Below are 72,089 nucleotides of genomic sequence, written 5' to 3'. Positions count from 1 at the left end.
GAATTTTCTTTCTCACATTTTCATTCTTTAGACTTCATAGCAACATAACCTCTATGTCCTTCATAGTTCTTTTTATTAAGTGTTAATTATGACACCAAAGAAGTGAAAACAAAATGCCTTAAGGAAAAGCAGGATGTGGTGTATTGCCATCAGTGGCCCTGTGAACTGTAATTTTCAATGCAATCACATGACTCGTCTAACACTGACAATATCCAATAGTCAATTTAAAAAAAAAAAAAAAGGCTTATAAAGCCCCAAATGGAAAGCTTTATTATTTGGTTATATTTTTTCCTAAAGATTTTTATTGATCCTTAAATCAAAGGAATGTTCTTGTTGATGTATCAGTGTAGCTCTCAAGTTTTTTGTGTGCATTCGAAGTTGTGAAATAAAATGAAAAAGGGACCTCAATTCATGAAGTCAATCACATTATTATGATGGTGTTTTATTTATTCCCTGGGATACTGCTCCAAGAGCAAAAGCTTTTTCTAAGATTTATTTTCTGATCTCTAACCTTGATATGTGTATTTATTAGATTACCACTGGCATCCATGCTTTGTTAAAGAAATTTGAGTGTTTAAAAAAGAGTGAGGTTTGCAGAAATATCAACTTTTGTACACAGCAGAGAGTCCAAAGAACAATCTGTGGCTCATCACAGAGTAGAAAATATAATCCTAAACTGGATAGAAGCATGGTTTCATAGATTGCCTTCACCCCACTCCTGAATCAAGTGAATATCTCAAGAACATGTATGCTGTGTTCTTTATGAGAATAAAGTTTGAAGCAAGTTTATCCTATGTTTAAGTTCTTTTTTTATCATGTACTTATGTGGCTTTTTTACAAGTTATTTAATGTCCCTGAGGGGCAATAACTTCTTTTGTAAAATAAGGATATTGATATCATTTCATATGATCATTGAGATAATTGAAGAGGCAGAACTTATAGTGTAGTTGTTAAGAATCCTGGTTATGCCAGAGTCAGAGGGTCTGACTTTGAACTCTACTGATTCTGAACCTATCAGTAATGAAGTATATTTTGGGGGCAAGTTACTTAACCTCTTTGAGCTCTTATATATGATATGGATACTAATATTTCCTCCTACATTTCATTTTCACAACCATTCATAAGGATTAAATAACATGGTTATACTAGTTTTCTACTGTTTCTTATTATCTCTGCATATTTGGTGGCTTAAAGCAATACCCATTCATTATCTCATGTATTCTGTAGGTCAGGGGTCTGAACATGCCTAACTGGGTCCTCTGTTTACGGCCTTACGGACTTGAACTCGAAACTTGAACTTGAAATGTAAGTATTGGCCAGGTTATATATCTTCCTGGAGCTCCAGTGCTTTTCCAAAGCCATCTAGTTATTGGCAAAATTCACTTCCTCGTGGTTGTCGGACTGCCATCCCTGTTTTCTTTCTGGCTATCAGCAGGGGGATGCTCTCACCCAACCTTTCACAGTATAACAGTTTAATTCTTCAAGGCCAACAATTTCCTCTCTTTGAAAATGATCTAGTCCTTTTATGAGATTTTACCTTACCCGGTTAAGTTAGGCTAACCTAGAAAAGTCTCCCTTTTGATCAACTCCTAAGCAATGAATTTGGATTCTTTATTACATCTGCTAAATTCCCTTACCTTTGTCTTATAGTGCTACCTAATTATTGCGGTGGCATAGCATCATATTTATGTATTCCATCCACAGGCAAATGGAGAGAATTATCTAAGGCATGGGTACCAGTGATGGACACCAGGTAGGATTTTGTCTACCATTGTGACAAAGAAAAGTGTTCAGTACCAAATCTGGCAAGTAGTATAAATATTCAATGTACGTTAGCTATTATCATGTACAGGACTTTGCCTAGTTGATGATAACTCTCTAAAGAGTAACTACTAAAATTATGATTATTTTGACTACTCAGTGAATTAATACAACATATTTTCCTTGCCAACATGTTTGACCTCAACAACATTTGCATTGTTATCTTATCACTCATCAAGCTTCAATAATTTCCTTGATCAATTGGGAATTTGCATTTTTTTGTGTTAGTAAGACTTACAGTAGCAAGTGTTGTGATATTCCTGTAGCTACAAAAAAACCCCACAAACTTTAGTTTCAAAAGAAAAATCATATAGTGGCTACTTTCACTAAGTTTTCTGGAGAATATTAATATTTTGGATTTCATCTGGCCAAGAAAAAATGTTTTGTAGAATGAGGTTCATGAACATCAGGACAAGTAAGTATTGTTTTATCTGATATTTGACATTTTATGTACCAGTTCAGTTGACTGTTGTATTCAGTGTCTCTTTTCCCTTTGTACTTGGTTAAATTAAAAATTAACCATGCTTGGTGTGGTGGCTCCCAGCACTTTGGGAGGCCAAGGTGGGAGGAACACTTGAGTCCAGGAGTTCAAGTCTGCAGTGAGCCATGATCATGCCACTGTACTCCATCCTGAGCTACAGAGGAAGATTCTATCTCAAAATATATATATATATACAAAATGAAATCTTATGTTGACGTTTTTATTCTTCAAAAATGGGTTCAAGAGATTCTCTGGCCTCATCCTCCCCAGTAGCTGAGATTACAGGTGTGCACCACCTTGTCTGGCTAATGTTTTTTATATTTTTAGTAGAGACAGGGTTTCACCATGTTGGTCAGGCTGGTCTTGAACTCCTGAACTCAAGTGATCCAGCCACCTAGGCTTCCGAAAGTGCTGGGATTAAGGCTTGAGCCACTGAGCCCATCTAAGATTTTGTTTTTAAAATAAAAATTCTTATACATGGTTAAAAGATAATTTATAAGACTACTTTGCCTTAATTGTATTCAAAATCATTTAAAACCCCGCACTACTTAGTGTATATCAGGCTGGGATAAACACCATCATTTTTCAATTTCTCACAAATGATGGCATATTTTTTTTCTAAAATTCTGTGAGCATAGTAATTTCTAATTATGTACAAAGGATGGAATATTCAGTACTTATTTTATTAGCATTATTGTGGGATATTTTTCTGATTATAATTTTCTCTTTGGACCAAATTAGAGATCTTTTGATTCCCAGAGAAATTTACAACTTCATTGAGTCTAAATAGCTGCCCCACTGACAGTCATTTTCCAAAAACTGTGGTTGTAATATGAGCTGAAATTCATTACTATCTGGATCTGTTAAAAGGAAAAGCAGTTAAGATTCCACAATGGGGAGAATTGCATCAGCTGAATGCTGTCTTTTTCATAAAAACATAAGACTACAGCAGAAATCTATTCCCACTTAATATTGTACCCCAGATACTATGCTTTGTAAATCATTTTATTTCCCCTAGAAAACATTTCCATTAATTCTCGAGTGATAACTAGAGGTGATTTTCCATGTGTTTTTGAACTAGTAAGTGTAGGTGGTTATTTCTTAAAAGTTGACAAAATGAAGTCAAATCAGATGGTAGAAGGATCTTTAGGTAACAACGCATTTAATGTGTACCATTAATTACAGCAGAGTAGTTTAATCAATCTTCGTCACAGAAGCTACCAATGATCAATCTGTAAATTAGAATATTGAAAACATTTAAGTTTTTTAAAGGTTCATATATGCACAATTTGGTGCCAAAATGCAAATTCATGCATACATAAAACTTTGTGCTGACCACTTTTTTCTAATTTGGCTTATTTAAAGAAATAAATGTCATAGCAGTGTACAGTTCTGCTCATTTAGTAATAACATATTTTCATTGCAAATTTTATTTCTTTTTTAATTATTTTATTTTATTATTATTATATTTTAAGTTTTAGGGTGCATGTGCACAATGTGCAGGTAAGTTACATATGTATATATGTGCCATGCTGGTGTGCTGCACCCATTAACTCGTCATTTATCATTAGGCATATCTCCTAAAGCTATCCCTCCCCCTTCCCCCCACCCCACAACAGTCCCCAGAGTGTGATGTTCCCCTTCCTGTGTCCATGTGTTCTCGTTGTTCAATTCCCACCTATGAGTGAGAATACACAGTGTTTGGTTTTTTCTTCTTGCAATAGTTTACTGAGAATGATGATTTCCAATTTCATCCATGTCCCTACAAAGGACATGAACTCATCATTTTTTATGGCTGCATAGTGTTCCATGGTGTATATCTGCCACCTTTTCTTAATCCAGTCTATCATTGTTGGACATTTGGGTTGGTTCCAAGTCTTTGCTATTGTGAATAGTGCCGCAATAAACATACGTGTGCATGTGCCTTTATAGCAGCATGATTTATAGTCCTTTGGGTATATACCCAGTAATGGGATGGCTGGGTCAAATGGAATTTCTAGTTCTAGATCCCTGAGGAATCGCCACACTGACTTCCACAAGGGTTGAACTAGTTTTCAGTCCCACCAACAGTGTAAAAGTGTTCCTATTTCTCCACATCCTCTCCAGCACCTGTTGTTTCCTGACTTTTTAATGATCGCCATTCTAATTGGTGTGAGATGGTATCTCATTGTGGTTTTGATTTGCATTTCTCTGATGGCCAGCGATGGTGAGCATTTTTTCATGTGTTTTTTGGCTGCATAAATGTCTTCTTTTGAGAAGTGTCTGTTCATATCCTTCGCCCACTTTTTGATGGGGTTGTTTGTTTTTTTCTTGTAAATTTGTTGGAGTTCATTGTAGATTCTGGATATTAGCCCTTTGTCAGATGAGTAGGTTGCGAAAATTTTCTCCCATTTTGTAGGTTGCCTGTTCACTCTGATGGTAGTTTCTTTTGCTGTGCAGAAACTCTTTAGTTTAATGAGATCCCATTTGTCAATTTTGGCTTTTGTTGCCATTGCTTTTGGTGTTTCAGACATGAAGTCCTTGCCCATGCCTATGTCCTGAATGGTAATGTCTAGGTTTTCTTCTAGGGTTTTTATGGTTTTAGGTCTAACATTTAAGTCTTTAATCCATCTTGAATTAATTTTTGTATAACGTGTAAGGAAGGGATCCAGTTTCAGCTTTCTACATATGGCTAGCCAGTTTTCCAAGCATCATTTACTAAATAGGGAATCCTTTCCCCATTGCTTGTTTTTCTCAGGTTTGTCAAAGATCAGATAGTTGTAGATATGCGGCATTATTTCTGAGGGCTCTGTTCTGTTCCATTGATCTATATCTCTGTTTTGGTACCAGTACCATGCTGTTTTGGTTACTGTACCTTTGTAGTGTAGTTTGAAGTCAGGTAGCGTGATGACTCCAGCTTTGTTCTTTTGGCTTAGGATTGACTTGGCGATGCGGGCTCTTTTTTGGTTCCATATGAACTTTAAAGTAGTTTTTTCCAATTCTGTGAAGAAAGTCATTGGTAGCTTGATGGGGATGGCATTGAATCTATAAATTACCTTGGGCAGTATGGCCATTTTCATGATATTGATTCTTCCTACCCACGAGCATGGAATGTTCTTAACATTGATGCAAAAATCCTCAATAAAATACTGGCAAACAGAATCCAGCAGCACATCAAAAAGCTTATCCACCATGATCAAGTGGGCTTCATCCCTGGGATGCAAGGCTGGTTCAATATACGCAAATCAATAAATGTAATCCAGCATATAAACAGAACCAATGACAAAAACCACATGATTATCTCAATAGATGCAGAAAAGGCCTTTGACAAAATTCAACAACGCTTCATGCCAAAAACTCTCAATAAATTAGGTATTGATGGGACGTATCTCAAAATAATAAGAGCTATCTATGACAAATCCACAGCCAATATCATACTGAATGGGCAAAAACTGGAAGCATTCCCTTTTGAAAACTGGCACAAGACAGGGATGCCCTCTCTCACCACTCCTATTCAACATAGTGTTGGAAGTTCTGGCCAGGGCAATTAGGCAGGAGAAGGAAATAAAGGGTATTCAATTAGGAAAAGAGGAAGTCAAATTGTCCCTGTTTGCAGATGACATGATTGTATATCTGGAAAACCCCACTGTCTCAGCCCAAAATCTCCTTAAGCTGATAATAAGCAACTTCAGCAAAGTCTCAGGATACAAAATCAATGTACAAAAATCACAAGAATTCTTATACATCAATAACAGACAAACAGAGAGCCAAATCATGAGTGAACTCCCATTCACAATTGCTTCAAAGAGAATAAAATACCTAGGAATCCAACTTAAAAGGGACGTGAAGGACCTCTTCAAGGAGAACTACAAACCACTGCTCAATAAAATAAAAGAGGATACAAACAAATGGATGAAAATTTTATTTCTATAAGATAATTCAGTGGATGAGAACAATTGGTTCTTATTGTCTCAAGCAGTGTATAGAATTAGCGGGAATGAGCAACCAAAGTTTTACAAAAGCCGTAATTATGTTCAAATCTTAACTATTTACATTGCATATTGGAAATCCTCCATTGGTTAATGACAGAGATTTTCATTCCAGTTTAAAGATCTAATATTTGTAAGATGTAGCCTTCATTTTAATTTAGCTACATAGAGATAAACAGGGTGATAAGAATTTCACACCCTCTCAAATAAATTTATACATAAGTTGAATATAAACTAATACATGTTGCCATTTAGGCATTCAAAATTTACTTCTAAAGTCTTCTGAAACTCAACTTTACTGACCTGTGCCAGATTACCTTATGGTTTATTTAGAAAGAAATTCTTCCCTTAGCCATTGGGAACATAACACAGAGAAAGTACAGAATTTTTGTCAATCCAATGCTTTTTATCTCAGATTAACTGTCAATACAGTGTTATTTCATGCTGGAATATTTCATGGTTTTCTGTATTTGAAAAAACTTCCCAGAGCATGGCAGGATTTCAGGTTCTTTTCATCCTCACATAGATACTTTTGAAGAAATAGCTCTGACATATGTTTAAAATGGCATAAAACAGGTGTTAGCAATCTCTTATGGGCCAAATCTGGCTGACTGCCTGTTTTGAAGATAAAGTTTTATTGGAACAGAGCCATTCCATTTGTTTAAGTATTGTCTATGTTTGTTTCCATGCTACAATGGGAGAGCTGAATTGTTGTGACAGAGACTACATGTTCTGGAAAGTATGAACTGTTTACTGTCTGGCCTTTTATGGAAAAAGTTGACTATTTTTTGGCCTAGAGGAAAATGGGAAGATTCTCAAGTTGAAGTAATATTAATATTTTAATAAAACAATTTCAGTTATTAAAAGGGAAGTTTATATATTACGGCTATTCATTAAACATTGTTTTAATTAATTTATTTATTTATTAATTTATTTTTTTGAGACAGAGTCTCACTCTGTCACCCAGGTTGGAGTGCAGTGGCGAGATCTTGGCTCACTGCAAGCTCCACCTCCTGGGTTCATGCCATTCTCCTGCCTCAGCCTCCCGAGTAGCTGGGACTACAGGTGCTTGCCATCACGCCCGGCTAATTTTTTTGTATTTTTAGTAGAGACGGCGTTTCACCATGTTAGGCGGATGGTCTCGATCTCCTGACCTCATGATCTGACCATCTCAGCCTCCCAAAGTGCTGGGATTACAGGCGTGAGCCACCGTGCCCAGCCTTTTTTAAATTTTTTACTTTATGTAACATATTTAAAGATGTATTGTTATAAGGTAGAATAAAAATGCATACATGAAAAAGCAGAGATAACATAAGCTGAATTGGCTTGCCTCTACTTTTGAAACCATTGAATCTTTTTGAATGATTACATGTCCTTCAAATCCTAAAGCAAAATAAATAAATAAATAAATAAGTAAGTAAATAAATGAATAACACCCACAAGACAATTACCTTTCTGACTTTTACAGAATCACTTTTTCCTGTACATTAGGAACAAGTAAAGTCCTGTTTTGCAATTATTTCTCATCTTTAAAAACATTTTTATGTTCAATTATAGTGAAAATGACAACATAAAATTGACCACCAGTAACCAATGCTCAGTTTAATTGTGTTATATTCTTTTTTTTGTGTACCAGATCTCTAGAACTGTTTCCTCTTGCAAAAGTGAAACTCAATCCCCAATCAATGGTACCTCCCTATTTCCCCCTCTTCTCAGCTTCTGGAAACTACTATATAATTTTTTGAATTATATATCATAATTATACATATTTTAGGGTATACATAATATTATGCTACATGTATACAATGTATAATAATCAAATGAGGGTAATTCAGGTTTCCATAACCTCAGACATTTGTCTTTTCTTTGTGTTGGGAACATTAAAATTCTTCTCTTCTTGTTATTTCGAAATATGTAATAAAGTATTATTAACTATAATTTTCCTACTTTACTATCAAATACTAGATTGTATTCCTTCTAGCTAACTATATTTTGTACACAGTAACCAACTTTTCTTCATCTCCTCTTCCTTGTTCCATTCCTAGCCTCTGGTAACCACCATTCTATTCTTTACCTTCATGAGATCCACTTTTTTAGTTCCCACGTATGTATCTTTCCATGCTTGGCTTATTTCACTTATCATAATGACTTCCAGTTCCATCTGTGTTGCTGCAAAAGACAGCATTTTATTTTATTTTTAATGGCTAAATAATATCCCACTGTGTATATTAACCACATTTTAAAAATCTACTCATTCATTGATGAGCATTTAGGTTGATTCCATATCTTAGAGATTGTGAGTTGTGCTACAGTGAACATGGGAGTGCAGATATCTCTTTGATATACTGATTTCCTTTTTCAAAAATGTATATACTCAGCAGTAGGATTGCTGAATTGTATGTAGTTGTATTTTTCAGTTTTTTGAGGGATCACCACACTGTTTTCCATAATGGCTGTACTATTTTACTTTCCCACCAATGGTCTGTAAGTGTTCTTTCTCTGCATCTGTGCCAGCATTTGCTATATGTTTTTTAGAATAATATTCATTCTGATAGTGACAGGAGACAGACACATTCCTAAGCGGATGGAGACAGGTTCCTGATGAAACCCAACCTTCAAGCCAAGGACATTCTAAAGCCTGAAAACAGAGCTGCCAGTTCCAGATAGAGTCCACGGCCGGAGTAACAACTTCCATCCCCATCTTACCCACTCCCTCTCTATTATTTTCTTCCAAATGATGCCTTCTAACCAGTTGAACTGTGTTCTTTCCAAGACCCCCTATGGACCAATCAGCATATACTCCCACATTCTAAGCCCATAAAAACCCCAGACTAAGCCTCACAGACAGCTACCCACTTCAGGTCCCGTCTCATTATTGAGAGCTTTTATTTCACCCAATGAAATTCTATTCTACCTTACTTACTCTCTAGTGTCTGTGTTCCTCATTCCTCTTGGTCGTGAGACAAGAACCTAGAACTCAGCGAATGGCAGGAGGGAAAGAGCTCTAAAACCCCTGCCTGCCAAGCTGTGAGTGGTCGGAATAAAAGAGCTGTAACCCTCTCTCCCACTAACTGAACAACAGGAGAGAAGAAGCCACTGGGTGCCATTCCCTCCCGTTCACAGAACTATAGAAGTGGAAAAGCCACTGGGTGCCACATAATCCTGCTCTCTGAGCTATAGAAGAGAAGAAACTGCTGGGCATCACTCCCTCCCACTCACTGAACTACAGGAGCAAAAAATGGCACAACAATTCTAACTCAAGTGAGATGGTATCTTATTGTGGTTTTAATTTTCCTGGAAAGGACTTTTTGAAACTAATTTAAGCAACATGCAAAGTGAGACAAACAATTCTTCAGGGTTGAAAAAAGGTCTTCTTTATTTATCTACCAGGAGTAATAAAGAAAAGAAAACACACACATGTATGTGAATACTATATCTATTTTACTAGTTTATATTTATATATATTATAGTTTTAAATTATGTATGTATACAATATATACAGATATAATACTTAAACATAGAGGGTTATAAGAATAAGAGGAGAAAACATACATACATGTGGTCGAATAAGATTCTACTCACCGTCTTCATTTACGTAACAATAGAATAGCATTTGGTTTTCACAATCGTTCATTCACAGATAATAGCACCAAATAAATCCTACTTCTCCCTCAGCTATAATTGTAGACCAAGCTTCACCATTTGGATAGAAATATGGGAGGACCTGTGTTATTCCTATATTTGTCTCTTTCTCCCCTAATCCCTGGTGAACAACATTTTTTTCACTGTCTCCATGATTTTGCCTTTCTCCAGAATGTCATATAGTTGAAATCATACAGTACATAGCTTTTACAGATTGGCTTTTTTCACTTTGTTATATGCATTTAAATTGCCTCCAAGTCTTTTTATAACTTGATTGCTCATTTATTTTTATCACTAAATAATGTTTTATTGTCTATGTGTACCATAGTTTACCCACTTGCCTATTGACAGACATCTTGGTTTCTTCCAAGTTTTGGCAATTATGAATTAAGCTTTTATGAACATCTGTGTGCACGTTTCTAATTTTCAACTCCTTTAAATGAGTACCAAACTGGATCATAAGGTAAGAGTATTTTCAGCCTTTAAGAAATTGACAAAATGTTTTCCAAAATGGCTGTACCATTTTGCAGTCCCATCAGCAAGAGTAAGATTTCCTATTGTTCCACATCCTCACCAGCATCTGATGTTGCCAATGTTTTCTATCTTGGCTATTATAATAGCTGTGCAGTGTTATATCATTTTTGTTTTAATCTGTAGTAGCTTGATAACATATAATGTTGAACATCTTTTAATATGCATACTTGTCTCCTGTATATCTTCTTTGTTGAACAAAGTGTCTTTTGCCCATTTTTTAACTAGGTTATTCATTTTCATGTTGTTGACTCTTAAGAGTTCTTTTTATATATTGAATAATAGTTCTTATCAGATGTCTCTTTTGCAAATATTTTCTCCAAATCTGTAGCCTGTCCTCTTAATCTCTTTGCAGTGGTTTTTGCACAGCAGTAGTGTTAAATTTTAATGAAATCCAGCTTGTTAATTATTTATTTCATGGATCATGTCTTTGGTGTTGTTTCTAAAAAGTCATGTGACAACCAAGTTCATCAAGGCTTTCTGCTATTATCTTCTAGGAATTTTATAGGTTTACATTTTACATTTACGTATATAATTCATTTTGAGTTAATTTTTGAGAATGGTGTAAGGTCTTTGTCACTATGCACTTTTTTTCATTTAGATTGCCAGTTTTTTCAGCACCATTGGTTGAAAAGATAATTTTTGCCCTTTTGTATTACTGTTGTGACTTTGTCAAAGATCAATCGATTATATTCATGTGGATCTATTCTGGGGCTCTCTTTTCTGTTCTGTTCTTTTGTTTTCTGTTCTTTTCTTTTTCTTTTTTTTTTTTTTTTTTAGTCAGTCATTTTGCCAGTATTATACTGTCTTGATTACTATAGCTTAATAGTAAGTTTTAAATTTATGTGTCTCTGACTTTCATCTTCTCTTTCAGTATTGAGTTGGCTACTCTAGGTCTTTTGCTCTCCCATATAAACTTTGGAACCAGTTTGCCAATATTCATATGATAACTTGTTGGGATTTTATTGGACTTTTTCGACTCTATAGATCAAGTTAAGAACTAACATCTTCATAATATTGAGTATTATAATCCATGAACATGGAATATCCCTCCACTTACTGAGTTTTCTTTGGTATCTTTCATCTAAATGTTGTAGATTCTCTCATATGAATCTTGAATATATTTTGTTAGATTTTAAGCAGTTCATTTTGTGAGGTGATCATGTAAATAATGATGTGTTTTGTTTCAAATTCCTTGTTCATTGATGATGTATAGGAAGGCAACAGACTTTTGTATATTAAACTTGTATCCTGCAACCTTTCTATGATTGCTTATTAATTCCATGAGGAGCAATTAGGTTGGATTTTCTATCTAGACAATCACGTTGTCTATAAACAGACTTCTTGTATTACCTAGGACTTCCAGTACATTGAAAAGCAGTGGTGAGAGAGGAAATCCTTATCTTGTTCCTGATGTGAGTGGCAAAGCTTCTAATTTTTTACTATTAAGTAAAGCCATGGATTGCATAACCACATTTTGGTAAATGACAGACTGCATTAATAATAATGGTTCCATAAGATTAGAATGCCACATTCTTACTGTACCTTTTCTGTATTTAGGCATGTTTAGATACACTAACACTTACCATTATGTCACAATTGCCTACAATATGCAGTACAGTAATATTCAAAACAAGTTTGTAGCCTAGAAGCAATAGGCTATAACTTATAGTCTTGGTGTGTAGTAGGCTAGACCACCTAGGTTTGCATAAGTACACTCTGTGATATTTATACAACAACAAAATTGCTTAATGACATATTTCTCAGAATGTGTCTCTGTCATAATGTGACACATGACTGTATGATATTAGCTGTAGATTTTCTTCTTTTAAAATCAAATTGGGTAGATTCTCCTCTATTTGTTCTGAAAACAAAACAAAACAATCTATCATGAAAAGGTGCTGGATTTTGTCAAATGCTTTTTCTTCATCTATTAATGTGATCATAGAATTTTTATTTTTTGATGTATGTGTGTGTTTTTTATTATACTTTAAGTTCAGGGATACATGTGCAGAATTTGCAGCACTCTTGACTTTGCCTCACATGTGTTGGTGCTCTGTAAGGACATACACGTTAAGTAAGGATTGTTATGTTTTAATGAAGTATTAGTCCCTTTATTATTATATATACCCCTTATTATCCCTGATAACTATCCTTGCTCTGAAGCCTTCTCTCCCTAGAATTAGTATAGTTACTCTCATTTATTTTGGATAAGGGTTAGTGTGCTATATCTTTCTCCATCCTTTCACTTTTTAACCTATACGTGTTTTCGTGTTTAAGAAGGGTTTCTTACAGACAACATACAGTTGAGTCTTGTTTTTTTGATCCACTATGACAGTCTCTATCTCCTAATTGTATTTAGAACATTGATGTTTAATGTGATTATTGAATAATCTCTACAATATTTTTATAGTGTTCTATTTATTGCCCTTGTTGGTTTTCATTTTTGTCTTTTACAATTTTTTGTCTCTTCTGATTTAATTTAGCATTTATGGTTCCATTTTCTCTCAGTTTTTAGGATAACATTATGCTTCTTTTTTAATGTATGTTTTCCTTTTTAGTAGTTGCCCTTGAATTTACTATATAGTTTACAACAAATTGAAGTCCACTCTCAAAAAACACTATACCATTTCATCTGGAGTAAAAATACCTTATAATAACAAAATATTTCTAATTCTTCACATCCACCCCCTTTATCATTACTGTCATTCGTTTCACTTATCCATAAGCATATATATAATATATATACATATATACACACATGCAGAAGTACACATACATGATTACATTGTTGCTATTGTTTATAATAAACTATGCTAGATAAATTAGAAATAAGAAAATAAAAGTTTATATTTGACCTTCACTTATGCTCTGATCTTCTTCTTCTCTTTGTATAGATACAGGTTATTTGCCTATACCATTTTTCTTTCTCTTCTATTTGTTAAAAATATTTTTAAAAATAATTTTTGTTTTTGTTAAAAATAGTATTTCTAAAAAGACTAAGATAAGGAATTTATATACAAAGACTTATTTTGTAGCTTTATATTTAAAGCCTGATTTATATTGTTGAATGGAGAAAGCCTTTATAAAACTGTTTTCCTTGTGATGTTCAAGGTTTTGTCCTCTCCCACCTTTTATAGTGGCTCCACAGTTCTTGAATATTCTGTTTTTAAGTTTTTCAGTCTTTTTCTGTACGCTTTTTGATTTAGAAGTTTCTATGGTCATATTGTCCAGTTCAGAGATTCTTTCTTCAGCCATGTTCATTCTGCTAATGAGCACATCAAAGCATTCTTTATTTCTGTTACAGTGTTTTCATCTCTAGAATTTCTTTTTTATCCTTTCTCAGAATTTCCATCTCTCTGCTTACATTATCCATCTGTTCTTGTATGTTGACTACTTTTTTTCATTAATACACTTAACATATTAATCCTAATTTTAACAAATTCCTGCTCTGATAATTCCAACATTCCTGCCATATCTGAGTCTGGTTATGATACCTGTTCAGTCTCTTCAACTGTATATCTTTTTCTTTTTTATGTGCCTTGAATATTTTGTTTAAAGACAGACATTAAATACTAGCTAAAAGGAACTGTGGTAAGTAGGTCTTTCATAATGTAGTGGTAAGCTGTGGTAGAAGAAACATTGCATAGCCCTATGATTAGGTCTCAGTCTTTCTGTGAACCTGTGTCCCTGGACTGTGAACTTTATTGTTGCTTCTCAATTTCTCCTGCCTTAGGTGAGACAAAATGGCTGAAGTGAACTGGAATTATGTATTTCTCTTCCCCCACAGTGAAGGCTACAGAAGCTGGAGCTGGGTATTTCCCTTCCCTCAGGTAATTATAGGTTCTGGAAACCTCAGCTGATTAGGCTTTGGCAAAATAGATTTTCCTAACAGCAGGCCTTGTTAAGAAGAACAGAATGCTCTGGCATGTTTCAAAAATGGTTCCTTTTCTTCCTCTCTCTGCTAGAAACACAAGGAGATTTTTCTCCAATATTCAATGTGAGGATCTGGTAGATCCTCTAATAGTAAAACCCAAAGAAGTGTAGGGATGGCCTTCCAGAAGTCTGTCAAAGTTTAAGTTTTTCTCCCCTAGTATTGGTTCCCCAGTAGGTCTCTGCTCATGGGTTTCTGCTCCAGTAAGTTGTGGTTTCTCTGTGTCTGCTGTTCTATCTCTCCAATTTTGAGGGCAGTGGTTTGCTCTGTGGCCTTACTTCTCTTACAGATCTAAGAAATGATTTTTCAGTTTATCTTTACACTTGTTATAGCTTTTTAAATTGTTTTTGTGGCAACTTCCCAACTCCTTATATGCAGAATCAAAAACCGTAAGTCACAACACCTTTTTAAACCATTCAATTCACAGCATTTTAATTAAGTTCTAATTGCCCATAATTTCTTTAATATACCTACAATGTCACTTGGTCAAAACAAGGAATAGACTATGCTTACATATAGCAGTCTAAAAATAATTTTGATTAAAAACAAAAACATAAAAGATGTTATTTCTACTTCCTAAAGTAAAATTACCTCTGTATTTATTTTAGAAGCCTTTTAAATAGCTTTGTCTATTCCATTCTAGATTAAATATCTTTAAAATTTAAGTGTAGCATATAAATTAATTTGAAATGATGATAATGGTAACAGAAAAGATTCTTTGTATTTTTATTAGAAACATTTTTATAAATTTTAAAGCAAAAGAGGCATAAAGAATCTTAAGAAATACGGTGCCCAATTATCTTGTCTTAGAGATATGCTGCCCCAAGTCATACAAGTAATCTGTGTTACAGCAACTTAGGAAAGTTGATTCCCTGACTCTGGGTCTATTACTTTTACACTGCAAGAGGCTCATGTGGATTTTGTTTACTTTACCTTTTCTTGTTTTTCAGGGGCATAGAAAGGTGGAGCTGCATGGGGGGACTCATTTGTGCATTGTTTTCTGGTTATCAGTGATTTTATTTGCTTACTTCTAAGGAATTTTATAAAATATTTACACACAACTAAATAAGTAACTTAAATTACCAAAATCTTTTGGAGGAGGCACAAAAATAAATATTACAGGAACCCTCATGATTAGTAAATATATTTTGCATTTACTTTTATGTTTTCCAAAGCTAAAATAAAGCACGGAGTTGTGTAATACCATTTGCCAATGGCAAAAACATACCATTTTCACATGACAGAACTTTTCTGCATACTAAATTATCAAATTTAGTTACTTGCAGTTTTTTCAACTAATTGCTTGGAGTTTGAATAAAATCATACATATGATAGCAATTATTTTCAACATTGCTTCTTCTGATGATAGACTTTCTTCAAATGGCTCCTAGTGTTTATAGTTTTATCTGTGTGTATATACCTATAGTAGAAGCAGAGCATTATTGATAATTAAAGAAAATGTGGGAGGTGGAGTAAGTCTTGGGAAGGAGTGCTGCTATTGATGTTCATGTACATGGCTTCAATGATCTGTATAATTACAAACAATAGGGTCATATGGAATGGATAAATACCATCTTAATACTATTTTATCAGTTACAGTCATTCTAGCTGACCTTTGTACAGGAATGAAGACAGAGTTGAATAGTAGCATCTATAGTGCCATTCAGTTTTTCCTTTTTGTTTTTAAAGACAGAGTCTGGCTCTGTCACCCAGGCAGACCTCAGCCTCCACTTCCAGGGTTCAAGCAATTCTGGTGTCTCAGCCTCCTAAGTAGGTGGCATTACAGGCACCCACCAAAACTCCCAGTAATTTTTTGTAATTTTAGTAGAGACAGGGCTCGCTATGTTGTCCGGGCTGCTCTCAAACTCCCAACCTCAGGCGATCCACCCACCTTGGCCTCCTAAACTGTTGGGATTAGAGGCATGAACCATCATGCCTGGCTCATATTGAGTTTTTTCAATTAAAAGAAAATTCTTTTGCAAGAATATAATCGGTAACACAATTGATGAGTCTGGCTTTTATTCTTGCCCAGAGTGAGCATTATCTAACATCTTCATGGAGAGTGAAGAAAATTAAATTATCATCAACATTTTTTTGACGCGATTTTTGTGATTTTGGATGAGCAAAGTTGTTTCAGCAAGCATTCTGTGGACCCCAGTTTTTGCCCTAAAGCCTGGAAGAGATCAGATATGTTTTTTTTAAATAATACATAGTTTTAATTAATATTATATATTATTATTTTGTTTATTATTTTATAATAATAAATATTTTAATTTATTATCAATTGGGTTAGCTAAAATGAAAGCCACACTGTTTTAGGCGTGCCTCGGTGTAAAAGTTGTAATGGAAAATTCTAATTTATTAAAATATAATTGAGAAAGTGGGACTATATTCGTTGTAATATAATTAACTATGGATATTTCTTTAAGTTCTCCTACAACAAGTTGAGGATGAAGTAAAGTACAATTTTTTGTACACCAATTTTTAAACTAGACATTAAAATAGCTGTCTACTTACGTCACTATACTTAACTAACAAACACGTCTATAAATCAGATGCCGATATTCCCATTTAACAGACCAGAAAATGAGGTAAAGAGATCTCCAGTAAGTGGTTCAAAACCAGCCAGATAATAAATTGTAACATAGGTATTACAATACTGGCTTATCTGACTTCAAAGCTCATCTTCCCTTCAGTTCTTTTTATATCTTTAAAATAACTGTGTTCATAAAAACACACTATTTATAATGTGAACTTGCAGTAGTTTCACGGACAAGGAAAACATATGGTTTAGGAGCAAACATTTCTTCATTGGTTACTACTTCTCCATTCTAAGATCTTATCTGAAAGAATCTTTCGAAGTATTCTAGATTTGTTTTTATAGTTCTTAATTATTCCATCATTCTCTCCCTCAAGGTGAAGTCTTACTGCTACCTCTTAATTTTAGCAACATATTTTTACTACCTTGTCATTTCCCACAGCAGCTAGCATTGTTTCTTATTGTGAGTAGCCTCTCAGTTAATCATAGTCGGTTTTCTACCATTGCATAACAAACCGACTCAAAACATTGGATTAAAATCATTTATTATTTCTTAAGATTCTGTGGTTACACCAGGCAGTTTTTGCTTTGTTTTGTTTTGTTTTTACCAACACCTTCTTGTCTCATTCATGGAGTTGCTGTCTACTGTGACTCAGCAGAAAATGGATGGTTTATGATCACCTGACTCCCATATATCTGGAGTTGTGCTGCTGGCTATTGGCAGGTCCTCCCTCTTTCAAGTTGATCCCTCATCAGTTAGCAGTGTGGCTTGGCTTCCTTAAAGGAGAGAAGAAGCATGAACAACAAGGACTCTTGGGGCTATTCTCTAGAATTCACATAATGTTTAATTTGCCTATTCCTATTGGTCAAACAAGTCACAGGACCAGCCTGGATTCAAGATTTGGGGAAATAGTCTCCACCTTTCGATAGAAGGACTGTAAAATATTGTATCCATGTTTTCAATCTCCCCTAATCATGCATATTTATGTTAGTATTACTAGAAAAAGTACTAGTATTAGTATTAAGAGACACAGAACCGTGTAGAACTAATATCTCCAACTCGAGAGCATGATGGCCCTGGGTTCAAACCCCAGCACTACTACTTATATCTGTGTAAACTTGGGAAAATTAATAAATCTTTCTGTATCTCAGTTTTCTTATATCTAAAATAAGGATGACTTAATAGTATCTACCAATAAGGATATTAAGAGGATAAAATTATTTTATATCATAAAGTGCTTAGAACTGTACCTGGCTTGTAGTAAGCACTATATAAAGGTTTAAATTTTCCATACTCTGTAATCTTAGAATTAGTTAATTAACATACTAATGAAGTACTTTGAAGCAATTAACTACTTACTGCATATTTGATGCTTAAATCTAGATAGTGTCCAGGTTTATCATTGTTTCAGATTAAAGTCCATATTGGGAACAGGTATGATACCACCTCACTTTTCTTCACCTGCCTTCCTTGCAAGTTAACCTTCTCAAATAATATCTCTCTCTCTCTCCATTCCATAGTCAATAGATTTCTAAATATAATCAGTTACATGTCTTAAAACTATCTTCTTTCATTTAGCCCTTTGCCACTGCCTTGGTTGAGACTTTCAGACCCTCATAATAAAATATTACAGTGACCTCCCTATAAATATGACAGCTTGCTTTTTGTCTTGGTTAAAATGATCTCAGATACAAAACTTGAGACAAGGAGATGGGTACTGACAGACAGTCTATTTGGGAAATGATCACAGGCAGCAGTATTTAGGGAATGAGTTGCTGGTGTGGGAACCAGGCTCGAATCCACTGGGAGTGTTGACAAATATGAAACTCATCACATGCAAAATGGGAAGGGTGCATTTATCAATCAACCTTCATCCTTCACAGATGAGGATCTAAACCTGGGAGGCTTAAAACGCCCTTACTCTACCTTCCTGCTAGTACTTCTGGGCTGTGCTTATGGAGAAACTACAGCAATAAAAAGTTCCGTGAGCAAATTATAAATCATACAGCTTGCAACTGAGGTAAGACAGTGGGAAAATTTGGTGAATGTGAGCTCACAAGATGTGACTGAAATCACAAGTGGATTGAAGGAATATAATGCAGTCAACAGAGGCATCTGCTATGTCCACATATAACTTCCACCCAGTTACCAGAATAAACCTTCTCTCTTAGTCCATTTAGGCTGCTATAACAAAATACCATAGAGTGGGTAATTTATAAACAATAGAAATTTCTTTCTCCCACTTCTGGAGGCTGGGATGTTCTAGATAAAGTCTCCAGCAGATTCGCTGTCTGGTGAGGACCCACTTCCTGGTTTTTAGAGGGTTGCCTTTTTGCTGTGTTTTCACGTGACAGAAGTAACAATGGAGCTCACTGAGGAGGGTGGAGGGTGCTTGTTATAAAGGACTAATAACCTCTCAATGACCCCACTTATAAATATGTTTCAATGCATGAATTTTCATGGAGATGTAAGTCGTCTATAAGCATCTGCTATGACCTAAATCTGACCTCATCAAATTCCTTCCCCCAAAGACGTCCACAAACTAATCTCCAGGAACCAGTGAATATGTTATGTTACATGTCAAAAGAGACTGTGCAGATGTAATTAATGTTATGGACTGTAAAAGGTGGGATTATCCTGGATTTTCTGGATGGGCTCAGTGTAATTCGACGGGTGTTAAAAACAAACAAAAAAAGTTTGTCTAGATGTGAGCAGAAGAGATGTGGTAGAAGATAAGCAGCAAAAAGTGAAGTTAGAGAGATTCCAAGTGTGAGAAGGATCTGATGAGCCATTGCTTGTTCTGAAGTGAGAAGGCCACATATAAGGAACAGAAAGAAACCTCTAGGAGCTGGAGGCCACCCCTAGCTGACAGCCATCAAAGAATAGGGACCTCAGTTCTACATTATAAAAAGCTGGATTCTTTTAACACGCTGAATGAACTGGAAAGCGGATTCACCCCAAAGCCTCCAGAGAAGAGCCCAGCCAATAAATACTTTGACTTTAGCCTTGTAACTCTTGGGTCATATAAACCAATTAAGCCGAATGGGACTTTTTGACCTGTAAAACTGTGAAATAATAAATTTGTATTGTTTTAAATCACTAAATTTGTGGCACTTAGTTGTGGCAGCAATAGACAACTAATATAACATGCAGAACATGTCAATCATTTTCCATCACTTTTGCTGGATAATGACCAATGAATTCATTTGCAGAACATTTGATGTCAACCCAGCCTAGACTTCCAATGTCAGCTCCTGCAAAACCCCGAGAGATCTAGCTGAAACAATACCAGAAATACTTTCATGATTTCTACCCATCCATGCACACCATCTCATCATGCTTTTTAAAATACGCATCAACATTTTGAACACTATTCTCTTTGTCCTAAATTACCATGTCACTTTTCTATTCAAATTGTGAAAGAATTCTCACCTAAACAAAGAAGAAAAGAGAACTCTTTTAGGCTCAAAAAGCAAATAATGTAGAGCAAAACAAAGTAGAGCTAAAATACAATATGAAGAAATGTAAATGTACTTAGGAAGTCCTGAATCCTAATGAGATAAAGCAGGCAAAGGAGGAAAAGAAGAGATCTTGAATGATCCTGGATGCTCCTGTAAGGGGCTTATTCTTTTAATCTATCATTTGAGAGAATCCATTGATGGATATTTTGTAGAGGAGTTGCATAGTTAGATTGGAGGCTTTTTATAATAGTGCTCTGAAACACTATGAAAGAGACAATCGAAAAAGTCATAATGAAAGTATACCATGCCATTAATAGGAAAGATACAAATTAGAAAGAGATGGGTAACATAAGCATTGGTGGAGACAATAATACCTAAGAAATATTGGCTTAGTGTATTCAGCAATAAAAAATTAATGAATTAATGTTACACACAACCTGAATGAATCTGAAAAATATTATGCTGAACAAAATAAGTCACATACAAAAGAATATGCACAATATGGTTTTGTGTATTAAAGTTCTAGAAAAAGTAAATCTAAATTGTGGTGATAAAACTCAGCTCAACGGTTGCCTTGGGAGGATGACTCTAAGAAGTTATGTGTAAACTTTTTGGGATTTTGAAAATATTTTATAGCTTGATTAAGGTGGTGTTTCTATAGGTAGATACATTTGTCAAAACTCAACAAACATACATTAAAATATATGCATTTTATTTTATGAAAATTATAACTGAATAAAGTCTATTAAAACATTTAGAGGCAAAATTAGCAAAAATATAGATTTGAGGGGTAAGGGGAGGAGACATTCAAGTAATAAAGACAATAACTTCAGACTTTCAACATGGGTATAAGGACACGGGAATGTCATGAGTTGAGTGAGAGAATCCATAGGGTGAAGTAGGATGGGACATGATAACGATGAGTTCAATTTGCAATGTAAGTCTGAAGTGTGCATGAAATCTCCACATAGAGGTGTTTGTATTTGTGAGATTGAAGTCCAGAATAAAACATGAAAACTTGTATTTCTGTCATCATTTTTGGTATTGTCCATGTGCTTTATTTAATTATTTATGATTTAACTAGTCATGGCTGTTATCTAGGAAAACCATTCATGTTTATGTATTGATTAATTCTGTGACTTGCTTCATTAGCAAACTCTCTAAGTTCTCATCGTTTCTAAATCATTCTCATTGCTTCTAAATCATTCCCATGGGTTTTCTAAGTAGGCAATCATAATATCTGCAAATAACGAAATTACTTTCTCTTCCTCAGCTTTTAGATTCTTATTGGTATCCCCATTCTTTCTCATATTGAAGACACTTTCAGCACAACGATAGAGAATAGAAGCCAAATGCCTTGATATGGCTGTGAAATAAGATTTTCCTTGCAATTCATTGAAGTCTAGAACAGGGAAAGAACCAATTAGCGTGGTGTAATCTTCAGTGGCATGTGTTTTAGAGTTGCACACAAATTGATTAATGTCTTAATAATGTCATTTTAATAGTGATATGATCTTGGACACATGGTTTAACATCCATGAGGCAAAATTCCTGTAACAGTAAATTAAAAAAAAAGAATAATAATACTTTTCATGTGCATTTCTGTGATGATTAAGTGTAATGCAATACCAGATGTGGTAAGTTGTTTGAAATAACATCATAATATCCACAAATATTCTTTTCTAATATCCATGGCTTTTTACAATGGCTTTGCAGCAACTTCGATGAAGGGCTAGTTTATTTTTTATCTGAATTTGGATGGCCTTATGACTTGATTTGATGAATAGAATGAAGTACAAGTCAACACCTAAAATCTCAGACTCAAAAGGTTGTAGAAACCAAGAAACTCTTATTTTAGATCCTATGAATTTCTGTTGTCAATATCTCTGGTGTTCAGCATGTAGTTGGGTAGTTTTTTTGTCAGCCAAAATGAAAATCTTCTCTTCTAACAATTAAGTCTATTCATATTTATTTCTATGACTGTTATTATTTGGTCTCAGCTGTCAGATTTATAATTGATATTTGTATTATATTTGATGTATTTTATTGACTATGAATGATTTTTTCTTTTTTTTTAATTTACTTGATATTTAGAAATATCAGTAGTTTTGATCCTATGGTTATCTTTATACCTTTACTTTTTTTTAAAGCCTTTAATCTCTCTCTTTTTTTAAAAAATTTTACTCTGCTACTTCTTATGGCATCTTTTGATTCCCACCTATTGATTTTTCATTATTAAGTGAATATATATTTCTTATTCCCATCTCCCTTTTTCTACCATTCTTTATTCATTATTTTGACTCTGTCAGAATACATTTTGATTTATATATGTATACATATTGAAGTACACATATGTATGTTGGTATATGTATATGTGTATATCTACAATAATTTTTTGGCCCTTGCCTTTACAATTAAATGTTCATCAATAGTGCTTTTGCCAGTGTTTATTTAGTCATCTCTTGGTTAGATGAAGCATATTTTTTAACACAGGAATTAATATGCTCCCAGGGGCCAAATCTGGCATACATCCTGTTAAATTATGGTCCATGAAAGTTGTTTTTCACAATTTTAAACAGTTGTAGACAAACAAAAGAAGAAGAAAATATGACAGAAACACATAGAAACAACAAAGCTTAAAATATTCATTATGTGATTCCTTAACAAAAACTTTTCTGACCACTCTAGTCAATTGCTTGAGAACAGCTAGTGAGTATAGTATTCCCTGGGCTATTCACTATTTAAAACAATATTTACATAGCTTTGATACTTGATGGACAATTTAATAGTAAACATCCTTTTTCACTCATTTTTCAATTAAATTTCTTTAAAAACTGATGCTCCATTAAAAGCTTGCTTTTTATATTGTTTTGATAAATCTGATGCCAGTCTAATTGCATTGTCTTGTTATTTAATTGGTAATTTTGTTTGGAAGTTGTGGTGGTTAATTTTATATGCCAACTTGGCTTGTCCATGGTACCCAGATATTTGTTCTTACACGTCTGAATATTGCTGTGAAGGTATTTTTTAAATGAGATTAATATTTAAATAAGTAGACTTTGAGTAAAATAGATACTGTTCATAATGTGGATGAACCTTATCCAATTAGTTGAAAGTCTTGAGAAAAATTAAGAATGATCTCCCCCAGGGAAGAAGAAATTCTGCCAGCAGACAGCCTTCAGATTCAACTTCAACTCTTCCTTGGGTCTTCAACCTGTCCATTTACCCTGAAGACTTTGGAATTGCTATCTTTCCCAATAGCATGAACCACTTTTTAAAAATAAACCTCTGTGAGTGTATGTGCATGTGTGTGTTGTGTCTGAGTGTGTAGATAGATAGATAGATGCACATATATTCATAATCATCTATATATTCATGTGCATTTATGTGTATATACATGTATTTATAGAGATATTTATATACGGCCATATACATACTCATATATATTCTCATATATATATATATATATATATATATACTTACATAGAGAGACATTTTATTTTTATCACTGTTCCCTTATATTTAATATGTATTTTTTCCTTACTGCTTTTGAGATTATTTCTTAATCTTTAGGTCTCATATTTAATTATAATGTGATTAGGTGGTGTTTTCTTTTTAATTAACATTCTTGGCATTTGTTTCACTCCTAAAATCTTTGGGTTACTGTAAATTACCCAATTTGAAAAATTTTCAGGAAATAATTCTTCAAATAGTTTTATGCATAATTTTTTCTCTCTTCTTTTTCTGGAACTCTGATAGAAATATGTGAATATAAGCTGCTCTCCCATTACAGGAAAGAAAATTCCTTTCCCTGTGATTTTTTTAAAGGAAAAAAATTATAAAGATGAAATTCATATACCATATAATTCATGCATTTAAAGTGTATAATTCAATGTTCTATAGTGTATTCACAGAGTTGTGCTATAATCAGCATAGTCCATTTTAGAACATTTTTGTCATTACCAAAATAAACCTTATACTCTTCACCTTACAACCTTCCCATTGTCTCTAGCTCTAGCAACCACTCATCTACTTTCTGTCTCTATAGATTTGCTTATTATGGACATTGCATATACATGGGATCACACTAATGTTGTCTTTTGTCACTGGCTTCTTTCACTGTACTAAGTGAAACATTATACTTAATGTTTCAAAAATTGACCCATGTTGTATCATCTATCAGTGCTTCATTCCTTTTTGTGACTGAATAATACTTCATAGGATAATGGTCATCCATTTATCAGTTGATAGGTCTTTGGGTTGTTCCCACATTTTGACCTTTTTGCTCCTTGACATTTAATGTAAAAAGAAAAAGGGAAATCCTTAAACAGGACTTTCCCATGAGACTTACAGAAATGTTAAACCCAGGGAAAACATCGATTAGGATCAAACTGGGAATTTTGAAATACTGTTCTTCATTCTACTTACAAATTATCCTTCTACGATATAAATTTATTAAAGCAGAGATTTTTAAATGTGTGGTTTATTTTCTATCTCTAGAGTAGGTGGTCACTTATCTATAGAATTAATAAATGAATATATTTTCTGCCTCCAATACCAGGGAATAGTCCTCACTTAAAAATTTCTTTGGGGCCGGGCGTGGTGGCTCACACCTGTAATCCCAGGTGTGGGAGGCCAAGGCAGGTGGATCACCTGATGTCAGGAGTTCAAGACCAGCCTGGGCAACATGGTGAAACCCCATCTCTACTAAAATACAAAAAATTAGCTGGGTGTGACTACGTGTGCCTGTAGTCCCAGCTACTTGGGAGGCTGAGGCAGGAGAATTGCTTGAACCCGGGAGGCAGGGGTTCCAGTGAGCCGAGACCACGCCACTGCACTCCAGCCTGGATGACAGAGTGAGATTCCATCGCCAAAAAAAAACTAGCTGGGTGTGGTGGTGGGGGCCTATAATCCCAGATACTTACTCGGGAGGCTGAGGCAGAAGAATTGCTTGAACCCAGGAGGCAGAGGTTGCAGTGAGCCGAGATTGCACCATTGCACTCCAGCCTGGGCAATAAGAGTGAAACTCCATCTCAAAAAAAAAAATTTTATTTGGGTAAACAATATTTTTCTCACACCTTTTGTTGTGTGAGACAGGTTGATTATTTCCATGATTTATTCCATACTTAAGGGCAGAATATGTCTACTGTGAGTTTTTTTAGAGACTATTCCAAGAGCTTGTTGTAGCCATCAAAAAGGGTCCTAAATTTTTATCTGAAGAATATCTAACATGATACTTAATAGTCATTATTTAAGGCCTCAATTTAGGAATCCAGTAATTAGTCTCATACTGAATTATATTATCTTCATCTCTTTATTTCATGCATATTCAACCAAACATTTGTTCAACACATATGACTTTGCTGATGACTTTGCCAATAAATGAATTTACTGGCAGCACAGTAAATGCAAAAAGAAAAAAGAAAAATATAGCCACAGTACTTTTCAGTTCCTTTTGAGACGTGTTCTTACTTTGTTGCCCAGGCTGGGGTACAGTGGCATGATCATGGCTTACTGCAGCCTCAAAACTCCTATGCTCCATCAATCTTCCTGCCTTGGCCTCCCAAAGTGCTGGGGTAATACACATAAGCCAACATGTCCTGAACCTTGCAGCTATTCTAATCAATGTGTAGTTTATATTTATGCCCTTTGAATCTGAGCTGCCTTGGTGATTTCCTTTGAATGATAAAATTTAGAAATGATGGAAGAATTTGAAGCCTTGACCTTAGGAAGCCTTGCATATTCCACTGTTGTTGTCATTGTGGACCTAGTTGCCATTTGAGTAAGCCTGGGCTGACCTACAGGAGGCAGAAATAAACTATCAAAGAAGAGACCCCTTGAGACCAATGAGCCATGAGACAACCTGGCAGCTGACCACGTTTCACATGAGTCTTGCTAAAACCAGTGGAAAACTTAACCCAGATAAATGTGGCCCAACATGTAGGCTTACAGAATAGTGACATAAATAATATTTTAAGCTACAAGTTTTGGGTTAAGTGGTTAAAGCAGAAAGTTAAATAATGTCATCATATAATGGCCAAAAAGCCATGTATATCAATAATCCCATAGTTAAAATGAAAGTTCAAAAGTCTAGAAAAATGCAGAAATATAGCTGAGAAAATTTTTAACCTTAGCTTTTTTGAATTTCTACTTGTTGAATTTAGTGGTAGTCTCTTTCGTATTTTCATCATGAATTGTTATACATGAATACATGCAACAAAAATGTTCTATCAGGCAGTCACTTTTTCCATTATTTTAGCTTTTTCTGGCCTTTTTATGATCATCTGTGAAATCAACTGTGACTCTGAGAAAGTTGTTGGCACTTGTAAATTTATTTATTGAAAAGTAGAAATAAGACTTCTACAAGAGAAAAATGAAAATGGATCAACTCAATCAGAACAAAAAATATTAGATTAAGGAACTTTTCTCAGTAAAAATAACTCTCATTTTTTTCAGACATTTGAAATTGAAAAAATAAAATCTATAGGCAACCACATTGTTAATAATGAGGTGTTTGATATCCAGCAGCAATTATGGTCAGCCTTCATACAAGTACAAGAAACATGGAGTGAATAAAAATAAAACAGAAGATTTACTATCTCTGACGAATTCATGTGTGAGTGAAACCAGATGTACAACTGTAGAACTAAAAGGGGCTTATGAAGTCATAAAACTTAACATTCTTTAGTTTAAAAAGAGGAAATAGAGATTCATCGCAAGTTCTTTTGCCAGTGACAAAAACTAGTATTACACATTGGCCTGGGATCTAAGTTTTCAAAGTCCAGTTTACTAGTTTTTCATATATATTTTTGACAATTAATTTTATATTTTACCATAAAATTGGAATGCAGCTTTACTTAGTGATAAAGATATAAATCTATAGAAATCTTAAATAATGTATTTAGCATGCATTTACTTAAGGAAAATCTTTATATACTTTAATCTTCCTTGAAATATGTTGTATTTTTTCTTTATTCTACAAATTCTGAAGTAAACATGACTTTTTAATATGCTTTTGTATATAACAGTTTTGAATGTACAAATTTAGAGAATCAACTGTTTTCCATATTATAAGCTTTTTCTATTTTATTTGTATTAAAATGTTGGTTAAGTAAAAAAAATAGTTTATTTCCAAAGCAAATTGTAGATATGAAGACAGTGGTTAACATTCTATATTTTGGTATAAGTTTTGGTATAAGTTTGAATTTGCTATATATGTTATTAGCTTTCTACTACTGAGGCACTTATTTTATCTATATCTAAGTTACTTAACTTCCATGAGACTCAATTACGTCATCACTGAAATGGCTTAATAAGACTGTTTGGGAAAATGGAAATGATTGTCTTAGTCTGTGTTGTGCTGCTATAAGAAAGAAAATACCTAAGACTGGATAATTTATAAAGGATAATAATTTGTTTTCTCAAGGATCTGGAAGCTAGAAAGTCTATGATCAAGGTGCTAGTGTCTTAAATGGCCCTTCTTGCTCTGCTGTAACATGTCAGAAGACATCACATGAGGAAGACAGAGAGAAAAGGGGGGTGAACTCATCTTTTTATTAGGAATCTACTCCAACAATAATGAACCCACTGTTGAAATAATGGAATTAATTCATTCATGAGGTAAGGACTCCCATGACTTAACCAATTTGAAAGGTCTCACCTCTTAACACGGTTGCATTCAGAATTAAGTTTCAAACACATAAACTTTGGGGGACACATTTGAACCTTAACAATGATTATGTGCATTGCAAAAATGGGAATTACAGGACCTATTTTCCTTGGATTTGTAGTTTTGGGAAAGTCAGCTACATTGTTGTTTTTAGTTTGGACATCAAAGACAGGACTCCTGTTTTTGGTAATGGGAAAAACCTTTGACCGTACACCTAAGAGACATTTTTTTGAAACAAGTGCCTTAGAAGAGGCTGGTACCCAAAACAGGAAAAAGCCTTAGTGTTGGATATATCAAGATAAGGTGATTGATACTAACAAATGATCTACACATACTCTTCTAATCCAAATCCTCATGTGTTTTAATCAAACACATTTGGGTAAAAAATATTTTTTAACAGAAAAAGTGAAGTTTTAAGTATGTGGAAAACTAACTAGTGTGAATAAGCTATTACCCAGTGAGAATAGAATGACATAATGATTTAAAAGAAAAACTCACTTGAGAAGCTTGACGGTATCAGTATAAGTTGAAGTACTGGGATTCTTCCTACTGTCCTTTTTTTTTTATTATTTTTTCCAATGCTTTTCTCTAAAGTTTCCTCCAGTTTTTTTAAATTAGTTAATTAACTGTTTAGTGATCAACACTGTCAAAACTAAATTAATATCTATAGAAACATTTCCTTAGGGAGTGTTGCAAATTTCTAGTTACAAGAGAAAATTGTTGCATTACAGCCAGTAGACTGGGATTTATATGGAACCTGAAATATATTTTTTCCTATATTTTATATTAACCTGGTTCAAATCAGGGGTACACCAAGCATTTGCATACCCATTAGTTGAGAAAAACAAAACTAAACCAGTACTCTAGGTCAATATTTTTTAAACTTTTTAAAAAGTTTGATCAATTCTATTTTTGCCCATTAAATACTTGCACACATGCACATTTCTGTATATAATTTAAAATATTTCTTACTTTTACTAAATGTGATCCACTTCTATTTTAATCTGTTCTTTTTCATTTAAGAAATGTTCTTTTTCTAGTTTTAGCTCCAACAGTTAAAGAGCCTGAAAGTCATCACTTCAGTTCTGACAAGTCGAGAAATCTTAACCAACTGAAACCTTATGACTTTTCTTGAAGTTATCAGAGACCTGAGGTCACAGAGCAAACTGAGATCTTGAAATATGGAGAGATAGGTTGAATCCAAAAGTCATTGCCAAGATCTATTCATCTGGAGCAGAGGCTGCTGGGGTCAGCAAGTCAGAACAAGTAATCTTAATGAATGCTGAAGACTGAGTGTGAACTACAGGGAGAGTGAGTAACTTCTGAGGCTACAGTTAAGTGGGTACTTTCTCCAGGAACCACATCAGTCTCTCACGGTCAGGAGCCAAGAAGGATACCCTCTTGGCTCTAGCGGTGGGAAGGGAAGAATAATCATCATGAAATAAATTCAAGTTTTACCCACAAAAAGATTTAATCTGTAGGGGAAAAGGCTAACATAGGGTTACCCCATCTAGAAGATAACTTCTCAAACATCACACTGCTTGCCTTCCTATCTCACTTAAGTGGGGATAAAAAGTTAAGAAATGTGTGAAAATCACAGCCCAGAAACATCAGCTCACTACCAGACAGAATTTAATCATAAGATTACAAAATACTTTCTTTCTCCTACAATTTACCACTACACCAATAGGTTTCAGTGGAATAGCAGTGGATTACAGCTAACAACAACAACAAAAAAGCTGCGAGTTTCAGACTCTCCCTGAAAGCAATTATTAGAAAAGCCCAAAGACCACGTAGAAGACAGAGAAAGAAAAGAAAAATAATTTTAATCCTTAGCACATACAACTATAGAAAACAGTAAACACAATCCTATTTCAAGCAGGAGTAACATAAATCTTCACACAAAAGGCCACATATAATGTAGTCCTTATTAATAGGACAGATACATCATGTCTGACTTTAACAAAAAGTTATAAGGCCTGCCAAAATGCAAGAAAAAACATATTTTGAAGAGACAAAGCATTCATAATAACAAGAACCAAATATGATATAGATGTTGGAATTGTCAAACAAGGAATTTTAAATAACTATGAATATATAATAAACATAGAAAATAAATAGAAAACAGTTATAATTATGGTAGAGATTAATACAACTATATCGATAATCATTTTAAATGTGAGTGATCTGGATATTGTAATTAAAAGAAAAAATGGTAGGATAGAGAAAAAATAATACGCAATGTCTTAAAAAATTCACTTAACTATAGATACATACATAGATTAAAAGTATATAAATGGAGAGTTACATCATGCTAACACTAATAAAAGAAACCTAGTGTAACTATTTAATTTCCAACAAAGAAAACCATAGTGCAATAAAATTCCAACTGTTAGACTGGCATTACATAGTGCTAAAGGGACCAATTCTCCAAGAAAACATAATAATTCTAAAGGTATATGAAAGATGATAATATTAGGAGGTGGGGCCTTTGGGACAGTGATAAGGTCATGTATTAGTCAGTGTTCTCTAGAGGGAGAGAACTAGTAGGCGATATATATGTGTGTATACATATATATATATATATATATATATATATATATATATACACGGGAGTTTATATATATACACACATATATATAGCCTATTAGTTCTCTCCCTCTAGAGAACCCTGACTCTCTCTCTGTCTCTGTCTCTCTCTCTCTCTCTATATATATAAACATATATGTAGAGAGATAAACACATATATAAAAAGGGAAGTTTTTAGATATAAAGGGAGGAGTTTATTAGGTATTAACTCCCTTAATGACTTTGCGGATAAATGAGTTTACTGGCAGTACAGTAAATGCAAAAGGAAAAAAGAAAAATATAGCCACACTACTTTTTAGTTCCTTTTGAGACTTGTTCTTACTTTGTTGCCCAGACTGGGTTACAGTGGCATGATCACAATTACAAGGTCCCATAATAGGCCATCTGAAAGCTGAGGAGCAAGGAGAGCCAGTCTGAGTCCCATAACTGAAGAACTTGGAGTTTCATGTTCGAGGGCAGGAAGCAACCAGCATGGGAGAAAGATGTAGGCTGGGAGGCTAGGCCAGTCTAGTCTTTTCACATTTTTTTTTTTTTCTGCCTGCTTTATAGTCTAGCCACACTGGCAACTGATTAGATGATGTCCCTGCAGATTAAAGGTAAGTCTGCCTTTCCCAACCCACTGACTCAAATGTTAATCTCCTTTGGCAACACCTTCAGACACACCCAAGATCAGTGCTTTGCATCCTTCAATCCAGGCAAGTTGACACTCACTATTAACCATAACAGGTCATGAGGGTAAAACTCTCATAAATGAGATTAGCCTTTTATAAAAGAGGCCCAAACAAAACCTCCTCATCCCTTTCATCTTACAAAGAAACAGTGATAAGATGCTATCTAAGAATCGGAAAGTAGAAACTCATCAGACACCAAAACTGCCAGTATCTTGATCTTGAGCTTCTCAGCATTCAGAATTGTGAAAAACAGACTTCTTTGTTTATAAGCTACCCAGTATATAGTATTTTATCACAGCAGTCTGAAAAGACTAAGACAGAGACTCAAGTATACTTTTATCATTAATTGACAGAACAAGCAGACGGAAAATTAGTAAAGACATATTTGACATCAAGAACAATATCAACCAACTCAATCTAATTGACATTCACAGCACCTCCCATTCAAAAACAGACTGTTCTTCTTAAGCTCCTGTGTTTTATTTGCATAGAGAGTCCACCTTCTAGGAAATAAAACATACCTTTATAATTTAAATGTTTAGAAATCATACAATGCATGTTCTCAGACCATAATGGAATTAAACTATAAATCTATATCTAAATGATAGCTAAGAAATCCCCAACTATTTACAGCATGTACAACATATTTTCAAATAGCATATATGACAATAAAGAAATCTCAAGAGAAATTTAAAAATATTTAGAACTAAATATAAATGAAATTACAACTTATAAAAATGTATGAGATATACCAAAAGCAATAATTAAAGAGAGATTTATAACATTAAAGACATATTAGGAAAAAAGGAGAGATCAAAAATCAATAGCCTAAGCTTCTGCCTTAGGAAATTAGGAAAAGAGTGATTTAGTCCTAACACAACCAAATTAATAAAACATAATAATTAGAGCAAAAGTCAATTATATTGAAAATAGGAAAAAAATGGAGATTATCAATAAAATAAAAAGCTGAAAACTTTAAACTCTCAATCAAATTGATAAACCATTAGTAAAGCTAACAGAAAGTGATCATACATTATCAATATCAGAAATAAAAGAGTAATCATTACCACTGATGTAGACATCATTAAAGGATAGTCCAGGTGTTCATTGAACAGGGCTATTCTCACAAATTTGATGTTAGATGATATGTACCAATTTATTGAAAGATATAAAGTATTAAAACTCCTACAAGGAGAAGCAGAAAATAGTTCTATAAGTATCAAATACATTGTATCGCTAATTAACAACCTTACAAAAATATAAAGCAGCCCATATTGTTTTACTGGAAAATTTTAGCAGTTATTTAAGAAAAAAGAAATCAATTCTTCTCAGCCTCTTCCAGGCAACAGACACAGGAAACATGTTTTCTAACTCATTATATAGGGCCAATATTACATATTGCTAAAGTGTAATGAATTTATTAAAAAGAAGGAAACTACATACTAATATCTTCCATGAATGTAGACTCAAATGTCTCAAAAAATAGTACCCAATTGAAACCACAATATATGAAAATAATTATTTATGACAAACAAGTGTGATTTGTTTCAGCTATTTAAGATTGACTCATCACTGAAAATCAAACAATGTGACTCAACATGTCAACAAGCTGAAGAAGAAAAATCATGTGATCATGTTATTTGATGGAGAAAGAACTTCTTCAAAAAACCCAATATTAATTTACAATTAAAAAATTCACAGCAAATTGAGAATATAGATGAATATTACCAACTTGATAAAGAATGCAACATTAATTTGCAATAAAAAATACACAGCAAATTGGGAATATAGATTACCAACTTGATAAAGAACATCTACCAAAAAACCTATAATCAATAACACACAGAATTAGATGCTTTCCCCATAAGATAAGAAACAAAGTAAGGATGTCTTCTCTCAGTACATCTATTCAACACTAGATTGGAAGTCCTAGCTACTGCAATTAGACAAGGAAAATAGAAGCTATGCAGTTAAGAAGGTAATAATAGTGCTTTTTTATTGACATGATGACATGATTATCTTTGTAGAAAATCTTAAAGATCCTACAAAAAGAAAAATTTCCTGGAATTAAAGTGAATATGAAAACATCACAAGATACAAAGACAATATATGAACTCAATTGCTTTCCTATATACTAACAATGAAAAATTGGAATGTGAAATTTAAAAAAGATACCATTTATAATAGTACCAAAAAAGGAAATACATAAGTATAAATTTAGCAAAATACATACACAGCTTATATGCAGAAAACTACAGAACTCTGATGAAAATGTTACAGAAGAGACAAATAAATAAATATATTATGTTTATGAATTGGAGAATTCAATATTGTGTAGCTGTCAATTCTTCACAACTTTATAGATCCCATTCAAAATCACAGAAAGCTGTTTTAGATATTACCCACCTGATTCTAAACTTTATAGTGATAAGCAAAAGACTTAAAATTACCAACAAAATAGTACAGAAGAAGAAAAAATTTAAGAACATACAGTAGCAATATCAAGATCTATTTTAATAGAGCTAATGAAGACCTTGTAGTATTGCCAAAAGAAAAGATACATAGATTAACAGAATAGAATAGAGTCCAGAAATAGACCCATACAAATATAGCCAACTGATCACTGACAAAAGAGCGAATTAATTCAATGTAGAAGAAATACTTTTTACCTAATAATATTGCAAAGATTAGAAATTCCTATGCACAGAAATGAACTTACAAGCAGGCACTAGTTCTTTCATAAAAATTAACTCAAAATGTATCATAGATCTTAAATATAGAAGCAAAATTATAAAATGTCTAGAAGAAAAACTAGGAGATCTTCAGTTTGGAAATTTTTAAAATAAAACAATAAACTCATGATCTATGAAGGAAAAGCTGATAAGCTGAACTTGGTTAAAATTAAAATTTCTATTCTGCAAAAGATACTATTAAGAAAATGAAAATACAGACCACCAACTGTTAGAAAATAATTGGAAAACACCTATAATAAAAAACTTGTGTTCAAATATATAAAGAACACTCAAAACTGAACAATACAAAAAAAATTCATTTTAAAAAGAAAAAAAATCTGAACAAATACCTTGGATGTAAAGATGGCAAATAAACATGTGAGAAGATGGTCAACAACATTTGTCATTAGAGAATTGCAAATTCAAATAGTGTAACAGCACATTAGAATGGCAAAAAAAAAAAAAAAAGAAAAGCAAACACACACCAAAAAAAACTGACAATACCAAACAGGATGAAAAGCAACAGGAAATCTCGTTCATTGCTGGTGAGAATGCAAAATGCTACAGCCCCTTCAATAACAGTTTAGCAGATCTTATAATGCTAACTAACAGTCTAGCAATTGGACTTCTAGATATGTAACTAAGTGACATGAATGCTTTTATCTACATAAAAACTTGCACATACATGTTTATAGTAGCTTTATACATAATCACACAAAACTAAAAGCAAACAAAATGTCCTTCAATAGGTGAATGGATAAACCTGTGGTATATCCATACATTTTAATATTATTTTGTGATTAAGATAAATTTGGTAGGAACTTATGAAAAACTAGATGAGTCTTAAATATAAAAAAGTATAGTTTGTGCTTTCTTCCTTCCAAGATTGTTGAATAGAGGCTTTGCCAGCATAACTTGACCACTTGGAAATAGCAAAATAGTGTGTAGAGATTAATGTTGTGAATTTTCACTCAAGAAAGAATGTGGGAGTTCAACAGAAAAGCAAGGAAAACTTCAGATATTGAGAAAAAGAATGCAGACAGCAACCCACATTTACTTTGTCCAGCTGAAAATTAGTGAATCTCCAGTGTGTATTTTGGGGTAAGGGTAGTGTTTCTGTGATACACATTCCCACTGGGGAATCATGCAAGCCGGACCACAGGGGAGCCTCTTGACCATCCCAAGCCTTGGATCTAACATAGGAAGGAGCCAGGAGACTGTGAGAAAGAATGACACTGGGAAGTGTTCCATTAATGTTTTCGTTCCTAGAGACAAATAGAAAGAAGCCATTTCTGATGCTAGCTCACAGCAGGCTGTATGGAAACCTGCCAGCCAGTGGAGGTTAACAGCCACTGGTTTAAAAAGTGTCAGACCAGGGATTGGCATTCTGGTCTCAGAAAGAGGAGGGAACCTATGGCCAGAACTCAGAGTTGAGTGTGGTTTTGTCTCCAGCCATGAGTGTTAGAGTTTAGCAACCCCCATTCATAGGACCACATCATGAGGGGATTTGTCTTAGAGGCATGGTTTTGAGCCAGCTGGCAAGTTCTGCAGCCTGAGGAAGTTTAACAGATTGAAGGCACTCTGCATGTGACTTGTCTAACAGTCCCAAAAAGCTGCCAGAGTTGTCCCATGAGGGACTCCTGCAAGGTTGGAGCATAAGAACAGGGCAGGTCTCACTCCTGCTTACTCCTGCCTCTCCTGGCTGTGGAGCTAGGACTGCCCCCTCTTTCCCAGTACTGTGACTTAAGCACAGATGCAGTTACTTCACTCATTGCAGGGGCATTTCTCCCAAGGCCTGAGGACTGCTCCCTAACTCCAGTCAGGGCTAGCCCTTGTGCCCATCATTGTGGGGTCCAAGTGCAGGATCGCCTGGTCCTACGCTGCCTGGGTCACTTCTGCCCCCTCCTCAGAAGCAGAGCACAGAACCAGGACCACTGAGCATTCCATTGTCCAACCCATCACCTGGGACATCCAAGTAACTCCCCTAGTTAAACCCTAGCGAACAAAGGTGGCTAAGAATAAATCCTACTGCCACCACTGCAGCTGGCTCTCACTTGTAAGTGCCACCTACTGGTCTGGAGGTTGATTTGCATAGCTCATTACAATGACTGCTGACACAAATGCACAGCACTGGAAGAGAAGCTTCTCACAATCTCTGCTACCACCATCACCCATGCCACCCCAGTTTCTCAAGAGGTCATGAGCCTGCTTACTGACCCAGCATACCACTACAACTGGCATTTGAGAAAGCCACCACACTAAGGCTATTTATGACCAATGGAATCATACAGTCTTTGCCACTGAATGCACCCAGAAGCAAAGCCAAATCGTCCTACTCAATATACATCATAATTACATTCTAAAGCAAAAAAATTCCTGCCCCAAGGAAAGTAAATTCAAAAGTAAAAAACATCAAGTTTCTTCAGATGGGAATAAATCAGTGTAAAAATACTGGATGTGTGAAAAAGCAAGGTGTTATGACATCCTCCTCCCCAAAACAAAGTTATTCTCTAGCAATGAATCCTTACCAAAAAATAAACCCAAAAAAATTTCCAATATTTCACATAAAGTATTTGAAATATTGATTTTAAAGAAGCTTGATGAGATGCAAGAGAAATCTAAAACCTATACAAATAAATCAGAAAATGATTGAAGATATGAATAAGAAATTCACCAGGAAGATAAATATATTTAAAAACAAAAACAAAACAGAACTTCTGGAAATAAATGCATTGAGGGAATTACAATAAACATTTGTAAGCTTCAAAAATAGACTATACCACACAAAAGAATGAATCTCAGAACGTGAAGATGGGTCTTTTGATTTAATCAATCATATAAAAATAAAGAAAACAATAATAATAAAGAATGAACAAATCTTTCAAGAAGTGAAGTATCAAATTGAACGCACAAATCATCAGTTTTTTTAAGGAAAGGGAAAAAGTAAAATTCTAGAAAATCTATTTAAGAAAACAATAGAAAAATTTCCCAGTCTAGCAAAACCTTTAGACATCCAGTCAATACATTGCAGGACAGACTACACCATGGCATATAGTCATAAGACTGTCTGAAGTCAATATGAAGGAAAAAGAAATCCAAAATCAGCAAAAGTGTCAAGTCACCTATTGAAGAAACCTCATCAGACCAACACTACACTTCTTAGCAGAAATCTTACAAGCCAGAAGCAATTGGGATCCTATTAAAAAAAAAACTGCCAACCATAAATTTTATATCCTGCCTAAATAAGCTTCATAATAAAGAAGAAATAAAATTTTTCCCAGGCAAGCAATTTTTTTCTCACTTTCAAACAAGTGAGTAAATTCATCACTACTAGAATGGTCCTATAAGAAATGCTCAATGGCCAGGTGTGGTGGCTCAGGCCTGTAATCCCAGCTGTTTGGGAGGCTAAGGCAGGTGGATCACAAGGTCAGGAGATCAAGACCATCCTGGCTAACAAGGTGAAATGCCATCTGTACTAAAAATACAAAAAATTAGCCGGGCATAGTGGCAGATGCTTGTAGTCCCAGCTACTCTGGAGGCTGAGGCAGGATAATTGCTTGAACTTGGGAGGAGGAGGTTGCAGTGAGCCGAGATCACAACACTGCAAAAAAAAAAAAAAATGCTCAAAAGAATTCTAAACATGGAGATGAAAATTGGTATTCACTATCATAATAACACAAGAAAGTAAGAAGCACACAGATCTCATGAAACAATTACACAAAGGAGGAAGAGAAAAAACTCAATGGCAATATGACAGAATTTCACCAAACAACAAAGATAAACAGAGGAAAAAAGACAAAAAAAATTCACAAAAGAACTAGACAAAAATCAACATTGTAACAGAAATAAAACCTCATATGTTAATATTAACCTTGGATATAAATGTATTAAATGCTTCATATAAAAGATACAATTTGGTGGAATGAATTTTTAAAACATGAAGTCATTATATTCTGCTCACAAGAAACTCACACATCTGGTAAAAATGCTCATTGAATGCATTTTTACCTGCAATGCTTATTGCAGGTAAAGGGGTGAGAAAAGATATTTCACACAAATGAAAAACAGAAGCAAGCTGGAGTATGTACTTACATCGGATAAAGATATCAAATCAATGACCATAAAAAAAAGACAAAGAAGATCATTTTATAATGATAAATGGATCAATACGACAAGAGAATATAACAATTCTAAATATCCTAATATATGCACCCAACATCAGAGCACCCAGATTCATAAAGCAAATATTACTAGAGCTAAAGGAAAATATGAATAGCCATACAATAATAATGGGGGCTTTGATTCCTATCTCATAGCACTAGATAGAACATTGAGACAGAAAATAAACAAAGAAAAACTGGAATTAAACCAGACTTTAGAATAAATGGACCTAATAGACATTAACAGAACATTCTATCCAACAACCACAGAATATATATTCTTCCCATCAGGACATGGAACATTCTCCAAGATACAGATTATGTTAGGCCACAAAACAAGTCTCAATAAATTATTTTAAAATAAAATTATATCAAGTATCTTCTCAGACCACAGGAAAAAAACTAGATATTAACACCAAAAGGAACTATTGAAGCTGTTCAAAGACTTGAAAATTAAACAACATGATGTGGAACTATCTTTAAAGCAACAAAAGTAAGATAAAAATTTTAAATTTTGAAATGAATGAAGATCAAAACACAACATACAAAAACCTTTTTTTGATACAGCAAAAACAATGCTGGGGGAAGTTTACATTGTTAAATGCTCACATAAAAAAAGAAATATTACAAATTAACGACTTCACATCACAATTCAAAGAACAAGGAAAAAGTAAACCCAGAGCTGTCTAAAGAAAAGATATAACAAAGATCAGGGCAGAACTAAATGAAACTGAGACACACACGCACGCGCGCGCACACACACACACACACACTACAATGGATAGGGAAAATAAGAAGTAGGTTTTTAGAAAGATAAAGAAATTTGATTAATTGCCAGTTGGACTAATGAAGAAGAAGATCCAAATAAACATAATCAGAAGTGAAAAAGAAGACAGTACAACTGATACCAAAGAAATACAAAAGATTATCAGAGGCTACTGTGAAATGCTGTGAACTGTATGCTCAGAAACCAGAAAATCAAGAGGGAATGGGTCAATTCCTGGAAAACAACCTCTCAAAATTGACACAGGAAGAAAGAGAAATTCTGAGTAGAGTATTAATGAATAGTGAGAGTAAATCAATACTACAAAATTTTCTAAAAAAAGAAAAGACCAGGACCACAGAGATTCAAAGCCAAATTCTATCAAATGTATAAAAAGGAATGGGTAGCAATCCTCCTGAAACTTTTGCAAAAAGTTGAGGAGGAAGGTTACCTCCATAATTCATTCTATGAAGACTTCATAGAATGAATTGTTCAGATAACAAAGTCAGGCAAGGAAATAACAAAAAAAGGAAACTATAGAAAAATATCCCTATTGAAAATAGATGCAAAATTTGTCTACAAGTACTAACAAACCAAATCCAACGGCACAATAAAAAGATAATGCACCATGATCAAGTAGGAATTTTTTTCCTGGGAATGCAAAGATGGTTTAACATATACAAATTAAAAATGTGATTCATCACATTAACAGAATTAAGGTTAAAAACCATATGATTATTTCAATAGATACAGAAATAGCATTAGATAAAACTTGAGCATTCTTTCATAATGAAAACCCCCAAAAACTAGGTATAAAAAGAATATACCTCAAAATAATGAAGGCTATATACAACAAACCCACAGCTGACATCATACTGGAAGGGGAAAAATTAGAGCATTCCTTATAAGAATTGGTACAAGACAAGGATGTCCACTTTCACCATTCCTATTCAAAACAGTAATGGAAGTCCTAGCCAGAGTAATCAGTCAAGAAAAGGCAATAAAAGGCACCCATATTGGAAAAGAGGAAGTCAAATTATATGTGTGCTAATAAAATAATTTTATACTTAGAAAACCCTAAAGACTTCTCCAGAAAATTCTTAAATTTGAGAAATGCATTCAATTCCAGGATACAAAAAACAATTTACACAAATCAGTAGCATTTCCATACATTAATAATGATCAAGGTGAGAATTAAATCAAGAAATCAATTCCATTTACAATAGCTACAAAAAAAAAATCCTAACAAGGAAGTGAAAGATCTGTATAAGAAAAAAACTGTAGAATACGGACTAAATAAATTTTAATTAACTGAAACAAATGGAAAAACATCCCATGCTCATGGATCAGAAGACTTAATATAGTTAAATGACCAGACAGCTCAATGTATACCAGGTTTTCAGTTGGAAGAAAAGATAAACAGTTGAAACAAAGGAAAATGTGGGGGGTTGTGAATTATTATCTATGATACTGTAAGTGTGGATACATGACACAATGCATTTATTAAAATTCATAGAATTGGAGCATAAAGAGTGAAACTCTGGTTTGAATTTCAATATATAAAATATTTTTAAAAAGAAAAAACATTTGCAATAAGAGGATCCAGGATAAAATGAAGAATGTGAAAAAGCTATCTAATTGTATTAAAATTTCATGAAATAACCTTAATGAAGTGGTGTGGGGCAGAGTGTTGGCCTGAGTAACTTGGGAAATGAGTGAAGACTACAACATTTAGAAAAAAAAATTAGACATGACCTCTGTATTCTAGTTGATATTTTTTTCTGTGGCAGTGTGCATAAACAGTCATAACACTCCTATATATATTGAACAATTCAGTAAATGGATGTTAAATGGAGAAAACCAGATTTTTCTCTTTTGGAGTTGAAGACTGCAAATAAACAAGAGGAGAAAGATAAAATGTTCCTTGTGGTAACAGATTAAAATTTAGGTCATCAATATGAACTTATGTGTAGCTTAATATAAATACAGATACATGTAAAAATATGTATAGTTTTTTGTATATACTAACTTTAGTATTCCTTTCTCTGTCACACATAATATTCCTTTCTCTGTCAGCTGACAGTGTTTAGAAGCAAGGATATCCCAGTAGCTGTAAGCACAGATGGCAGTCAGATCTTGTCTCTTAATATCATTGTATAATAAAAGGAACTGTGGCTTTTTAGAAAAATGACTGATTCTAAGACTGGGTCAAGAAATATACAAGAGAGCCTGGCACATCCTGTAGTGCCAGAAAGTAATGATTTGCTACACATACAAACACGCACACACTGATAGTGCTTTGTCAAAGCGACGCTGAGGCTAATTGCAAGAATTTCCATTGAACAAAGTTAGAAAACAGAACAACAAAATTAAATATTAGATTATAACCAAAAATATAGAACATATTCATTATTTCATACTGATATAAAACAACAAATAAACAGATGTAGGTTTGTGGAGTGATGTCAACAAAATGGTGGAAAAGAAAGTCTCTAAGCATCACTCCCTCCCAAAAAAATACAACTGGAAACTATACAAAGACAAGAATACCACCCAGCGTTCACTAGAGCTCAAGGGAGAAGCAAAGAAAGCCCTGTGCCCACAGGATTAAAACAAGCCATGACTAATCACACGAATGTTCATTTCAAACTGTGCCACCCTTTCCCCAGGCCAACCTAATGCCATTTACACACAATTTAACTAGATCCATGTTTTTGAGATGGCAGGTGGGAATTGGAGGTGAATGTTTAATCTTCCCATTGGTCTTAGAATTTTTGTGGGAAGCCCACTCTGGTCCTATCCTACGGGAATCACTAAGAGTGTCAGGAGGACTGAACCAACTGGAGTGAATGCAAGACAAAGAGCAGGTACTAATCACAGCAATATGCATGTGAATCTCGACAGCTACTCTGCACCCTGATCAGTGCGGATACCACATTGAAGAGATTGTCCAGTTCTGTAGTGTGTTAGGAAGCACAATCCATGGCAAGACCCAAATCCCTGGCCAGATTTTCCACAAAGCCCAGATGTTTGTGGGAAGCCTTCTACTGACCAAGAATAAGCTGAAAGGTCAGTATTAAAATACAGTGCCTGCTTAAGTCACCCCGATCAGAAAACAATGGCAGGGCAGTAAGTTCCAATTCAACATTTTAGTTCCACTGTTCACAGTAAGTCTTCCCAGAATTAAAAGAAACAACAAGTCAGCATTTAAATCTCAATATTAATTATTAAAGGTCTAACATCACAAAAGAACACCTAATAAATCTGGAAGAGATGTCTGTCTCCTCAAACGCACAAGAATCAATGCAAAAATGCAAACACTGAAAAAATCCAGGACGATACGACACCACCACCAAAATAAACCAATGAAGCTCCAGCAATGGACCCAGAAGAACTGAAAATCTGTAAAATGTCAGAGAGATAATTCAGAATATTCCCCTTAATGAATTTTAGTGAACTGCAAAAAATATATATGAACAGAAAACATAAGAAAATTTGAAACAAAATTCAAGAACAAAATAATACACTCGACAAATAGAAACAATTTTTAAAAATCCAAGAAATAAATAATACAATAGTTAAATTGAAAAACTCATTAGAAATTTCAATAGCAGAATTGATCAGACAGAGAAAAAAGTGAGCTTGAAGACAGAATATGAACAATTACAAAGGCAGATATGATAAGATCTGCTGTCACTGAGGAGGGAACGTCCTGGGTCCAAAATCTGTGGCTCACATTGCCAAGCTGTGAAAAGGTAAAGGATAAATAACTTGCCATTAAACTGGATTAAATGTACACTGTTGAGTTTTCTATATATAAAATCATATAAAAAATAAACCTGTACAGACCAACAACAAGTAATGAGATCGAAGCAGTAAAAAAAAATATGCTATCAAAGAAAAGCCCAGAACATGATTGGCTTACTACTTAATTCTACCAAACATTTAAAGAAGAACCAATACTAGATTCTACTCAAATTGTTTCAAAAGATTGAAAAGGGAGGGTTACTTCCAAATTCATTTTATGAAGCTAGAATTACCATTATAACAAAATCAGGCAAGCACACAACAAAAAGGAGAAAACATCAGGCCAATATCCTTTAAAAACATAGAGGCAAAAATCCTCAACAAAATACTAGCAAACTGAATTCAACATTACATTAAAAAGTTTATCAATCATGATCAAGTAGGATGTACCTCAAGGATGCAAAGAAAGGTGGTTCAACATACACAAATAAACATGATATATCATATTAACAAAATCAAGAAAATAAGTCTTATGCTTATTTAAATATATTTTTTAAAAAGCATTTAATAAAATTTAGCATCCATCATGATAAAAATTCTCAAAACTCTGGGTATAGAAGCAATATAGGCAGTTTATGACAAACTCACAACTAATATCATACTGAATGAGGAAAAATAGAAGGCCTTTCCTCTAATATCTGGAACAGCTGTTAGACAACAGAAAGTAGACAAGGATGCTTACTTTACCTCTGTTATTTAACATAGTACTGGAAGTCCTAACCAGAGCAATTTGAAAAGATAAAGGAATAAAGGTTATCCAATCTGGAAAGAAAAAGTTAAATTATTATTATTGCAGATGACATGATCCTATATTTAGAAAAACCTGAAGATTCAACTAAAAAATCTATTAGAACTGATAAATTCGGTAACATTATGGGATACAAAATCAATATACAAAAGTCAATATCTTTTCTATACACCAACAGCAAACTATCTGAAAAAGAATTCAAGAAGCTATCCAACTTACAATAACTACAAAATAAATACCTAGGAATAAACTTGACTGAAGAAGTAAAACATCTCTACAATGTAAACTATAAAATGTTGATGAAAGAAATTGAAGAAGACACAAAAATGGGAAGACAGCCCATGCTCATGGATTGAAATTATTAATATTGTTAGAATATCCAGTCACTCCCACCAGATGGATGACTAAAAGCAGCTAGTTTGCACTGTTCTCATGGAGAGGAGATAGAGTATTGAATAAACACTAGCTCTTCAAATGGATTGTTGAGAGGGGCATGATGGGATTCAGCAAGCAAGCAATGACAACCCACAGAGAGCAGAGAGGAGCAAGGCAGGACAGCCACCAACTTGGACTGGCACAGAGTCAAGGGAGGCTCCCCACTGCTGGGAAAGTTTGAGGAAGTGAGAGCTCCCAAGGACCCAAACTTCTGCCATGGATCTTTGCAGCCCTGGCCGCAGATCTCCACTAACCACCCCTTCACTGGAGCCTACACACCGACAGGGAGAGTTGTGTGGAGTATGGGCAGAGCCACCACTCAGGGCCACATAGAGCCCCAAAGTCCTTGGATTCCTGAGCACCTCAGCACCAGCTGCCATAGCTCTGCCAAAAGTAAGGACAGGCTATGTTGTGTGCCCCCAGAATAGGGGCCTAATCCACAGTGCTGAAGAGTGAATGGACTACAGTCCTTGCCCCCACTGCACCTTGCCAAAAAAAAAACCACTGGTCTGGGACTCCAGCACAGTTTCTCCACCCACTTTTAGCACTCAAGCTGGTCACAGTTCTGCATTTCTCTAGGATAGAGCTCCCAGAGGTAATTGACATGCCCACAGCTTCTGCTGCTGCCATAACCCCTGCCCCTACTGCCCTCAGGCTGGGGAGGTAGCAAAGAGCTCAAGGAGTGTTGCAGACCTCCAGCATTCCACAGTGCCTTATAAAAAAGCAGCCAGACAATTTCCCATGTGAATCCCTGCCCCTGCTACTTCTCACTGGGCAGGGCCTCCTGACCTGGGCCCCTGGTACAGCCACCCTACAGACACCTGAACACTTTGGTTGATGGTGGCTCTGCATTTCTCTGGGGTGGAGTTCGCAGAGACAGTCAACAAACCCTCTGTCATTTCTGCGCCAGCAGTACTGTCCTTGTTACTCTTGGCCTGGGGAAAGAACAAAGACCCTGCTCATTTTATTTGCACCTCCAGCACACCACAGCTGCCATACAAAGAGAAACCCAGTCTCTCCTCCCTTTGATCCCCCAACCCCCTGCTGTTGACCAGGGAGGGCCTCCACTTTGGGCCCACAGCAAAGCCATCCCACACCCAGCTGAACATTCCCATTGGCGGCAGCTCTGTGTCACTCCAAGGTGGAATTGCCAGAGGCAACTGAGAGCTCCTCTATCACTGCCACTGCAATGGTGCCTGCTCTTTTTGCCACCAGGCTGGAGAAGGAATGAAGACCCTGAGTGCTTTACTTGTACCTCCAGCATGCCACAGCTGCCCTATGGAGAAGAGGCCACACTGTCTTCCCTGCAAGCCCCTCTCCCCACTATTCACCAGGCAGTGCCCCCTGGCTTGGGCCCTTATGGAAGCTGCCTCACCCCAAACTGATCATTCTGATTGGCAGTGGCTCTGCGTTACTATGGGATGAAGCTCCCAGAGATAAGTGACAAGCCCTCAGCCATTGTTACTGTCAGGGTCCCCACCCCTGCTACCCCCAAGCTGAGGAGGGAACAAAATGCCTGTGCTTATGCTAGGGCTGTGGTGCACAGGCTGGAGTGACAAGCTGAGATCTTTAGCTAGCATTTGATTAGAAGAGGAGCTCACATTCTCAGAGCACTGAGACAGCACAGCTGCAAACAGGAAGAAATACAAAGGAGCCATGCAGCTGAGTAAGAGCCTACTTACTGGCCCTTATGCTTAAGCACCATCTACTAGATTGCAAGCCCAAACTACAACACCAAAAATACCTTGCTAATTTACTCCTAAGTGAAAACAAGGGCAAGAATTCAGCTACAAATAAAGTATCTGCACAAAGTCTCAGCCCTCTGAAAACATCCAGAAATGAAGCAAACTGAGTATACCCAAATTACACCACACTTAAAGGAACATCAGCCCACACAGATGAGAAAGAACCAGTGCAAGAACCCTAACAACCCTAAAAGCCAGAGTGTCCTCTTAACTCCAAATGACTGCACTGGCTACCCAGAAGTGGTTCTTAACCAGAGTGAAATGGCTGAAATAAGAGACATAGAATTCAGATTCTAGATGTCAATACACATTACCAAGATTCAATAAAAAGGTGAATCCCAGTACAACGAATTTAAGGGATACAGTAAAGTGATTTCATTTTACTAATTCATTATCAGCAAAATAAAATATCCATTTTAAGAAAGAGATAAATTGATCTTATAGAAGTAAAAAATTCACTACAAGATTTCATAACACAATCAGAAATATTAATAGAAGTATAGACCAAGCTGAGGAAAGAAGCTCACAGTTGAAAGATTAGTTGTTCAAATTAACTCAGTCAGAAAAAAGTAAAAACAAATTTTAAAAATGAATAAAACCTCTGAGAAATGTGAGATTACTTAGAGACCAAACCTATGACTTATTAGTGTCCCTGAAAGAGAGGGAGAAAGCGCTAGAAACATACAAAACATATTTGAGTATATTATCCATGAAAATTTTCCCAACCTTGCTAGAGAGGTCAACATTCAAATCCCAGGAAATTCAGAAAACCCCTGTGAGGTACTATACAAGACAACCACCTCCAAGACATATATTCATTAAATTGACTAAAGTCAATATGAAAGAAGAAATATTAAAGGCAGCTAGAGAGAAGTGGCAGGTCACTGACAAAGGAAACTCCATCAGGCTAATATCAGACCTTTCAGCAGAAATTCCGTAAGCCAGTTAAGATTGGAGCCTATATTCAGCAATTCGTAAAGTGAAGAAATTCTACATAAGAATTTCATATCCAGCCGTACCAAGCTTCATAAGTGAAGGCTAAATAAAAGCAGTTTCAGGTAAGAAAATGCTAAGGAAATTTTCACTACCAGACTTGTCTTATAAAAGGTCTTTGAGGTGGTGTAAACATGGAAATAAGACTTTTACTGGCCACCACATAAACACACTTAAGTATGTGGACAATTAACATAAAGCAACTCTACAATGTCATCTGCATAATAGCCACCTAAAAACATGATGACAGGATCAAATCTGCACATATTAATATTAACCTTGAATGTAAATGGGGTAAATGCCCCAATTAAAAAGCACAGAGTAGCAAGGTGGATTAAGAAGTAAAACCCAACTGTATGGTGTCTTCGGGAGACCCATCAAAATGCAATGACAGCCATAGGCTCAAAGTAAAGGGATAAAGAAAGATCTACCAAGAAAATGGAAAACAAAAAAGAACAGGGGTGCTATTCTTACTTTAGACAAAGCAAACTTTAAACCAATAATGATCAAAAAAGAAAAAGAAGAGCATTACATAATGATAAAGTGTTCAGTTTAACAAGATGACTTAACTATCCTAAATATGTATGCGCCCAACACTGGAGAACCCAGATTTATCAAATAAATTCTTAGAGACCTATGAAGAGACTTAGATAAACACACAAAGTAGCAGAAGTATTCAACACCTCACTAACAATATTGGACAGATTATTCAGGCAGAAAACTAATAAAAATATTCAGGACCTAAACTTAATACTTGACCAAAGGGACCTAACAGACATCTACACAACTGTTCACCCAACCACAGTGGAATATACACTCTTCTTAATTGCACATGGCATATGCTCTAAAATCAATCACAAACTGGGCCATAAAATAATTCTCAAGAAATTAAAAAAAAACAAAATCATACCAACCACATTTTTGGACCATACTGTCAATAAAAATACAAACAAGAAGATATCTCAAAATTACATAATTATATGGAAATTTAACAATCTGCTCCTGAATGACTTTTGGGTAAACAATGAAATTAAGGCAGAAATCAAGAAATTCTTTGAAATAAATGAAAACAGAGATACACATACCAGAATCTCTAGGATACAGCTAAAGCAGTGTTACAAGGAATGTTTACAGCATTAAACACACACACCAAAAAGTTATATCTCAAATTAACAACCTAAAATCACAGCTAGGGGAATTAGAAAAACAAAAGCAAATAAATACCAAAGCTACCAAAAGAAATGAAATAACCAAAACCACAGTTGAACTGAACAAAATGGAGATGAGAAAAAAAATCATGCAAAAATCAAATAAACCAGAAGTTGGTTCTCTGAGAGAACATGTAAGATTGATACACCACTAGCTAGAATAATAAAGGGAAAAAAGAGAGAAGATCCAAATATACGCAATGCTAATGAGGACATTACCACCAACTCCACAGAAATACAAAAAAAAAAAATCCTCAAAGACTATTATAACAACCTATTTGCACACAAAACATAAAACCTAGAAGAAACTGATACATTCCTGGAAACATACATCCTCCTAAGACTGAATCAAGAAACTGAAATGCTGAACAGGCTAATAATGTCTTCCAAAAAAGAATAGGTAATTTTTAAAAACCTATTAAGAAGAAAAAGACATGGACCAGATGGATTCAGAGATAAATTTCAATAGACATATAAAGAAGAGCTGGTACGAGTCCTACTGTAACTATTCAAAAAATCAAGGAGGAACTCCTCTCTAACTCATTCTATAAGGCCAGCATCATTGGGATACATAAAACCTGGCAAAGACACAATAAAAAATAATAGAACTTCAGGCCAATATCCCTGATGAACATAGATGAAAAAAATTATTAGCAAAATAATAGCCAAGAGAATCCAACAGCACATCAAATAACTAATCCACCATGATCACATAGGCCTTATTCCTGGGATACAAGGCTGGTTCAACATACCCGAATCAATAAGTGTGAATCATCACGTAAACAGAACTAAAAACAAAACCACATGATCTTCTCAATAAACACAGAAAAGGCTTTCAGTAAAATTCAACATTACTTCATGTTAAAAACCCTTGACAAACTAGGCATCGAAGAAACATCTCAAAATAATAAGAGCTATCTACGACATACTCACAGCCAACCCCATACTGAACATGAAAATGCTGGAAGCATTCTCCTTGAGAACCATAACAAGACAAGGATGTCCTTTCTGATCACTCCTATTCAACATACTACTGGATGTTCTACCCAGAGCAATCAGGCAAGAGAAAGAAATAAAAGGTATCCAAATAGGAAGAGAGGTAGTCAAACTATTTCTTTTCACAGATGATATGATTCATACCTAGAAAAGCCAATAGTCTCTGCCCAAAAACTCCTAGCTCTGATAAACAACTTCAGCAAAGTTTCATGATACAAAATCAATGTATTATACAAAAATCAGTAACATTTCTATACATTAATAATGTCAAAGCTGGAAGCCAAATCAAGAATGTAATCCTGTCCACAATATTCACAAAAGGAATAAAATACCTAGGAATACAGCTAACCAGGGAGGTGAAAGATCTAGACAATTAGAATTACAAAGAACTGCTGAAATAAATCAGAGCTGTTGCAAACAAATTTTTAAAAAGACATTTTTTATGAAATTGGAAAAAAAATCTAAAATTTATATGGAACCTAAACAGAGCCCAAATAGACAAAGCAATCCCAAACAAAAAGAACAAAACTGTAGGCATCACACTACTTAAATTCGAACTATACTTACAAGCTTACAGTAATCAAATAGCATGGTACTGGTATAGAAACAGATATATATACCAACGAGACAGATTAGAGAATCCAAAAATAAAACCACACACCCACCACCATATTATTTCAACAGAGCTGACAATAACAAGCAACAAAGAAAGGATTCCCTAATCGGTAAATAATGCTGGGATAACTGGCTATGCAGAAGATTGAAACTGGACTCTTTCCTTTCACCATACACAATAATCAACTCAAGACGGATTAAAGACTTAAATATAAAACCTATAACTATAAAATCCCTGGAAGATAACCTAGCAAGTACCATTCTGGATTTTGGCTCTGTTAAAGATTTCATGAGAAAGTCTTCAAAAGAAATTGCAACAAAAAAAAATTGATAAGTGGTACCTAATTAAACTAAGCAGCCTCTGCACCACAAAAGAAACTATCAACAGTAAACAGACAACATAAAGGATAAGAGAAAATATTTGCCAAACATACATCCAGCAAAGGTCTAATATCCAGCATCTATAAGGAACTTAAACAAATCAGCAAGCAAAAAACAAGTATCACCATTTAAACGTAGGTGAAGGACATGAGCAGACACTCCTCAAAAGAAGGCATACAAGTAGCCAAGAAACATGAAAAAATGGTCAATATCAATAATCATTAGATAAATGCAAATCAAAACCACAGTGAGATACCATCTCACAGCAGTCAGAATGTTTATTATTAAAAAATCAAAATATCAGATGTTGGCAAGGTTGCAAAGAAAAGGGAACACATACAGTGCCTGTGGGAATGTAAATTATTTCAGCTACTGTGGAAAACAGTTTAAAGATTTTTTCAAGGAACTTTAAACAGCACTACCATTTGACTCAGTAGTCTCATTACTAGGTATGTACTCAACGGAATATAAATGGTTCCACTATAAAGACACATGCACATGCATTTTCATTACAGGACTATTCACAGTAGCAAAGACATAGACTCAACCTAGATGCCCATCAGTGATGAACTAGATAAAGAAAACATGGTACATACACGTTATGGAATACAAAGCAGCCATTAAAAAGAATGAAATCATATCCTTTGCTGCAACATGAATGAAGTTACAGGTCATTTTCCTAAGCAAATTAATGCAGGAACAAAAAACCAAAAACTGCATGTTCTCACAAGTGGGAGCTAAACACTGCATACAAATAGAAACAAAGAGGGAAACAGCAGGCATCAGTGCCAAATTAAGGGTGGAGTGCGGGAGAAGGGCGAGTATCAAAAAACTACCTGTTGTGTACTATATTATTACCTCAGTGACAAAATAATTTGTACAACAAACCCCCTCAAAACACAATTTACCAACGTAACAAACCTGCATATGTACCACCAACTGAACTGAAAATAAAAGTTGAAAGGAATAAAATTGAAAATAATGTCCATATTATGTTAAACAATCTACATATTCAATGCAATTTTCATCCAAATATCAATATCATTCTTCATAGAAAGAAAAACTATCCCTAAAATTCATATGGAACCACAAGAGATTCTGAATAGCCAAAGCTACCTTGAGAAAAAAGGAACAAAGCTGGAGGCATCACACTATCAGACTTCAAAATATACCACAAAGCTATAGTAAACAAAACAACATGGTACCGGCATAAAAACAGACACGTAGACCAATGAAACAGAACAGGAAACCCGGAAGGATGTCAAGGCATTTAATTCAACTCATCTTTTACAAAGGTGCCAAGAAGATACACTGGGGAAAGAATAGTTTTTTCAATAGATAGTACTAGGAAAAGTGGATGTTGTTGCGCAGAATTAAACTAGACCCATATCTCACCATATACAAAAAATCAAATCAAAGTAGATTAAAGGTGTAAATGATATGCATGAAACTATTAAACTTCTAGAAGAAAACATTGTTAAATCACTTCAGGACACTGGTCTAGGCAAAGCGTTTTTAGGTAAAATCTCAAAAGCAGAGGCGACAAAATCAAATACAGACTAATGGGATAACATCAAGCTAAATAGCTTCTTCACAGTGAAGGAAACAATCAGCCTAGTGAAAGGCACCTACAGAATGGGAAAAAGTATATGCAAACTATCAATTTGATGAGGGAATAATAACCATCATATGTAAGCAACTTTCAAACAACTCAACAGCAAAAAAACAAATAATTGAATTTTTTAAATGGGCCAATGATCTGAATAGACATTTCACAAAAAAAGATATACAAATGGCCAACAGATATATGAAAAAAATGCCCAACATCACTAATTATTAGGGAAATGCAAATCAAAACCTCAATGAGATATCATTTCACTCCAGTTAACATGACTATTATCAAAAAGCCCAAAAATTATCAAATGCTGGCAATAATGTGGAGAAACGATAACACTAGTAGATTGTTGGTAGGAAGCTAAATTTGTACAACCACTATAAAAAACAGTGTGAAGTTTCCTCAGAAAAATAGAAATAGATCTGCCATATGAGCCACCAATCCTGTTGCTGGGTATATATCCAAATGAAATGAAATCAGTATATTGAAGAGATACCTGCACTCCTATGTTTATTGAAGCACTCATCATAGTAACCAACTATGGAGGCCACATAAATGGCCATAAATAGATGAATGGATAAAGAAATATGGCATATGTACACAGTGGAATATTATTCAGCCATGGAAATGAATAAAATTCTGTCATTTGCGGCAACATGGATGAAACTGCAGGACATTATGGTAAGTGAAATGCCAGGCATAGAAAGACAAATATTGGAGGCTCTCACTCATATATGGGAAGTAAAAAATTTATCTCAATGACAGGGAGTAGAAGGATTATTACAAGAGCCTAAGAGAGGTAGTTCAGAGAGGGATGATAAAGAGAGTTTAGCTAATGGGTACAAAAATAGATAGAATAAACAAATTCTAGTGTTCAGTAGCAAAATAGAGTGACAAAAGCTAAAAAAATTTACTGGGTATTACAAAAGAGTTGGAAGAGAAGATGTGGAATGTTTCCAACACAAAGAAATGATAAATGCTTGAGGTGATGGATATTCCAATGATCCTGATTGGTCATTACTCACTGTATGCATATATCAAAATATCATATGTACTCCATAAATACGTACAATTATTATGTATCAATACAAATATGAATGAATAAAAATAGACAAATCTCTTGTACAACATTTGAAGTAATTTATGCAGATATTTCTCCCTTGAGAAGTCCAGGGGTAATTCCCACACTTTAAGTGTGGGTGGTGAACAGTGATATCCTTCCAAAATTTATATGATGGGCAGGGCAGGAGGAAAGTAACTTTAGAGTGAAGAAAACTGAAAAACACTATCTCCAGTCAGCTGCTCAAGGCCATAATCAATAGTGATAAGACATGTTGATAATATGTACTCTTTGTATGATGTGATGAAAATGGTACTTAACCTCTGTGGTTTTTCTCTTAAAACCCATAATCCGGCCAGGCGCGGTGGCTCACTCTAGTAATCCCAGCACTTTGGGGGGCCGAGGCTGGCGGATCACGAGGTCAGGAGATTGAGAACATCCTGGCTAATACGGTGAAACCCCGTCTCTACTAAAAATAAAAAAATAAAAAAATTAGCCGGGCGTGGTGGCCGGCGCCTGTAGTCCCAGCTACTCGGGAGGCTGAGGCAGAAGAATGGCGTGAACGCGGGAGGCAGAGCTGGCAGTGAGCCAAGATTGCACCACTGCACTCCAGCCTGGGGCGACAGAGCGAGACTCCGTCTCAAAAAAAAAAAAAAAAAAAAAAAAAACCCCAATCCAACCCTAATCATGAGAAAAACATCAGACAAATCCTAACTGAGGAACATACTATAAATTACCTGACTCATACTCTTTAAAACTGTACAAGTCATCAAAAACAAGAAAAATCTGAAACACTCTCATGGCCAAGAGGGGCCTAAGGAAACATTAAAGCTAAATGTAATGAGGTATCACAGATGGGAATTTGGAACACACAGACATTAGGTAAATACTAAGAAAATCTGAAAAATATATCAACTTTGCTTAATAATAATATATCAGTATTGGTTTATAAGTTGTAATAAATATGCTATACATTTGTAGGATATTAATAATAGGGGAAGCTGGGTGTGGTATGTATAACAACTCTGTACTATCTTCAAATTTTCTGTAATCTTTAACTGTTCTAAAATAAAACTTACTAAATTTTAAAAAGTTATTCTAGTAATAATGCACTAAGTTGGTAATGATAATAACAAGCAAAAGGACTAATCATGTGCCCAGCACATGTAAGTAATATCATAGTATGTATAATTACCACAACTAACTCATAAAGGAGATCTTAATAATTCCATTTTATGGATAAGAAAACTGGGGCTCAGATAAGTTAAATACCTTGACCAAGTTTACAGCAATTAAATTGCAAAGCCAAAACTCAAGTACAGTTGGTCTGTCTCTAGGAGCTAGGCTCTTAATTACCTTACTGTTCTATCTCTTGAGCATATTAATTTTATATTTCAATGTTTGGTTGAGTTTGAAAATATTGATGTGAAATGTATTAGGAAACCCAAGAAACTGGGTCCTCTGAGAGACATCAGATAGAACAATCAGTGCCATTCCAGCAAATCTGGGTTTTATCCTGTTTTTAAAAAAATGTGCTATACTCCTTTCTTCCAACTCTGCTTACTTTTTTTAACCACATTCCTCAATTCCTGATCCTTTCCTCCCCTTTCATTTCTCCGCTTCACTATTGTATGCTTAACTATGCTCTGCTTCACTATTGTATTTCTTACTTTTTAAATAAATACTTTTTAAATAAATACAATTAAATAAATATAGTTGATATATCTCAGTGGCATATTGTTAATCTCTTTGGTGCCTTCCAAAGAGTCATCATAGAATTAGGCAAAATAACTGTTGAATTTCTGCTTGATGAATTACACAATTCTGCATTCCCAAATTCCTTTTTGCTCATAGTTTCCATATCTTCTGCATATCTACATTGCCAGCATTTTTTATTTTTAATTGATACATAATGTTTGTACATATTTATAGGGTACATGTAATATTTTGTTACATGCATAGAATGTCTAATGATCAAGTCGGGATAGTTAGGATATACATCACTGTGAGCATTTATCATTTCTATGTGTTGAGAGCATTTCAAGTCCTCACTTCTAGCTGTTTTGAAATGTATAGTACATTGTTAACAATAGTTGCTCTACTCTTGAACAAGCATACAGTTAGAGAGAAGAAATAAGTTATAATATCTTATGGCAGTCTTTATTGATTAAACCATTTAGGCATTTTATCCTATCAAAAATTAAAATAATCTCTTTCTATGCAAATTAGAATGTGGAGCGTGAAAAAATTCTAACTTATCCTAAGGCCACAAAAAGTGATGACAGAATATTCATTCAAATGATTTGGCCTATATTTTTAATGCTTTCATATTTATACAATTTAAGAAATAGACTTAGTTTCAAATAAAGTTAGTAAGACAGACTACTAGAATTTATGGTCATATTTGCAAAGTAACCCCATAAAGATCTTTAGGTCAATTTTAGTAGAAAAAAAAATTCTTCTACCTATTATATTACTAAATTGTCTCAGCACCATCCTGAGACAAATACATAACAATATATAATATATAATCCATTTATATTTCCAATGCATGTATATTTCCAATATAACCTCCATGTCAACTTATCATTGTTATATATTTCCTTTATAGGTTATATAATATAACCTTTGTGCTGCTTCACAATAATTTTCCAGAGTTATACGGCCACTAGATTGGCCTTGGGATAGTCATCTTAGTATTTTAAACTCTATGTTTAGCCAATTTTTGTACAATAGTTTGGACGGGCTGTTGTCAAGGTCATGTAGCTCTTAAGGTAATCAAATAAGCTCTAACTTTAAATTTTTTTCACATTAAAATATTATTATTTGTTATTATTTTTTTGAGATGGAGTCTCACTCTGTTGCTCAGGCTGGAGTGCAAGGACACCATCTCGGCTCACTGCAACCTCCACCTCCCAGATTCAAACAGTTCTCCTGCCTCAGCCTCCCGAGTAGCTGGGATTACAGGTGCCCACCACCATGCCTGGCTAATTTTTTTTTGTATTTTTTAGTAGAGACGGGGTTTCACCATGTTGGCGAGGCTGGTCTCAAACTCCTGACCTCAGGTGATCTGCCCCACCTTGGCCTCCCAAAGGCTGGGATTACAGGCTATAATATTATTTTAAAAAGTAAATAATTACATGATATTTGAAATATATATTATATATTATATATACTCAACTTTGAAAAAGGCTACAGATCATCAATGAACTAAGCTGAAAGGAACTATCATCAGCCCTTTTCCTCTCTCTCTCTTTCTCTTTTCCTTTTCCTCCCTCTCTAACCTAGATTTGCAAATGCCAGCAAATAGGACAGAGCTTGTTATGAAGGCCATGCTGCCTATGTAATCAGTCCAATTAGATCTTTCCCACCAACAAATTCCTTCAAATAACAACATCCTGTATAAAAATCAATGCAAGAATCAACAAATAATCATTGAATACCTAGTAGAAATGGCTATAAATACATGAGGTTATTTTCCTTCTGATGATCTGAAAGGAAAGAATAATTACTGAGAACTCAGGCCTACATTTATGGGCTGTAACTTCAGCAGAAACGCAAACCGATAGCTTCTCAGCAGGGAATTTCATGAGCTGTGCTCATGTTTCAGAGATTAGTGTATATCTTTGTCACTGTATAATAGAGTTTAATAGTGTTTAAACCTGTTATGGCATGTAGTCTGGTGAAATGAAGCAGTTAAAAGTATATTAAATAGAAAAATAGTTTCCTCGGATATGTCTGTCCCAGATATATTGTCTATGGAATTCATCTTGTCATACCTTTAGTTAGAATTGTACGTATCAAAATGGGCAATCCAAAGAAGGCCTGTGCAATTCTCCAAGTGGACTGCTTTCCATAAAGATTTTCAGGGCTCATCTACTATATGACTCACACTACTTTACTCTAGTAATCATTGCAAACATTTTCTTTTTCTTTCATCTTTCAGGTTGCTGCACACTTGCACATATATTCTTTTTCTCAGTCATTTTCTCCTATCTTTTAATTTGGAAAAAAAATCATTCTTTTATTTCTCCTTTTGTGTGCATTGTATTCTGTTGGAACCTAAACCATAACACCTTTAATTGTTCATCTACAGAAGCAGACATTTCTGTTGCCATCCCCAGCATTCTTACTTCTTTCTTGAGCATTAGCCAAATTTTCATTTGGTTATTCATTTCTATAGAACTCTGTTCAGGTGGGCCAAAAGAAAAGGTTTCACCTCCCACTATACAGTTCTATGCATTGAGCATTATTTGACTGATAGCAAATCACAGTCTTTTACACCCAACTGGTGGTGGGCATATCATGCAAGCCTATCAAATTGGAATTACTCTCAGAAATTTTACAGAAATTATTAAAAGACTGAACCCATCTTTGCAATATTTTGTTTGTTTTGTTTGTTTGTTTGTTTGTTTGTTTTGGGGATGGCATCTTGCTCTGTCTCCTAGGCTGGATTGCAGTGGCACGATCTCGGCTTGTTGCAACCTCCGCCTCCCGGGTTCAAGTAATTCTCTGCCTCAGCATCCCGAGTAATAATATTTCAGAGAAATGAAATAAGAATATTTTCTAATTAGCCCCCAATTCAGTCACGCCTATACTGCCCTTAATCTCTGACTCTGTTATTATTTAAGACAGCAAAATCACTTTTAACTTTAAGCCATTTTAGGATGTGACTTGTTTCTCTTAATAATTAAAGATAGCTGATCATTTAAATTTTTAGATTTTTAACATCTTTAACTTTAAACAAAATAATAAGCCCTGTCCTATTTACTGTGTAAAGATGTGAGATAATGTTTGTACATTTGTTTTGTAGACAATGAAATACTATAGAAAAGTAAGCAGTATTATTACACTGTGAAATAAATATATTTACTGTTAGCATTATTTGTTTGCCCTCAACACTAGATTTTTAGATACTAAGAATAACTTCCTCTGTATTCCAACATTTATAAATGCCTCAGCATTAACAATGCTTGTAAATTGTACTAGCATTTTATTCTCTTCATTGCAAATGTATGAAAACCTAAGACCCAGAAAGACTATATTGCTTTCCCAAACTCACACTATTATGAGGTAGAATTTTGTATAAAATACCAGTCTTCCATACTTTGAAATTAATGATCTTAACTGGGCTGACTCCTCTTGGGATATTTTTTCACCTTATCGTGACAACTGTTGGTGACTAGCTACCTAATGTAGAAACTATCATAGTATACAACATATACACTAGCCTCAGTTATCAACTTGGACTTTCCACCAGAAGCCAAAATTGGCAATACACTCTGCCTTTTCGATCCATACTACAGTCTGAGCTTATTGATCTATGGTCTGGGCTTTTGAGAATTGCTCCAACTGATATCAGAAACCCTAACCAGCAAGCCTTGCTCATATTCCTAGAAATATTTCAAAGAATGCTCTTCCACATGTAGGTTATTTCAAATACATTACTGGATATCTTGTGAAACTAATCCATTTTTACTGACATGATTGGGAAGTTCAACCATAAAAAGCCTACGCAAAAGATCATATAGATATAGTTTTAAAAAGAGAAGGATAAGAAAAATAGCAGCAAGAGGTTCCTAAAACTTTTTATCTTTATAAATTTAAAATATTGGTCTAAAATCAAAATCTATAATTTAATCATTCTAAACAGAAATAAAGTCTTAGTAAATTAAAGATACATATTGACACAATCCTCACACCCAGTGGAGTACCAGCAGTTAGCAACAAGCATGGTAGTTAGGGGTGAGTATCAGCCAGGCATACTCAATGACAGCATTCTCAGAACTCACAAGACCAAGCATGTAAAGACATTGTTGACTACAACAGTCTTTAGGTCAGAGAACCTGTTCATCTTATGCCATAAGGAAAGTATTATTTTTCCACCTCGGACAAATTTCAGTGATAAGGTTTGCAAAGGCAAGCTGTGTACTAGAGAATGAAATGGAAGAAATTGAGCACATCTTTGTAAGCCAATTCCTTAGACAAAATGAAGACTCTTATAAAAATGGAAGGAAGATCCCAGAGAGAAAGAGAGAAGATGAAACAAAACAAAACAAAATAGGCAGAAAAAGAAATAGAAACCACTGTTGAATTGTTAATGAGTGGAAGAAATTAATACAAGAAAAACTAAACAATAGTTACAGAACCTCTTTACAAAGCCCATTCAGGAACCTATCTTATTTTTCTTATCCTTCTGCCATTTTTCTTATCCTACTCCTTTTAAAACTGTATCTACATGATCTTTGCATAGACTTTTTATGACTGAATTTCCCAGTCATGTCAGTGAAAATGGATTAGTTTTACAAGCTATCCAATAATGTATTGGAAATAATCTAGGTGTGGAAGAACAATCTTTGGAACATTTCTAGGCATATGACCAAGCCTTACTGGTTAGGGTTTCTGACATCAGTTGGGGCAACTCTGAAAAGCCCAGACCATAGATTAATAAGCTCAGACCCTAGGATAGGGTTTCTTCTCATTGGTAGTTAATCTGGCCATTCTTGGTCATAGAGCTGACAGTTAGCCTGTTTAATGATAAATCATAGGGTTTCTATCCTTCAGGAATTCACAGACAGGTGGAAACAAATCTAAACACGGAAGTTATACTAAAATGAGATTAAAGTATGCATTGTATTCACAGGGACCACTTGAAAAAATCTTCAAGGACGTATTTCGCCAAATGGCCTGTGTAGCACATTTTCTTATGTCTTTATACATTTCCACGTGCCTGAACCATGCTACCAATGCTTGCTGAATACAAATTTATGACCACAGTTTTCTACATTTTAATGCATAGCCAAGCCAATTAGAAATCCAAAGGAAGCTTGAAATGGGAACAATCTGCATCTTGCAGCTATCAAAGAGAATTAATGTGATATGATTTCCTAGAACTTAACAACGGGCATGTACACTTTTTCAAAGATAAAACATAAAATATAGTAAGAGGTCAAGTTCTCTCATGGTATTATGTCCATGTAGAATTCTAAAATGTTACATATTATTAATAGCCTTTTAACATAAAATTTTTTATGATATTATGATTATTGGTTTTATGATATTATTTTTTTCTTCTCTGATAGAGTGCAAGAAGGAAGCCATCTTTTCCTGTGTTGGTTGCTTATGTCTGTCAAATACCAGAACAACACCTGGAACATGGCAGGCACTCAATAAATATTTATTGTTAAATAAAATAATACCTTAATTTGAGGGTAGAATCATGAAACTAAAGAAGGGGAAAACAAGGTGTGTTGATATACATACACACGCACACTCCTCGTTAAGGGGAAGATATGGTCAAATTTCATTTTTTCAAATGTAAATTATAAAAGTAAAATTTGGTTGATGGTGTTTGGAGGCTAGAAAGAACAGTTTAGCCTTTTTCTTATTTTATATTTCTTGAACACAAATGTAAAAATCATTTACATTATTTGGAATTCGTATTTAATTTTACTATGATTACTTTTCCTAGTTCTACTTTTGCCTACTGCAACTCCCAACTCCTTGTCATTTTTATCATTATGTACATTAGATTCATACCGCTACAAATTAGCAACCAAGAGAGCACATTCCATTTTATTCAGCTGCTGATGGATTACATATCATTCTACATCATAAATGTATCTCGCACATGGTAGTCTCTGTCTCTTTATCTCACACCATACCCCTTTGCAGATATATTTTTTTCCATTACAGTTGACTAAGGAATTGTTCTAATTACCTATTTTTACTGACGCTCATTTAACATTGAATGTTGTGCAATACAAACTCCCTGCTCTTAGTGACTTTTTTTCGTCTTTTTTTTTGGCTTAGTATAGAAAACAAATAATATCTTCTCCTTATGCTATCAGCCTTTAAGTGAGCCCTAATGGGATGCTAGGCAATTCATCAGAGTCATTGAGCTTTTCTTGGTGCAGTTTAAGAGGTGACAAAGGTAACAAATATCTGCAACCAACAGAATTTGAAGCAAATATATTGCAATTCAGAGTAGATGCTCACCAGAATGAGACTGGACATGATGATGATGATGATAATGACAATAATTATTATTTACTGAGCACTTACATGCCCAGTACCATTTTTTAAATAATAGTCTCATATAATACTTACACTATCATTCTGAGGGAGGTGTTATTTTATTTTCATCTCCATTTTTGAATGAGGGACCTAAATTTAAGAAGATTAAATAATAAAGGCAAACATTTGCTGTGTATGTATTGTGTGACAGATACTATGCTAAGTACTTTACATGTATACATATCTCATCTAAACCTAATAACAGCTCCATAAAGTAAGTTCCACTTTAATCCCCATTTATCAATGAAGAAATATACACATGCAAAGGGAACTTGCCCAAGATCACACACCTAGTATTAGAGTAAGACTCAAATCCATTTGTGTCTTACTGTTGAAACTTAGCTATTAATGACTTCATAATGCCTTTCTTTGATTTGTTTTTTATATGCCAAATTGACTTTGATGTCAAATAGAACTGGCTTTGAATCTTGGTTCTTAAATCAAGCAGCTGTCATTTTAATGTCCCCGAGACCCATTTTCTTCTATAAAATTAAATAGCAATAATAGCTACCTTACAGCATTGTTTAAGGGTTAAATGTAACACTGATATGCATAACATTTAGCTCAGGGCTTGGTACATACTAAATACTCCATAAAGAATAGTTACTATTATTATTTTTAAGATTTAGAACAAAAATAATTATTTACCTTAATAAATTACTTAAGGTAAACATTAAAGCACGCTCAACACTAGTGCAGAAAATGACAATAATCATATCATAAAAGGAAATACAATTTTAGAAAGATAGTAAATTGTCTTACATCTATATAGTGCTATGGAGTATGTATGTACGTTGGTGTTGTATAACTTTTTTCCACTTAATCCTAATTATTTTCCTTGGACTAAGTAAGGCAGTCTGCTCTTCCTCTACCACATGGGTAAAACAGAGGTTCTGAGTGATTATCCAAAGCGAAAAAATGACTAGCGGTTGAGCTGGGACTCTTCCAATCAACTCTCTCAATAAAAATCCACAATTATCTCTATATTATGTAGAGTGTACAAGAATACACACCACCCTACTAGTTTTATGTATAGTTGAATTTCTAAGTACAAAATCATTTTACATACTTATGTATTAGTTTCACAATATAAAAACTTAATGTGTATACAAATACCAGTTCCCATCAAGAAACAGACTGTTTAACACTAATACAATTTTACAAACACTCATTCTAAAAGTCATACTCACTGCTACTTAAGAGAATAAATCTGACACTATCATACAGGAAGGAGAAAAAATATACATATTTAAAATAGGAGAGGTCTTTGAAAAGTACTATGGTTAGAGGAAGTTGATTTTCTTCCATTCATCTAAGTCAAAGCAATTGAAAATAACTCGCATCTAAAGAGAAAAAATGATGCATATTAAAAAGCATAAGTGTATTCACTTTTAGGAAATAAGAGCTATCTTCCTTGAACAGATATCTTTATGTGGAATAATAAATCAAAATCAATTAGGTAGATATTTATATTTTAAAATATGATGCTTAGTTTTAGTTTCTGTATGTGAAAATGTTAAGTATTATTCCAGAACACTATTTTAAAAGTTTCAGATTTTTTAAAAATCAAAAATTAAAAAAAGACATACTGAACTGTGTAAGTTAGTTGTTGATTCTAGATATCAGATCTTTGTTTGACGCACAGTTTGTGAGGTTGTCACAAACCTGTAAGTTGTCAGTTTACTCCATTGATAGTTTCTTTTGCTGTGCAAAATCTCTTCAGTTTAATTAGGTCGCACTTGTCAATTTTTGTTTTTGTTGCAATTGCTGCTGAGGATTTGGTCATAAATCCTTTAGCAAGGCCAATGTCCAGAATGGTATTTTCTAGGTTTTCTTCTAGAACTTTTATGGTTTGAGATCTTACATGTAAATATTTAATCCACCTTGAGTTAATTTTTGTATATAGTGAAAGGTAAAAATCCAATTTCATTCTTCTGTGTATGGCTAGCCAGTAATCCCAGTACCATTTATTGAATAGGGAGTCCTTCCCCATTGGTTTTTACAATTCAAGAAACTAAAAACAAATGACCACCTTAAAAAGTGAGCCAAAGACAAGCAGACATGTCTCAAAAGAAGATACATAAGCAGCCAACAAACAGGAAAAAATTCTCAACATCACTAATCAACAGAGAAGTGCAAATCGAAACCACAATTAGACACCATCTCAAGACAGTCAGAATAGCTATTATTAAAAAGTCAAAAAATAACAGATGCTGGAGAGGTTGCATAGAAAAGGGAATGCTTATACATTGTTGGTGGGAATCTAAATTAGTTCGACCATGGTGAAAAGAAGTTTGGAGATTTCTCAAGGGTCTTAGAACTACCATGTGACACAGGAATCCCATTACTGGGTATATACCTAAAGGAAAATTAACAGTTCTACCAAAAAGATACATGAACTTGCATATTCATTGCAGCACTATCCACAATAGCAAAGACATGTAATCAACATACATGAATTGGATAAAGAAAATGTAGTACATATACACTGTAGAATACTGTACAGCTATCAAAAAGAATAAAATCGTGTCCTTTGCAACTACAAGGATGCAGATGGAGGGCATTATTCTAAGAAAATTAACTCAGGAGCAAGAACAAATTACCACATGTTCTCACTTATAAGTGGGAGTCAAACAACTGGGTACACGTGGACATAAAGAAAGGAGTATACACTGGGGACTACTAAAGGGGGTACCAAAAAAGTGAGGGAAGGACTGAAAAACTGCCTCTTGGATACTATGCTCACTACCCAGGTAATGAGATCATTTGTACCCTGAACATCGGCATCACGCAGTATTACCCATGTAACGAACCTGCACATGTATTTCCTGAATCTAAAATAAAAGTTGACCTTATATTTAAAAAAAGATATGCTGTTTATCAAACAAAAACAAATGAACAAATATCCTCTCCCACCAGGCTCTGTTAACTAGGAAATATTAACACTTAGCAACTTCTGAATCCTAACACTAAGGAAAGGTAGAAAATGGCCATAACACACAAAAACGTAAGTACATTGGTAGTAACTAAAAAGATAAAAAAGAAGTAACGCAAAAATACCTACTAAGTGTGTCATATTCTGCTTTTACTTTTTATTAAACCAGGCTCATAGAACATATTGAAAAATCCCACATGACATTTTCTTTTCATTGCCACCTAATCTTTTCCAAACATACATGCTTTTCTGGTACTCACTCTGAGATTAATCAGCCTCTCACTCAGTACCAGAAATGGAGGTCTTTAATAAGAAATTCTTCTACTCTCTTTACTATGTTTCTCTCTTCACTCAAACCTCTTTCCTTCCTTTTTTTTTTCAGAATAATTTTATTGATCCCATTCACTCAAACCTCCTCTGGGCTTTTAAAAAACTTTTCTTAGTGTTTTTACATATAATTTTTTTTTTTTCTTGAGTTTTGTGCATCCTAATGTTATGCTCAAATTTCCTTCATGAAAGAAACATGTTTTTACTCCTTCTTAATGCCTTTTCAAGGAACCCTGTGAGCTTGGACACTGTAGCATGATGAAATGATCAAAAGATAATTCTCCAGACATTCTGGACTATGTAATAGTTACTGGTCATTTGATATGTGTTGGACATAGGGCTACATACTTTCAAGTACTTATTAAATTATCAGAAAACATTATGCATTTCTAATGTTTAAGTCTTAGATTGGATTTCTAAATTGAATACATTTTTAATTTGCATTTCTTACAAATGTATACTTGGAAACATTATACATGCTAGTCTAAATACAAGGCTAAATAGGATTAGTATGTCAAAATTTTATTCCATATCATTTTGATTTTTTCTACCTTAATTGGGCTGAGATAAAAAGTTTGAAATGTCCTTGTAGAAAAACGTATAAAATAACAATAAAAACAATGATTAACAATAACAATAATAGGTATCCCTGGAGTCCTGAATAAGAAAGAAAGGAAATCTCGAATATACCTAATGGATTAATAGGAGACAGATTGATCCAGAAACAAAAAGCCTCCATGAGGTTTAAAATGTATCTGTATTTAAAGAGAAAAACTGAGAGCTGGAAAAGTGTCTGATCAGGTAATAGAATGTTGTAGTATAAGACTTTATTCATTGTTCATTTTTGGATTATGACAAAGTTCTAGGTGTGGCCTTGAAGTATATGAAGGCATATGTGGCATGAAACTAAAGCCGTTGGAGTTGAAGAGGAGAAACAATTATAAAACATGGGGATTCAGGCTGGGCACAGTGGCTCTCACCTGTAATCCCAGCACTTTGGGAGGCAGAGGCAGGCGGATCACCTGAGGTCAGGAGTTGGAGACCAGCCTGGCTAATATGGTGAAACCCCATTTCTACTAAAAATTCAAAAAATTATCTGGGCATGGTAGCATGTGCCTGTATTCCCAGCTACTCGGGAGGCTGAAGCAGAATTGCTTGAACCCAGGAGGCTGAGGTTGCAGTGAGCTGAGATCATGCTGTTGCACTCCAGCCTGAGCGACAAGAGCAATACTCCATCTCAAAACAAAACAAAAAAACAAAGCATGTGGATTCAATTATTATGAATTCCCAAAGACACTATTATAGCCTAGGATAATGATGGCTCCAAGGACAGCCATGAAGTCAGTGACAAAATCTTTTGGTGAATAACTGAGAGTGATTATAACAATTCAGATTATCTGAATTCAACAGTGTTTTTATCTAAGAATAAAGGATTAATAATTTGGAATGGTAATTATAACAAGGAAAAATATCCTTATTCCTGTTCTTGAAGGTTTCATTCTTACCATCAATGTGTGGTGGCTATAAGATCAACATAATTTTTCAGGGACCACAGGGGAGTCCATGTATTCTGTGGAGACCAGGATTTCTTTAAGAAAAGAAAATAATGGGCAGAAAGAGTATTCATTGTAGTTAATTGCAGTGGAGCTAATTAATAAATCAAAGAGTCCAGATTTGGCAGAGAGGGCAGAAATAGGAGTGTGAGTTAAAGGAACATTGGATACCATTTCAAAGAGAACATATTATTAAACTAGCTTAGGATCTCAAGGTAGAGAGTTGACAGAAACAAGAGGTGTGTTGGAATTATCTGCTATCAAGATACTTACAGGGACTTTCAGCAAAGGTCCATTCAAACTGGTAATAACACAGCCAGAAGTTTTGGTGCTGTTTGATGGTAAACAATGTTTTTTGCTTTGTCATTTTGCTTGTATTTGCACATACAAGTTTTGCTGGAAAAATTGTGAATTTCCTATTTACTTGTCTTCCAAGGAGAAAGACATTTATTCCAAAAAGGAAAAGGGAGCAGAGAACAATGATTAAGTCTCTTAAATAATTTTTTTACCTATAAGATATTCTTTATAAAGCAACTCTAAATTATTTTTCAAGTGGAAGTGTATTTTCTTTATTATTTTGATACTTCCATATCTATTTTCCCATATTATTTTCTACTATTTCTGTAAACCATCTGGAAGCAGCTTATATTTGTTACTCTAAGCTACATATGTCTCTTATTATTGAATATTATCCTTGATCTTTTTCTGATAAAGCTAAATTGAACTGATATGACAAAAAAAAAACACCTCTTACTGGAAATATTAATTATTCACAGACAGCATTCCAGTATCATGCACCAAATAAATAAAGAAAAAATATCCCTAATTCTGCACAAGGCAATTTTGGGGAAAACAACATTCACAGTTATTAGTCATGTTCATAGTCAGAACTATGAGCAGTCTTAAAGGACAGATGTTATTCTTCTTTCTCCAGTGCTGTTTAATGATTTCTCATACACATCCTCATAAGGCCATAGAGGTAAGAGTGGGGCAGACATGGGCTCTTCAGTCAAGCAGTCTTGAGTCAGCTTAACTCATTGATTGGCATTTATTGGTGGTATTGGACTGTTTAATTTCAGAGCCTCCACTGTTAATACTACACTATATTGCCTCTCATAGGATCAACTCACTTGGCGGTGATGAGAAATAAATGAAATATTTATCTTTTCTATGCTTTTCATTTACTTTATAGTATAGGACGATGAAGCAATTTTTTCAGGGTCCTGAAGCTATCAGGTGGTAGAACTGAGATTAAAAACAAATAAGCAAAAACAAAAACAAAGAAAAAACACTGTCTTAACTTCATATCCAGTGCAATGTCTAATATAACATTTTTTCTCCTCCTTGAGAACATGTTTTAAAGTATAATTGCTTTACTTAAGAAAAAAAATCAATGAGGTCTATAATCATTCTGTTTTGAGTCCTGGAATTTTTTTTTCATAGTAGAAGAAACTAGTGATCTTGAGAATGGTATTGTGCTTATACTGCAATCTGATAGTAATTATACGTATATTGCAAATTCATATAATTTTTCTCTATTTTTTATTTCACATAGTTTTAAATAATATACAGAAATTACAGAGGTACATTATTGCTAAGATATAAAGATCATCTGTTGAAATGATTAATTATTAATGTATTCACATGCTAGCTGATTAAAAATATTTAGTGTGAGTGTATGTATTAGTCAGGGTTCTCTAGAGGGACAGAACTAATGGAATATATATATATGAATTTGTTAAGTATTAACTCACATAATCACAAGGTCCCACAATAGCCCGTCTGCAGGCCGAGGAGAAAGGAGAGACAATCCGAGTTGCCAAACTAAAGAATCTGGAGTCCAATGTTTGAGGGCGAGAAGCATCCTGCACAGGAGAAAGATGTAGGCTGGGAGGCTGGGACAGTCTCTCTTTTCACATTTTTCTGCCAGCTTATATTCTAGCTATGTTGGCAGCTGATTAGACTGTGCCCACCCAGATTAAGGGTGGGTCTGCCTTTCCCAGCCCACTGACTCAAATGTTAATCTCCTTTGGCAACACCCTCACAGACTCACCAAAGATTCAGTGCTTTGTATCCTTCAATCCAATCAAGTGGACAGTCAGTATTAACCATCACAAGTCCACCCCTTGTCAACTTGAACCCACACACATCTCCTGATATCAGACATAATCTTCAAATAAAGACAATTAATAAAGTTGTAATTATGCCTAACATAATATAACTATCCTTCATACAACCAGAAACGCACCAATCCCCAACCCAAATACTGTTACATAAAGTTAACAGTACATAAATGCTAATATGAAGTCAATAAATCTTATGTCGCATGATAAAGGAGAAAGAAAATAAAATCAAGATTTTTTTAGTAAAAGTGTATACATGCACAGACATGTTTTTAACAAAATAAGGAGGAAATACTCATGACAATTACAGTCCTCATTGCTGCAGTTGGTCATGTGGTCATAGCTGGTATTGATGACTACCTTCTTCTACTACCCATTCTGTATTCCCTTTGCCTTCAACAAGCACCTCAGCATCATGTTTTTTTTTCCTGGTGGAGTGACCCAAACCTTCATTCCTGAAAGGTCTGGGTCATTTGTGGTCCTGCCTGGATTGGACTATTGTAGTTTCCAATTGACCTTAATCACAGGCCATCATAATACTAACAGATGCCCTAATGGATCTCCTATATTCCATGCATACTCTTCCTTACCTCTGTTGTGGAGTAGTAGACTGATTTCATCTTGATAATCTGGGTCAATCACCTCAGCCAAGTAACTCTCTTCTTAACCTGCTGACTTAAAGGTAGGAGAAGCCCAAAGTGTCCAGGGGGCAATCTTAACTTCTAGTTGAATGGAATCGTTGTTGTGTCTCCTGGCGGCAGTGTTTCTCCCTCTGGAACTAAGACCTCTAGACCAGCAGAATATAATGTCATGGGAACAGGAAGCAAAAATTTTGCCAGTGGATCTCTAAAGGTGTTGGTGAGTGGTGCCACTTCCACTTCCACCCCTTGATTCCCGGACCTGTGAATCTTGGCTGTGGGAGAAACAGTACCATATATTGGCCACTGATTCAGAACATACACAGCCTTCTGGAGCACTTTGCCCCAGCCCTGCAAAGTATTGTCACCTAGTTACCATTGTAATTGGGACTTAAAAAGGGCATTCCAGTGTTCTGTCAATCCAGCTGCTCTAGGGTGATGGGAAACATGATAAGACCAGTAAATTCCATGAGCATGAGCCCACTGCCACACTTCTTTACCCATAAGTGAGTGCCTTGGTCAAAGGCCATGCTATGTGAAATACTATGACAGTGGATAAAGCATTCTGTGAGTCCACGGATGGTAGTCTTGGTAGAAGAATTGCGTGCAGGATAGGCAAACCCATATCCAGAGTAAGTGTCTATTCCAGTGAGGACAAACCTCTGCCCTTTCCATGACGGAAAATGTCCAATATAATTAACCTGCCACTAAGTAGCTGGCTGATCACCTAAAGGAATAGTGCCATATCGAGGGCTCAGTGTTGGTCTCTACTGCTGGGAAATTGGGCAATCAGCAGTGGTCACAGCCAGGTCAGCCTTGGTGAGTGGAAGTCTATGTTGGGGAGCCCATGCATAACCCCCATCCCTGCCACCATGGCCACTTTGTTTATAAGCCCATTGGGCTGTGACAGGGTGGCTGGAGAAAGAGGCTGAGTGGTGTCCACAAAACTGATCATCCTTTCCACTTGATTATTAAAATCCTCCTCTGCTGAGGTGACCCCTTGGTGACCACTCACATGGGATACAAATAACTTCACAATTGTTGACCACTCAGAGAGGTTCATTCACATACCTGTTCCCCAAATTTCTTTATCACCAATTTTCCAATCATGCTTCCTCCAAGTTCCTGACCATCCAGCCAAACCATTGGCTGAAGCCCATGAGTCAGTACATAATCACATATCTGGCCATTTCTTCTTCCTTGCACAGTGCACAACCAGGCACACTGCTCGAACTTCTGCCCACTGGGAAGATTTCCCTTCATAGCTGTCCTTCAGGGATGTCCTAGAAAAAGACTGTAGTGCTGCAGCTCTCCACTTTTGGGTGATGCCTGAATATTGTGAAGAACCTGTGAACCAGGCCCTAGTTTTCTCTTCCTCTGTCAACTGATCACAGGGAACACCCCATGTAGCCATCGGTGCAGGCTGGGGAAGAAAAGGCAGAGTGGCAGGAGGGGAGACCATGGGCATTTGAGCCACTTCCTCTTGTAACTTACTTGTGCCTTCAGGACCTGCTCGAGCCTGATCACGCATATACCACTCTCATTTGATGATGGAATGCTGCTGTGCACAACCTACTTTATGGCTAGATGGGCCAGAAAGCACCCAGTTCATGATAGGCAGTTCAGGTTTCATGGTGACTTGATGACCCATGGTCAAATGTTCAGTTTCCACCAAAGCCCAGTAATGGGCTAAGAGTTGTCTCTCAAAAGGAGAGTAGTTATCTGCAGAAGATGGCAGGGCCTTGCTCCAAAATCCTACAGGCCTCTGCTGTGATTCACCTATGAGGGCCTGTCAAAGGCTCAAAACAACATCCTTACCGGCAACTGACACCTCAAACACCATTGGATCTTCTGGGTCATAGGGCCCAAGTGGCAGAGCAGCTTGCACAGCAGCCTGGACCTTCTGCAGAGCCTTCTCCTGTTCTGGACCCCACTCAAAACTGGCCACATTTTGGGTCACTTGATAAATGAGCCAGAGTAACACACCCAAATGAGCAATGTGTTGCCTCCAAAATCCAAATGGACCCACTAGGCATTGTGCCTCTTTCTTGATTGTAGGAGGGGCCAAATGCAGCAACTTATCCTTTACCTTAGAAGGAATATCTTGACAGGCTCCACACCACTGGACCCCTAGAAATTTCCCTGAGGTAGAAGGTCTCTGAATTTATTTGGATTTATTTCCCATCCTCTGGCATGCAAATATCTCACCAATAAGTTTAGCATGTTTGCTACTGCTTGCTCACTTTACCCAATTAACATAATGCCATTAATATAATGGACCAGTGTGATATCTTGCGAAAGTGAAAAACTATCAAAGTCTCTCCAAATAAGAGTATGACACAAAGCCGGAGAGTTGATATACCCCTGAGGTAGGACAGTAAAGGTATATTGCTGGCCTTGCCAGCTGAAGGCAAATTGCTTCTGGTGGGCCTTATGGACAGGAATGGAGAAAAAGCATTTGTCCAGTCAATGGCTGCATACCAGGTACCAGGTGTTAATTAGCTCAAGCAATGAAACCACATCTGGTACAGCAGCTGCAATTGGAGTCACCACTTGGTTAAGCTTACAGTAATCCACGGTCATTCTCCGAGATCCATCTGTCTTCTGCACAGGCCAAATGGGAGAGTTGAACAGGGATGTGGTGGGAATCACCACCCCTGCGTCTTTCAAATCCTTGATGGTGACAGTAATCTCTGCAGTCCCTCCAGGGATGCGCTATTGTTTTGAATTTACTATTTTTCTAGGAAGAGGCAGCTCAAATGGCTTCCACTTGGCTTTTCCCACCATAATAGCTCTCACCTACCAGTCAGGGAGCCAATGTGGGGGTTCTGCCAGCTGTTAAGTATGTCTATGTCAATTGTGCATTCTGGCACTGGGGAAATGACAACAGGATGAGTCCGGGGACTGAGCAGACCCACTGTAAGTCGAACCTGAACTACAACTTAATTACTTATCTGACCTCCAAAAGCCCCTACTTTAACTAGAGGACTACAATGACATTTTGGGTCCCCTGGAGTCAACGTCAGCTCAGAGCTAGTGTCCAGTAGTCCCCAAAATGTCTGACCATTTCCCTTTTCCCAATGCACAGTTACCCAGGTTGAAGACCAGAGGTCTCTTTGGTGAAGGATGGGAGAAAGATTCATTGCATAAATTGTTGGTAATGTAGTGAGGTCCTTCCTCAAGGGGACCCAGCCTCCTCTTCATTCAAGGCATTCTTGGTCTGTAAACTACCTTAAGTCTGGAAATTGATTGAGGGGCCATGATTCTCTATTTTTATAATTCAAATTAGTCTTTTGTCTATTTGACCTAGAAGTTTACTGCTTGTATAAATTAAGTAGAAATGCAGTAGGCTTCCTATCAATTTCACTTCTAGGAACACCATTATTAATTAGCCAATGCCAGAGCTCTACAGGAGTCAGATTATTCTGATTGCCGCTTGCCTCTGCTGCCCATTATAGTAGCTATGCCCACCTTGCCTTTGATGGTTGAGTGCTGCCACTTGGCCCCTGCCACCTTGGGATCTAATTATTCCCAATTTATTTAAATTTTGTAGTTGAGGGGCTGTAGTTCCCATTGTTAGATATGACATACACAGAAGAGCAATTACAGGGCTCTTCAAAGATGTAGATGCTGCCTTCACAAATCTATTTTTCAAGGCATTATTCAAAGGTATATCTTCTGGACTCTCTCAACTGGGATAAGTAGGTCTAAAGTGACTAATCCACTCCATTATCCCAATCTCCCTAAGCCTTTGGATCTCTTCCTCTACATTAAACCAAGGGAGATCAGGCATTTCCAGCTCACTCAGAGTGGGCTTTTAATCCATACTTTAGATAACCAAGCAAATAAACTATTAAAACCATTTTAACTCC

General features: G+C 35.1%; 2 long non-coding RNA genes across 2 annotated transcripts; one reads left to right on the top strand and one right to left on the bottom strand.

Annotated features, from left to right (window-relative positions):
- Nucleotides 1-17,446: 17,446 nt before the first annotated feature.
- LOC129058840 (uncharacterized) lies at nucleotides 17,447-68,528 on the bottom strand. The gene is made up of 3 exons (XR_008524254.2): nucleotides 68,170-68,528; nucleotides 65,730-65,884; nucleotides 17,447-17,693 (listed from the first exon to the last, which is right to left on the bottom strand). It is a non-coding gene; the product is annotated as an uncharacterized LOC129058840 (long non-coding RNA).
- Nucleotides 18,777-29,509, top strand: LOC129058841 (uncharacterized). The gene is made up of 3 exons (XR_008524255.2): nucleotides 18,777-18,937; nucleotides 27,805-27,998; nucleotides 29,088-29,509. It is a non-coding gene; the product is annotated as an uncharacterized LOC129058841 (long non-coding RNA).
- Nucleotides 68,529-72,089: the final 3,561 nt, after the last annotated feature.

This window comes from Pongo abelii, chromosome 3 (genome assembly GCF_028885655.2).
Source record: "Pongo abelii isolate AG06213 chromosome 3, NHGRI_mPonAbe1-v2.0_pri, whole genome shotgun sequence".
Classification (NCBI taxonomy): Eukaryota; Metazoa; Chordata; class Mammalia; order Primates; family Hominidae; genus Pongo; species Pongo abelii.
This window is presented reverse-complemented; position numbering and strand designations above follow the sequence as displayed.